We start from the raw sequence: 72089 nt of genomic DNA on the forward strand, positions 1-72089 counted from the left end.
ATGACATGAGGCAGTTGACTTTGTGTAGTTCTACCTCACTTAAATCCAATTTACACATGTAACAAAAGACATCACTCATAAAGTTACACTGGGACTTAAGGGACAACCTATATAGTCAGGAACAAAATGAAAAGAAAACCATTCCCAAGGGCTTCCTTATAACAGATTTAATTGAGAAAGGATTGCCAATTATAGAACTGATTATTTATGAAGAAAGAATACAAACAGTGGAATATAAACCAAGGTGTGAATTTCTCTGTCCACTGGCCAACTGTTCAATGTCCTGTCTTCATCTTTACTGCCAGAGCCATGGTACTTAGATGATTTCCTAAAATCAGGAGTGACAAGCTTGAACACATTTTGTTTTTCAAATCAAATCTTTGTAAATTTTGTGGTCATTTTGGAGAAAATATAATCAACCATTTCTCCTATTTTATTAAGAGCAATTTAATAAAAGGAATTGTGTAAATAAGCCAAGTGAAAAATTCACATTTAAGCAAGTCTTATCTGATTTTGGTCTCATTTTTTAAAAAGTTATTGTTTTGGGTCTGTTTGACTCTTTGGGGTTTTTTGGGCAAAGATACTTGAGTGCTTTGCTCTTTCCTTCATCATTTTACAAGTGAGGAAACTGAGGTTAAACAGGGTTAAGTGACTTACCCAGGGTCACATAGGTAGTAAGTGTCTGAGGTTGAATTTGAACTCACAAAGATGAGTCTTCCTTACTCCAGGCCTGGAGCTTTATGTACTATGATACCATCTACTTGTCTTTTTTTTTTTAAAGGAATGACTTTTGATGAGAAGTAAGTCATCTCCATAACCTGCTGCTTCAACTCTCAGACCTCAAGAACATGACAGCACTTCTCAAAAAAAAAAAATTCATTCTCTTAATAAGTTTCTTGTACCAAAACTCACTGGAAAGAGAAGGTATAATGCTCTTCCCCCCACCCCACCCTGGTAGATATTATTCCTAAAGGAGACTGTATTTCATAATACAGTATCATTCCAGTTACTTTGCCTCTCCTTGGAGAATTTTCTATCCTTACTTTATCGGGGGAGGATGTAATATGTACTGCTTGTTTTATTAGAACTAAATAAGCACAATAAAATGGGTACTAAGCCTCTGATCAACAAACCTTGAACATCCCTGCTTTGTTCCTTGGGATATAATAAGTAAGTATCATGCAGATTGCCTTATGGCTTTATTTTAAATATAACTTATGGGGGGAAATAATTGGGTAGGAATAATACTGAATGTACTCATTTTTAAATCTTTGTTCTCCTGGCAAAACTTATTAATCAAAAGCATTTTTGTGTGTATTATTAAGGATGCACATAAATCTCATAATTAGTTTAAGTAAAATAACCTGAAAATATTTCCTCAAAAACAAACAAATCTATAATTCCCTCAAAGAGCATATATTTAGAGTTGACCAAATTACCCAAAATCTTCTTCATCTCACAGTAACAACCTTCATATAGAACTGAAGGCTTAAGTCAAATGACCACCTTTTACCCTTTTCCTTGACCTTGTTATCATGAGTGTGATCAACAAGAGCTTTCACAGTGATAGCCCTGTTCTTTGAAAAAAAAAATCAGAAATAGAAAAGTCTTTAGAGATTGAAAATATGTGGGTATAACCAAGCATGAATGCTTCTTCTCAGAATCCCTGTGGAGGTTATTTAAGACCCATGGTCTTAATATATCCTCTGCAGAACTGATATTTATCAGTGGATAGAATCTGACTGTCCTCTTCCATCTCATCTAACATTCTAACAAATATTTTCATTGACATTTCCTTATGTCCTTCCAATGTCTTTCTAAATATGAGACCATAAAGTTTCAATATTTCTCCAATTATCATCTACACAATCAACAAATGAGCATTTCTTATAAGAAATGCCTACTATGGACCAAAGTAGCTAGACTCAAACTGGTAAACTCCTACTGGATAGATGAAGACCATTTCCTTATCTTCTTCAGCCATGGGAATCTGAGATAGTACACATTTAAAAAGTTCAACATTGAAAACCACATACCACCTCACCAACAGTTCAAGGTTCTTTCTTTCTCTTTCTTTCTTTCTTTCTTTCTTTCTTTCTTTCTTTCTTTCTTTCTTTCTTTCTTTCTTTCTTTCTTTCTTTCTTTCTTTCTTTCTTTCTTCCTTCCTTCCTTCCTTCCTTCCTTCCTTTCTTTCTTTCTTTCTCTCTCTCTCTTTCTTTCTCTCTCTCTCTTTCTTTCTTTCTCTCTTTCTATCTATCTATCTTTCTTTTATTCATTCATTTTGCAAGCATAATTATGTAAAACATTTCCAAATTAGTCATATTGTACCAGAAGACTTGAATAAAAGAAAAAAGAAAGGAAGAAAGAAAGTGAAAAATAGTAAGTCTATTTTCAAACAATAAGTTCTTTATTTTATGTTTCATCATGAGTCTTGGGATTATCTTGGATTATTGTATTTCTGAGAATAGCCAAGTCATTCATAATTCTTCAATGAATAATATTGCTGATACTATGTACTTCATTCTGGCTCTGTTCACTTTGTTATGTATCAGTTCATGTAAGTTCAAGGTACTTTCTACTCATGGTGTGATGCATTGATCAATTTCCATGTACAGTTTACAAGGTTTTTTTCCCCTATATTAGCTCTATGGGAGGAGAAAGAGCACTGGTCCTAGAATCAGATGAATTGGATTCATAAGCCATTTTTGATGTTTAACTCCTTGTGATCTGCTCTGTATCTTAGTTTTCTCATCAGGATCAGATGGTCTCTCAGTTCCCTTTTAGGATATTTGTACCTATAGTAGATTATTAGTTCCATGAAGGAAAACAACAAGTCTTATCTAAACTTTGTATTTCACCTAGTTCCTAGCATAAGGTTCAATACATAGCAGCCCTTAATCAGTATTTTTTTTAGTTTTTGAAAGGCAATGGGGTTAAGTGGCTTGCCCAAGGCCACAGCTAGGTAACTATTAAGCGTCTGAGATGAATTTGAACTCAGGTCCTCCTAACTCCAGGGTCAGTGCTCTATCCACTGCTTCACCTAGCCGCCCCCCTTAATCAGTACTTGATGAACGATGCAATTATCAGTTATATACAATAACATCTTAGACATTATATTGAGTCATGGATATACTTGTCATTTACTTTTTTCTGTTGCTTAGTTGTGTGTGCAACTCTTCATGACCTTTTTGGGGATTTCCTTGACAAAGTTATTGGAATGGTTTACCATTTCTTTCTCTAGTTCATTTTATAGATGAGGAAACTGAAGTAAATGTCTGAGGTCAGGTTTGAACATAGAAAGAGTGATGAAGTAGATAGAGTGCCACTCCTGGAATAAGGAAGACTCATCTTCCTCTGACTTCAAACATTTACCAGCTGTGTGACCTTGGACCCTATCTATAAAACAAGCTGGGAAAGAAAATGGCAAACCATTCCATTAGCTTTGCCAAGAACCCCCCCCCCCCAAAAAAAAAGGTCACAAAGTCAGACACAATGAAACAACTTTTGGTAGAAAGTACCATGTTAGTCATTTCTTCAGGAGACCTTTCCTGCTCTCCCCCTTTCCCCATCCCCATCCCCCCCCACCAGATGCTACTACCATTGCCTCTAAGGTTGCCCTTTACTTTCTGTACATTTTGTATCTTCCTATTTCTTTGAAAAAAGTTAATTAGACAAGATTTTAAATTTCCCAATTCATGAACAACTCTGAGTGTTCTTCCAGAAAGATTTCAGAATTGCCTCTGAAATGGAAAATTCTTCTCTCCTCCAGCTCCAGTACCATGATAGCTTTATTTGCACCAGAAAGAACTACAGCTCCCAGCATCTTAGTTAGAGTCCATCCTCCTCACCACAAAGCAGTCAGTTCAAAACTTGTCAGAATGACTGTTACTTTCATGTGTTGTCTCCCCTATTTGAATGCAAGATCCTTGCAGGTAAGATTTTTTTCTTTTTCTGTGTATACTCAGTACTTAACACATAATAAATGCTTAATAAATTGTTGTTTGACCAATGATATCAGGAGGTTATATCTTGACTTGCACATGAGTTGGACTTAAATGAGGGAGGGTTGTGCAAAGTCATCATCTTCCTTCTCCCCTCCCAAGTCATCTTCAAAGTCCAATGGGAAGACAAAAGTCAAAAGGAATGGTGATGGCCCAGAATATAGTGGGTGAATTTGGTCTTTTTAAATTAAGGTCTTTCTCATGTTTCAGCTTGTTTGAAGTCATGTCCATTCAAGGATAATGGGCTTGGTAAGAATTAAAACAATAGATGATTTAGTTTGCCAAAAAAAAAATCAATCTGGGAGGGAAAGATCCTTGGATTTTCTAGTCAGAAAAGAAGACAATTGCTATTTATTTGTTGATTTATTAATATCTTTAGTGCTGCAAAATTGGTAGCTGTAGGAAAATTCAGGTTTCAAAGCCAACAAGTCTCCAAACATTTGAATGCTTACTATGGGCCAAGTATTGTGCTATGAAAAAGAAAAAAAAAGACAATTCCTACCCTCAAAGAGCTTATATTCTAATGAGAGAAGACAACCCATAAAGGGCTGTGGGTGATGGTGAAAATACCTGTAAAGGGACATGATGGTGAAGTCTAGAAAATCAGAATTGGAGATGGAAAGGAAATGGAGGAGGACTGGTCTAAGTCCTTCCTCAAAAATGGAGATTCTGGGAGGAACTCACAAGGCAACATATATAAAAATAGGTAGAATGCAGAATAGATAGTCTAAGGTTATAGGTTCTAGAAGTTGGAGAATGGGGTAGGAGGAAAGGAACAGGAAAAACCTACTGCAGAAAGTAACTCTGGAGGTGAATCTAGACAGAAGTTAGGGATTCTAAGAGACAGAGGTGAGGAATGAGAGCATTTCAGGCACGGGGAAAGGTTAATGAAAAGATATGGGGATGGGAGAAAGATGATTCTGTGTGAGGAGCAGCCAGAAGGCTGAGGATGAGGGAGTGGATTCAATCCCTTGTATTGGATATCATGTAAAGAATTGTTGGGGGAAACCAGGAATGTTTAGTCTGAAGAAAAGAATACTCAGGGGAAATGTGAAAGTTGCTTTAAATATTTAAATTACATGGAATAGTGATTAGACTTTTCTCTGTCCCCAGAGAGCAGATCTAGAAGCAATGGAAGTTGATAAGATAGAATTAGAGGGAGGCAGATGTCTGCTGGGGGTTAATACTTCCTATCAGTTAGAGTGCTAGAAAAAGTAAGTGGGCTGCCTTGGAAGATAATAAGGTCTTTAGGCAAAGATTGGATAGCATTTTCTGGACTTTTGTAAAGAAGAGTAATCTCAGTTGGGTCAAATTTATAAGATATTGATTATATTCAAGATATAAGAATATTATAAGAATACTGATCAATGGTCAAAGGATAAGAACTGTCAGTTTTCTGATAAATCAATCATTGCTCTCTATAGTCATGAAAAAATATTCTAAATCACTATTGATTAGAGAAATGCAATTTAGAACAACTCTGAGGTATCACCTCACATCTATCAGATTGACTAATTTGATAGAAATTAACAAGTGCTGAAGGGGATGTAGAAAAATAGAAATACTAATAATGAACATTTAGTGGAGTTGTGAGCTAGTCCAAGAATTTTTTTTTTTTAGTTTTTTGTAAGGCAAATGGGGTTAAGTGGCTTGCCCAAGGCCACACAGCTAGGTAATTATTAAGTGTCTGAGACCAGATTTGAACCCAGGTACTCCTGACTCCAGAACTACACCACCTAGCCACCCCTAGTCCGGGCATTCTGAAGAAGAATTTTCTCAAAGAGCTACAAAACTATACATACTCTTTGATCCAGCTATACTACTACTGAGTTTGTATCCCAAAGAGATGATTTTACAAAAGGAAAAGGATATTTGCAAATATTTATAGCAGCTCTTTTTGTGGTAGCAAAGAATTGGAAATTGAGGGGATTTCTATCAATAGGGGAATGGCTGAACAAGTTGTGGTATAAGAAATGACGAGCAGGATACTCTCAGAAAAATTTAGCCTTACATGAACTGAAGGTGAAGTGAGAAGTACCTGTAGAGCATTGTACATAATAATAGCAATATTGTACTATGATTAACTATGAATGACTTAACTATTCTCAGCAAAACAAAGATCAAAACAATTCTGAAGGGTTTATGATGAAAAATGCTGTCCAATTCCAGAGGAAAAACTGGTGGAGACTGAATGTAGATCAAAGCATACTTTTTTAAAAAAACTCATTTTTTCCATGGGATTTTTTGGGTCTATGTTTTCTCTCACAGCATGACAAATAAGGAAATATTTTATATGACTTCACATATATAACATACATCATATTTCTTGCCATCTCAAGGAACAGGGAATGAAGCAAGGGATGGAGAGAATTTGAGATTCAAAATTTAAAAAAAAAGAATGCTAAAAATTGTTGCTTACATACAATTGGAAAAAAACACAATATTTTTTTAAAAAGAAGAATAATCTCAGGTCTAAACTCAATTAGATTACCTCTGAGCTTCTTCCTGTTCAATTGGATTCTGATACATGGCATATATACAATGTAGATGCCACACTCTAAACTGGGGAAACAACCTTTGAAAAGCCAGGGCACAGGAGGAAATCCCTAGAACTTGAAATTTAATTCACTTTAGATCATTTCTATTTAGCAGAGATTTACTGAGCATTTGCTAGGGAACTAGTGTATGCTGGACTTATCCATTTCAGTAGTGTAATAATCAAAGACAATTCTAAAAGACATGTGATAGAAAATCCCTGTAGAGTAGGAATTATTGTCAAAGTTGTACAGATGGGTTTACTGAAGCCTGAGAAAGTAAATATTAGAGAGAAAAAAGATATAATACATAAGACTACTTTGAAAATAGTAAGCTTTGGTCTACATTTAAACTCCACAGTTCCTTCTCTGGATATAGATGGTATTTTCTATCACAAGTCTTTTAGAATTGTCTATGATCATTACACTGCTGAAACGTGCAAGTCCATCATAGTTGAGCATTACTCAATAATGCTGTTAGAGTATATCATTTTCTTCTGGTTCTGCTGACTTCATTGTACATCAGTTCATGCAAGTCTTTCCAGACTATTATGAAATCCCATTCCTCAAAACAATAGTGTTCCATCAGACTCATATACCACAATTTGTTCAGTCATTTTCTAATTGATGGACATCCCCTCAATTTCTAATTTTGATACTATTAAAAAAGTTGCTATAAATATTATTGTACATGTGAATTTCCTACTTTTTTGTGATCTCTTTAGGCTATGGACCTAGGAGTGGTTTGCTGGTTCAAAGGGTTTATACAGTTTTATTGTCTTTTGGGTGGAATTCCAAATTTTATTAGAGATTTATTGACCATTTACTGAGGGAGCAGTGCTGTGCTGGGGTGCATCAGACAATAATCATTCATTGCATGAGCACAGAAATTTATATCATCAAGGACTTTCACATCCATTATCCCATTTTATCCTTCCAGAAACTCCATGAGGAGAACAAAACAGGGATTATTGTCACAGTTGTGTAAATGGGGAAACTGAAGTCCGAGAAAGTAAATTAACTTTGTCTAATGTCAGCTCAGAAGATTTCCTGCTCCTGTCATGCTGTTTTGCCTTTCACCTAGGAAAGGAGATGGAGCCTGGGGACATTTGTCTCCTTGCTTGTGGGGTGCTGAAGGAAGTGGATAGGAAATGGTAGTGTGGAGATATGGCCTCAGGGACATTTTTATATTCCTAGTTCTACCAGAAGAGAAGTCTCTCTTTCCTCACTTAATTGGGACCTTCCATTAAAAGTGAACTGTCAGGGGCAGCTAGGTGGCTCAGTGGATAGAGCACCGGCCCTGGAGTCAGGAGTTCAAATCGGACCTCAGACACTTAATAATAATTTACCTAGCTGTGTGGCCTTGGCAGGTCACTTAACTCTATTGCCTTGCAAAAAAGAAGTGAATTGTCTCGTGATCTCAAGCAAATCAATTTCTTTCTCTGGGACTCAGTTTCCTCATTTATAAAATGAGATCTAAGGCTCCTTACAGCTCCTTATGGCTCTAGTCTGTAATTCCCTGACCTCATAGGATCATAGATTTAGAGCTGAGCGGGATCTTTTACAATTATCTTATTTTATCTTTGAGGAATTGAGGCCAAGGAAAAGTGAAGTGATTTGTCCAAGGTCACATAAGTGGTGAGTAGAAAAGGATTCAAACCCTGGCCATTCACCAAAGGATTAAAAATCTAGAACTAGAAAGAATCTTAGAGATCATCTTCATCCAACCTCCTGTGTTAACAATGAGGAAACTGAGCCTAAAGAGGTTCAATGACTTGCCCAAGGTCACACAGACAGGATTTGAGTCCAGGGCTTCCATCTCCAAAGCCAATATTCTTTTTACTCTTCCAAGGGGAACATTTGGCATTCATGCTATCCTCTGGATCTGAGCCCAAGTACCTGGTTCTGTCCAGTTGAGCATTTCCAGAACCTCCCCCCAAAGCAGAGACTTGATGAAGGAGCTCAGCTGGGGATGGACAAGTTGACAGACAATGTGAAATAATGGAAAGAGCAAGGAATCTGAAGTCCAATGAGTTTTGGGTGGGCATCCTAACTGTATTAATAGCTGTATGATTTCAGGTAAGATATTGATTTCTCTGGTCCTCAGTTTCTTCACTGAGGGGGCTACATCCAGTGACCACTTACCATAAATTCCATAAATTTGCTCTCAATCCTATAAAACTGAGCCTTTATCTTGAACAGAACCCCCCTCAGCCATCTATCATCCCCTGAAGTACTCAGGATAGGGAAAAATAAAGATTTGCATATGTTCCAAAGAATGAAATAAACACAGCTAGTCTTTTCATCTCTTGCATTTTTAGTTCATTTATGAACCAGTTTCACTAATGGTCCTTGGAAAAGTAGCATCCAAGTGTCCTGAATGTTTCCAAGAATTCTAAAATCTTAGGTTTTGAAAGAAACATCTGAGGGATATTAGTTTAATAACTAATTATTAAGTTAGAATTAAGACTTTTTCTCTCTATTTCCTCATTCAAGACTCAGTCCCTGTAAATCAGTCATCTGCTGTAAGTTTGAAGAACATCACTGAACAGGTGAAATTGCTCAAATCCTCTGGGTATATACTCCTGGAATTTAGGCAGAAAACCCCATCCAACTAGGAGACCTTGCTTCGGTTTAGATCTAAACAGAATCTAACTAATTCCAGCCCCAAAGCATTAAGCCTAAATCCTTTGAATTCAGCTGCTTCACCCCCACCCCCTCGCCCCCGCCCATTGGAGTTTAAGATAACCCAAGTCACTAAGGAAAAACCAGCCAGAGTGATCAGGGTGGAGAGGGATTCTCCTGTCCAGAGTGCTGAAAGCAGGTGAATATGCTGATCAAGTCTCATTCTCAGGAGGAACTAAAGACTTTTAACCCACCTGTCATTTGCATTGTTCTCCAATCTGGATTGATTGATTGATTTTCCTTTTCCCATTTCCTTTTCCCCTTTTCCAGAGATATTTAATCATTCAGTGATCTCCATGGTTTTGTCTTTGGTTATTAAGAGAAACAACTGACCTGCATTTTCTTGATTAACAGCTAGCCTAATTAATAAATGATTAATTACCCAGGCTGTCTCTCAGGCTTTTCATTCATTTTATATCTTTAGTCTTATATTCAGGTGGATACATGTCTCATGTTCCCTATTAAACCATAAACTCTTGGAGGGCAGGGAGATGATCTTGTTTATTTTTGTATTCCCTGAGATCAGCATAGGTGTTCAATGAATACTTGTTGAATAAGTGAATGAATGAAAGAGAATTGGCAGGGAGAGGGCAATATTTGCCCTTCTGAGAATATTCACCTTGCTTTCACTCACTTGACCCTGATTGTCTCACATCCAGGGCCATTTCCAATTGTCCTGGATCATATCTGATCACTGGATCTTAGATGACTCTAGAGGAAAAAGTGAGGCTGATGACAGCACAGCAACCCCCTCACTCAAAATCAATTAATGTACTTGTCAAGGCATCATCCTTCCTGATGCCATGGTCTTCTTCGAGGATGAAGGACATCATCACCATCATTATTATTAATATTATTATTATATTAATCCCTCATGCTAATGGTTTTCTTCTGCAATTGCCTACAATTTACTTTGTGTGCATCCTATATGTACATAGTTGTATTCCTCCATTAGAATATGATCCCATATCGGGTAGAGTACATGACAGCTAAAAAGTATCGTGGATAAGCACCAGCCCTGAAGTTAGGAGAATCTTCATTCAAATCAGATACATGACACTTACTGTCTGCCCTTGGGCAAGTCACTTAAGCCTGATTATCTTGAATTCAGGGTCATTCCCAGTGACCTGATTCATATTTGGTCACAGAAACCAGACAGCTCTGGAGAAGAAAATGAGGCACAACACCCTGTCACTGAAATACAATGCATGTGCTTTTCATGGCATCACCTCCCTGATGTCATGGTCCTCTTCTAGAACAAAGGACAAACATCATCATTATCTGGCCACTGGAACCAGACAGCTCCAGAGGAGAGAGTGAGACTGATGATTAAGTACAACCTCACTCAAATCCAGTTCATGTGCTTGTTATGGCATCACCTTCCTGATGTTATGGTCCTCTTTGAGAACAAAGGACAAACACAGGATTTTCTGTGGTATAGTAATATTCTTTTGTATTCTCAGCCCTTAGAAATTGCTTCATATCTTAATAAGTGTTTGGTACCTAAGAAATGAATTATTGATAAAATTTTAAGACTCCATATCAGATAGAGAGGTTCCAGAAAACAATTGGGGTGGGGCTGGCTTCAGATTCCATCAAATAATCAACTAATAACAGTCATGATCTTCTAGTCTCTCCCCAAGTTCTTTTGTCACTTACTCAGTTGGGATGAGGCTTCCGATGGAGGCCTCTGTCAGTCTCTGAGAACAGCCTGTACCTCCTAGTTGAAGCTTCTTAATCATTCTTAATGAAGTAAGACTGGAGATAAGAGCTACTTCTCCTTCCTTGCCAGAAAGTTCCTCTTTATCTGTTCCAAGGGGGGGGATCTCAAGATGTTCTCATCCAGGCATCATCCAATCCCAGAGGTTCAGTGTCCATCTGCTACTGGGAACTCATTTCTTGCAGGAAGTTCTAGAATAGTTGCCCATAGCTGCTCTACTTGAAAGGTGAGACAATGGCTATTTTGAATGTGGAGGGAGCAAGAGGAACAGAATTTGTCATCCAGAAGGTTTGACTAATCTGAGGACCAGAGGGATGCTAAGGAGTGGAATGGGGAGGAAGAGAGTATTCTGGATATTGGGCTCATGGACAAGTTGGTTTTATCTCTTGGTAATTAGGAGAAGGGAGGGATGTTAGGCAAAGAATGATGTATGATAAATGAAATCAACTGAAAGATCTTATATTTTCACTATCATTCTTACAAAACTTTTGAAAGATATCTAATTATTCATGCCATAGATACCATATAGAAAATGGCTGAGGTGATTTATTGGAAAAAAATCTCAGGGAGGGGTAGCTAGGTGGCACAGTGGATAGAGCACTGGCCCTGGAGTCAGGAGTATCTGAGTTCAAATCCAGCCTCAGACACTTAATAATACCTAGCTGTGTAGCCTTGGGCAAGCCGCTTAACTCCATTGCCTTACAAAAAAAAAAGTAAAAAAAAATTTGCAATGAAAAAAAATCTCAGGGAATTGGGGAAGGGAGCTGGATTCCAGGACCATGTTTATTAGTAACTGGCTCCTACTCTGAGACTCCTGCTGAGGAGCCTACTGAGGAGCCTACTGAGGCTCCTACTCCTCCCAGTCTCAGTAATTGTGTGGCATTTCTTTACTCAAGGTTCAAATTATATTATGAATGTGAATGATCTACATGAGAGTATTATTTTAAAAATATTCTTAGTAAGATTTTTTTGTGACAACTAAGAGCTTGAAATAAACTAGATGATTATTGATTGGGAAAGAAACAAATTGTGTGATATATGTAATGAAATATTACTATACCTCAGAAAATTATGGGGAGACTTATATGAACTCAGAGGGAAATAAGTAGAACAAGGAAAATAATATACACAATCACTACAACAATATAAATAGAACAACAAAAAACCCTCAGCAACCTGAAACTGAATGATTGACTCTGCAGAAGAGAAATAGGAATGTACCCTCCTCTTTCCCTCCCCCCGCCCCAGAAATATGGATTTGTAACATTGTGTATGCTGTCAAATTTGGTTGATGTATTGGTTAGTTTTTCTGAGCTTTTTTAAAACTTTTTTTCCCCCAAAAGGAAAGTCTCAGTGAGTAGGCAAGGAAGGAAATATATCTTTATAAAGAAATTAAGTCTGGCATGGTGTTATATGCCTGTAATCCCTGCTAATGGGAAGGTTGAAGCTGGCAGATCTCTTGAGCTTGGGAGTTCTAACGTGAAGAGAGCTGGATATGCTAATTAGATAACCAAGATGAGTTTAGTACTAACATGATGAGTCCTCTGGAAGTGGAAGCCTAAGGAGTGGCAACCTGGAACTAGATGGAAACTGAGCAGGCCAAATCATGAATTGATCAGAGTGGCACTCAACCTCTGAATGATCCCTGTGCTTCCAGCCTGGGCAAGATAAAGAGGCCTAGTCTTTAAAAAGAGCAAGAAGGAAGAAATTTAAAAAGGAAAGAAAATGAAAGGAAGGAAAGAAAGAAGGAAGGAAATGGAAGGAAGAGAAATGATGATGATGTGAAGACAAAATATATCAATTAAAAAACCAAAACTAGGGGTGGCTAGGTAGCACAGTGGATAGAGCACCAGCCCTGGAGTCAGAAGTACCTGAGTTCAAATCCAGCCTCAGACACTTAATAATACCTAGCTGTGTAGCCTTGGGCAAGCTGCTTAACCCCATTGCCTTGAAAAAACCTAAAAACAAAAAAAGACTAAAATTATAAAATATATCAGAATTTGATTGAGAGTAGCCCCAAGTTTGGTTCCTGGAGGCTTCTGGGAGATAACATGGCTGCAGTCAAAGCCTGGTCAAGGCATTAATGTGTATTAGGCAGATTTGGAGAATTGACTCTTCCTTGAGTATGAACATAGTTTCATATGAACATAGTTTTACATCATAAGAGAAAAGTTTATTTTAGTTTTGAGCTGGAGTAGAAGCAGGACAACCATGGAGTCTTTCACAACGGTGAACATTTCATGTTTTATGGTGACCCCATTTCTTTGACTGCAAAGCAATTAACCACAGCCTCAAAAATCAATGTACTGAACTTAACCATGATACTTAGTTAATTCAGATGTTTTATGAACTGTACTTGTTGTTGTTCTCCATTGAACTCTGAAGTTCACATTTTCCTTCTTCCCCAACTCTGATAAGTATATCACATTAAAGCACAATTTACAGAAACATATAATGGACAAAGATAATTCTTTTTTAAAAATTTATTTAAGACAATGGGGTTAAGCGACTTGACCAATGTCACACAGCTAGACAATTATTAAGTGAGGTCAAATTTGAACTCAGATCCTCCTGACTCCAGGGACATGCTCTATCCACTATGCCACCTAGCTGCCCCCAAAGATAATTCTTGAGAGTCCATTTTCCTTAATTATTATGGATGGGGGGAGGGCAGGGGAGGAGAAGAGCATGTGTTCTTCTCAAGGCTTTAAGCCTTTACTGTAGTACATGAAACATGACTGATCACAAAGTCAGGATTTTCTAGAATTATGCATATGTACAAGATACATCATGGTGTAATTGATAGAGAGGCAGTCTCAAATAACTTTAATCAAATTCTGCCTCTGACATATACTGGCTGTATGACTCTCAGCAAGTCACTTAATCCCTCTGAATCTCAGGTTAAATTGCAGAGTAGATATTGCTCTACGCTGGGAAGTCCCCTAAACAGATGAAATTACAAATCAGATTTTTTTTTAAGATGTGCATCAAAAAGAAATATATAAAATAAATCCCTCACCTGCCTCTGTAGCACTTAGCAGAAGCCTACATTGCCTATTCCTAGTCCTGTTGCTGACTTTAGGATAAATTTCTATCTTTGCATGCAGCTAGTAGTTCAAATCAGATTGTCATTTCAGAGGGAAACCATATAACACTGTGAGTGAGACACAATTTAGGGAAGGCATCGGGGAGTTTGACCTCCTGGACTATAGAATCATGGGATTCAGAGTAGAAACACACTAACACCCTCCTTTAATAAATAAAAAAAAATGTGATTTCTCCAGAATACAATAGTAAGTAATAAAACCAGAATTAAATCTTTAGTTCTCTGGTTACTGACATCTTTCTTCTTTGCCACACTATATACTATCTTGGCCTTGCTCAGGGAAGTTAGAGAAGATTCTGTGCTCAGGTAAGCAGACAGGACAAGATATGGGGACTGTTCATTGATAATCACGTTCATCCCTTTAAAATGAGGAGCAGAGTGGAATAGTTCAGTGGATCTTCATAGTGGAGGGCAGGGAGGGTAAGAGGGATATTTGGCATTAATGTGTGTGTGATCAGTTAATAGCTTTCTGGAAGACCAGATAGGTGCAAATCTGGAGGCTAAGTAGGTGCAAAATGGATAGAGCACAATCCTTGGAGTTAAATCAGATCTCAGAATAACTGTGTGACTCTAGAAAAGTTTCTTACCTTGTTTGCCTCAGTTTACTTATTTGCAAAATGAACTGAAGAAGAAAAATGGCAAATCATTCTAGTATCAATGATCAAGAAAACCTTAAATGGGATCATGAAGAGTCAATCAATCTGGAATTTGTTCCCACTTGCCCTTATCTTCCAACATTCCACTTCTCTGCAGGCTTTGTCTTTTGCACAAGCTCCCACCCTGGCCCATTCTGTACCAGGAATTGGTCCCTCAGCAACCATACCAGCATCCACAGCAGCAGCTGTAAAGAAACCTTTGGAAAAGTTCTGCCTTATCTCCCAGAATACTCATTCCCCACTCCCCCAGATTACCCAGTGGCTACAGCAAGCATCCGATAGAGGTACAAAGCAGTGACTGGTGAATAGAATCCTCCCCTATTTTTGTTTTTTGTGTGAAGCAGAGTGATTCTCATAGGACAACTTGGTATAGGGAGGAGGGGGAGCACTTACTCAGAGAATCATAGTTTTATTTTTATTTATTTATTCATTCATTCATTTATTCATTTGTTTGTTTGTTTGTTTGTTTATTTTAAATATTTTATTAATTTGAGTTTTACAATTTTCCCCCTAATCTTACTTCCCTCCCCCCACCCCCCCACAGAAGGCAATTTGCCAGTTTTTACATTGTTTCCCTGGTATACATTGATCCAAATTGAATGTGATGAGAGAGAAATCATATCTTTTAGGAAGAAACATAAAGTATAAGAGATAGCAAGATCAGACAAGAAGATATCAGTTTTTTTTTCTAAATTAAAGTTAATAGTCCTTGGTCTTTGTTCAAACTTAACAGTTCTTTCTCTGGATACAGATGGTCTTCTTCATTGCAGAGAGCCCCAAATTGTCCCTGATTGCTGCACTGATTGGAATGAGTGAGTCCATCAAGGTTGATCATCACCCCCATGTTGCTGTTAGGGTGTACAGTGTCTTTATGGTTCTGTTCATATCACTCAGCATCAATTCACATACATCCCTCCAGGCTTCCCTGAATTCCCATCCCTTCTGGTTTCTAATTGAACAATAGTGTTCCATGACATACATATGCCGCAGTTTGCTAAGCCATTCCCCAATTGAAGGACATTTACTTGATTTCCAATTATTTGCCATCACAAACAAGGCTGCTATGAATATTTTTGTACAAGTGATGTTTTTACCCTTTTTTCATCATCTCATAGTTTTATTTTTAGAAGGGGCCTCAAAATTCATCCTAGTTCCAGAGAGGATGGGATTTGTTCAAGGTCATACAGTTAGAAGCAAACCCATACCCTCTAGCCCTTAGTCTTAAAGACTTTCATAACTAATGTTTTGAGATTTATATAGCACTTTTTCTTTCAATTATACCAAGTATGTATCCTCCAATAGGACTTCCAGAATTCACTTTAATTTTCCTTCCCCTGATGTGAATAAGACTAATCAGCCCTCTCTCTACCTTTCCCCTCCTTACTGTTGCACCCTCAATTTTCCTGACTGTACTGATCTAGGAGTTTGATGTTAGTTTCCTTGTAATGGGCCAGAGAAACCCAAAGGAAAGGCTTATTCATCTTCACACACTTACTCATACGCTTCCTATTCATCCTCATACATCCTCGAACAAGATATGCCACTTGGTAAGTCACTTAACATCTCTGGGTCTCATTTCCTCATCTGTATAATGTGTATGGGGGCTAATTCCTAATGTCCTTTCCATCTTGAAATCTACAATCCTACGATTTGGAGAGAATAGAATGCCAGAAGATATTCTGTTTTTCCAGGCTTAGAGCTCAGTGATATCAGTGAAAATCCTTGAAGAGTCTGGATGACCTAGAGAAGCCCTAGGATATTATGCAGAGCCTGTGTTGAAAAAAAGAAGGTCTCTGGGGTGACTAGGTGATGTAGTGGATAAAGCACTGGCCCTGGAGTCAGGAGTACCTGGGTTAAAATCCGGTCTCAGACACTTAATAATTACCTAGCTGTGTGGCCTTGGGCAAGCCACTTAACCCCATTTGCCTTGCAAAAACCTAAAAAAAAAAAAAAAAAAAAAAAAAAAGAAGGTCTGAAGTTTCCAGAAACACTCTCCTCTCTTTGCATTGACACCTATATTTACCTCAGCTCCTGCCACTGAAAAATAGACAGCTGATAGTCTTTTTTTTAATGTAGTTTTTCCCAGTACAGGAGAAAGTGTGGCTGTGTCTAAGTCTGAAATGGAATTTGGTTTGAAACAGTGATATGTGGCCTTAAACAAGTTACTTGGTTTAAAAACTCTGGGTTTCAGTTTCCTCATCTGTAAATCAAGGCAATTGGACAAGATGGTCTAAGACAACTGCCTGTGTGACTTTGGGTAATTCTCTTATTCTCTATGGGTCTCAATTTATTCACTGGTAAAATGAGGAAGTTGGATCCTCTTGAATGGCCTCTGATGTCTCTCCATCTTGAGACATAAGCTCTTATAAAGTCTTGGGTATTTGTCAGACTTAAGAGTCTATGACTTAGGGGTGGCTAGGTAATGCAGTAGATAGAGCACTGGCCCTGGATTGAGCAGGACCTGAGTTCAAATTTGACCTCAGATACTTAATAATTACCTACCTGTGTGGCCTTGGGCAATCCACTTAACCCCATTGCCCTGCCAAAAAAACTTAAAAAAAGAAAAGGGAAAAAAAGAGTCTATGACTCTATGACCTTATACCTTAGCAGAATAGAAAGGATATTGGACTGAGACCTGTGCTCTGCTAAACAGATCTGTGACCTTACACAAGTCAATAAATTCTCTCAGTTTCAGTGACCTAATCTATAAAATATGTATATGAAAGAGAACTAAAAAACAGAAGGTCCCTTTCATCCCTAAAAGTTCTATAAAACTAAGGCCCTGAGCATGAATTTTCTTAGTAAATCTTTCTCTCTGGTTCCAAACTGGATTAAATGTCCTCCTGGGGCCCTTATAACATTATCCCATCACATTTAGATGAGAACCAAGAATTACTGTGTGATTATGAGTGGACTGTTGCTCTTTTGGGGCCTCAGTTTCCCATCTCTGTAAAATGATGTTTATAATGTAGAGCCATGTTATGGTGGGGAAGATGATGAAAATGGTGACTGAAGTACCAGTTTACCAGACTAGGTGACAACAAAAGTCCCTGGCAAATCCAAATATTTGTTAAAATAATTCATATTGGCATAATGCTTAATTCTTTCCAAAGCCCCTTGGGAAACCATGATATTATTGTGACCTATTGTGACTAGTCAGAGAGTCAATGACAAATTTGGACTCCAAGTCAGGATGAGAAAACACTTCTTTTGGGAATAAGAACAGCTAATAATGTAAAGAAAAGGAGTGTAAACCTTCATGCCTTTAATTTGGGAAGAAGACTGGTTTTGGAACCTGAGGATAGATTTTAGCTCTGTATTTACAGGTTGAATTCTGGTTTCAGTTTCCTCCTCTGGAAATTGAAGGGTCAGATGAGGTGATCTTTAATCATAATTTTTCTAATAACTCATCAATGTATAGTGCTCCAAGATTTACAAAGCACTTTCTCTTCAGCTTTGATCTACAAGTTGTTAGAAATGAAATAAAAATCCTTTGTAAAGACATTGACCTATCTTCTTCAATTTAAATTTCCATATGCTGGACTCTCCCTCCTACATAGAGAAGTACAGAACCTGCTTGCAGCTAACACTTCCCCTTTTATGATTTAAGAAATTTAAAAATGTTTGAAAACTCAATAGCAAGGATTGATCCCTGAGGGTTAAATAAGTGTTAAACCATAGGCAAATATGCAAAAACTTGAAGGTCTGAGTTTTTCATCTCTCCATGGCTCTAGGCACCAAAATATTGGAAGAAAAAAAATGACAGTTGCCATTAGGCATCTATGGGCATCAAATCCATGAGCAAAGTCCATATCCTGAGGTCAGCAGTAATAAGGTTACCCATGAAGGGAGAAGAGGGGAGAGAGAGGGAGAGAAAGATGATGGAGCTGCAAAGGGATGGATTAAGAAAGCCAAGAAAGGAGAGAGAAAGGAAAAGGCACAGAGACTGGGAAAAAATGAGGGAGAGTTGGGAAAAGAAAGAAGGAAGAAAAGAGGGAAATGGATAGGAAAAGAGACAAAGGAGAAGTATGTAAGGAGAGATAAGATGGCAAGGAGGAATAGATGAGAGAATTAAAGAGAGAGAGGGAGAGAAGAAAGGAAAAGCAGAAGAGATAGGAGACAGGGCTGGAGGGAGAGAAAGAGGATTAACATAGAGCTTTATAAATGGAGGAAAGGATTGAGAAACAAGAGAATGAGGAAGAGAAGATAACTTGTGAATGAGAAAGGAGGAGATTTCAGGGGACTAGAAAGAAAGAGGATAGGCCAATAAACAAAGTCATAAAGTCTAAGAATGGGCAGGTAGGAAGAGAAGAGGGGGTCCCCTAAAGAGAACTGGGGGAACTCCAATGGGATATTAGCTAGCTCTCTCCTTATGAGGGCAAGAATAGAAAAACAGGAAGGAATAAAAGGTGGGGTGTGACTGAAGAGAGTCCCCCTTCCTTTCTGATCTTTCCCAGAAGCATATCTCCCTTGCTGGGAAAAGGAGAGATGGTGCTCCTCCTTTCTCTCCTGATACATTGCTTGACTGAGTTCAGCTAAGTGCAGAGAGGGGAGTAGGATTTGGAGTCACAAAACCTGTGAGACAAGGCAGGAGAGTGGAAAGAGTATTGGATTTCAAGTCTGGGGAGCCAGGACTTTGCCATCTACATGGGCTTGGGCAAGTCACAATGTAGGGATTAGCTCAGATGACTCTGAAGGTCCCTTCCATCTTTAAATCTACTCTCCTTTCCTTTTCTCTTCCACATATTGCTTCTCTAATTTTTTGAGATTCTAAAAACTCCTTTTTGAACCTCAATTTCTTCAAATGAAAAAATAAAAGAACTGATCTAGATCTCTAATCTCTAAATCTTTGGACCCAGATCCTGTGATGTAAAAAGCCAGGAGTCTCCACTTCTTCATTCAGCAGTATCTCCTTGCTCCAGTTTTGATACTAACTTTACAAAGCCAGAGTGAACCTGGGAGGCAAAAGGAAGGAGAGGGGAGCAGATCCTCTCTTTGGATGGTAGTGGGTGGTGATGGTGGTGGTGGAGGGTGATTTCAGGAAGAATCAGATGGGTTCCTCCTCCCTGGCTCTGGAGACTTAAGAGTGCAGGGTTTCCAAGCCCCTTCACACATCCATCCCTCACCCCCCACCTAGGACTACCCTGAAGCTCACAGGCAGCTAATGATTGTGGCACATTGATATGCAAGCTAGAAGCAAAGCCGGACTGCTAGGATGTTGTCCTGGAAACCATTAACCACAGTCCACACTCTCCCATCCTGCAGCTCCTCTCTTGAGGGGTCCATGGGTGAGCTGAGGACTGATGACAATAATTACAGTTCACATTTATATGACATTTTTTAACCAGAATTCTTAGCTCATTTTTTCTAACAGATGGAGAAAGAGAGATGCAGAGAAGCTTAGAGAGACTCACCCAAGGTCACAGAGCTAAGCATCAGGAGTCAGCTAGTAATAGAGCCTCAACTTTAGGGGACTCCAAGCTATCCACTATACTTAACTACACCCAAATAGACTGAGGCCAGAGATGTCTCTAGTGGCATGAAGTAGGTACAAGATCTTGCTCAAGGATTTTTACACCTCCACCACAAAAACACCCTTGTCTTCCTCATAGGTTGTGCAGTTGCCCGTTAATAGGAGATGTGGGCTGGTGATGAATACATGAAGAGGATACAAACTCATTGCTCAAGGGTTTATATGCTCTCCCTCTCTGGCCTCCCCCCCACCCCACACACACATGAATCTTCCTTACCTTTTCTCTGCTAATGTCTTTTCTCCTCCTAGGTGATGCAGTGACCCCTTAATAGGAAACGTGGAGCTGGCAATAGGAATGGTATAAGGTAGGGAGATAGGGAGATAGTTACTTCCCTATGGAATAGAGAAGCATTTCTAATCCTAAATTCTCCTTTCCCTTCCATGGTGGGGCTCGTGTCAGCTAGATCCTGACAGACACGTGTGCCCAAACACATACTCACTGAGCTGCTGTAATGAGGACAAAGGATGGGGCCAGGAGATGGAAGGCAGAAAGAGGAGAAAACAATGAGAAAATAACAACAGGAAAATGCAATTGCCCAGGAATCACAGAGACTGAAATAGCTCTAGACGAATGGATTATTTTGGCAAACTGGAATGAGTGTCTGAGTGGTCAAGGGCTCCCACTCTCAGTTTCCCAGGCCAGCCTTCTCTTCTCTGGCCCACTGAGGCTAGATGGACAGCCCTGATTCCCAGTCTGTGTGTGTGTGTGTGTGTGTGTGTGTGTGTGTGTGTGTGTGTGTGTGTGTGTATTCTCCTTGCTTTGAGTTTTTAATGTAATACTCTAAGAAAAAGCAAAATAAATATCTCCTTGTTAGGGAGGAACAGCATTTTCTAGAGTAGGTATTTATAAAAAGTCAGCCAGAAGCAGTCTTCATTGTGTTCCCTTGCATTCTGTCCCCTAAGATTTGGTTTACTTTGCCAAATCCTAGTCCTTGCTCTGGATAGAGGATACTCTCTAAGAGGGAGAGTTATTAATTTATCCATCCATACTGGTTTTTTCTCCAGGTTTTTACCAGAAGACTTGCAAATAAACTTTATTAGTCACAATGGTGATGGAAAAGGAAGTATGAATGCAGCTCAGAGCAAGTCAAATTCCATTCTTAAAATCTCTGCATCTCCCTTCCTAAGCTCTTCATTGTGAAATATGGTATATTATATTACAAAGGACTTCAACTAAGGTTTTTTTCTTTTTTTTCCTTGGAGACCAAGGATTAGGGGTATGGAAGCAGTCTGGCAAAGGTTCTTTTAAGCAGTAGAGGAGGGAGGAGGAGGGAAGAGGAGAGTGTGAAGCAACAGGCAAATAGCTGAAAGGAAAAAAAGGAAGAAAGAAAATAGTAGAGCCTTATGAATCTCTTCTCAAGTGTCTGGACTTAGGTGAACCCCAGATGCATTTGGTTATACCTGAAAATGATGAATAATAGAGCTTTTGTATCTCTGCTCTCTCCCTCCTCTTCCTCCAGCTTCCAGCCAAGCAGTAAAAAGAATACCTGTGGAATTGAATTGAATTTGAAAGGCTGGTGGTATAATGGAAAGAATCCTAGATTAGAAATCAGGAAAACTGGTCTCTAGTCCAGTGAGTTACTTCTTCCTCTAGCTCTCCATGTCCCATATAAAATGCAAAAATTTGAATAGATCGTGTTTCTTAACCAAGGATCTGTAACCTTAGATGGGAAAAAATTACTTCTTTATTTTTATTAACATTGAAGTGAAATCCAACATTTACTTTAATTTAAAATTCTGAGAAGAGGTCCATAGCCTTCACAAAATGACCAAAGAGGTCCATGACACAAAAGAGTTTGAGCACCCTTTGACTAGATGATCTCCAAGGTCTTTTCCAGCAATAACATTCTGGGCTACTAATTATGATTCATGTTGACATGACATCAGGGTTCTGAAATCAATCTGAAAGGCTTCTGGAACTGCCTTGGGGATTTTTTACAAATTGACAAGGATTTAAGGACTAGATTAACAGGCATATTGCAAAGTCTGCCCATCTCAGACAGTTCCTAAGGGACAATAACCCCTTGGGTTTCACTCAATAATAGTGATTCACATTTCTTGGAGTTTTAAGACTTTACAAAACCTTCTCCCTGCAATAAGTCTATAAGGTAGGCATTCCAGTTTTTAAAAATGAAGAAACTGAGGCTCAGAGAAATCATTTGTTTATAGTCACAAGTTGGTAAATACAAGAGTGGGGGCTTGACAACTGTTCTGAGACAACAACTTCTTTAATCCTTACCATGGCCTCTTCTCCATCTCTAATACACATTCCTGGAGAATAGAAATGATCACCCATGTGCTGCCTAGTAGAGTTCAGTCGTAGGTAATTTCTAGGTTTTGTACTTGAGCACAAAAGATCTTTTATTAATGACTGCCCCATTGTTCTGGGATCTTTTTAGGTCTCCAAGCTGTTTGGTGGGTTGATTATAGGGAACGTTTCCTCTCTCCCAACTTTCCCAAACACTGACTGACCGGGGCTTCATAAGAGACTTCTACACAAGAGGAGCCTAGGATAACCCTCCCAAATCCAGTGTCCCATTTTTCCTTTTCATGGGTCTTAACCTCTCTGAGAACTGCCTGAATGTCCTGGGATCAGAAGCCCAGTCAAGTTAGAGGGTGGGAGCCACATGAGTAGCTTGGAAAGAGACTCCAACTCTGCCCAAAATGAAGGTATTCCAGACATTTCTCCCACACTTTCTCAAATCTCAGGGCCCATAAAGCCTCACCTTCAACCAGATGTCACAGTCTCTTGAAATTCTGGCTGGCTAAGGGGGAGGCAAGTAGGGACCTGAACACAGACTAAATTTACCAGATGCAAAGGGTGTCTAAAGGAGAGGAACTGGACGACCCAGAAGGAGGTCGTGGAGAGGGCTCGTCTTGAGGGCAGCTCTGCTCTACTTCACTTCCAGGTAGAGAACTACCCCGAGTTCAGCAGCCTTGCTCCCTTTCCTAATCCAAGGGTTTGGTACCCGGAGGGAACTGAGTAAAAGGAATTTTCTCCTTCCTTCCCCTAATAGCTTCCTGCTGGGAAACCAGGAGGGCGGGAGCCGAATCCCTGCCCTCTGTCTCCATGCCCCCTTCCCTCAAGGGAGCTCCTTCGGAGTTGGAGAGTCGGAACAGGGAGGTGAGTCTCCGACGAGAGCGGTGCCTCAGCCGACGGATGGTGCGGGCCAGGCTTCCCACGAAGCAGTAGCAGAGTGGATTGAGACTGGAGTTGGTGAGGCCCAGCCATTGGGCGAAAGGCCTCAGCTGCAGCACCCAAACTGCAGCAGGCTTCCCGGGCGGCCAGTCCGGCGTGTGGAAGTCAATCCAGATGTCCAGCAGATAGACCGGCAGCCAGGTGACTGCGAACAGGGCGACCAGAGCTATTACCATGTGAGCCACTCGCCGCCTCACCTTCAGTCGGGAAGCAGGTAGGGCGGGCGGCATGGACCAGGGCCCCGCACCCTCCCCGGGGCGCCGAGCCCAGGCTCCTGGCGGCTCCCGGAGTCTCCTCACCGTCAGCCAACCCAAGGCCAGGTTGAAGAACACTGGCAGGCAGTAAAGCAACCCGAAGAGGAGGCAGCTATAGGCCTGCTTCAGCCGCACCCCGGGCCACACCTCGCGACAAACGGGGAAAGCCAGCGGCAGCCCCTCCACTGGCTCGATCTCATCCCGCCGATTGGCAAAGGCCAGGGGCAGGCAGATGGCCGCCGACACTGCCCAGACCGAGAGGATGGTGGCGAGGGCGCGGCCGCGGGTACAGGAGGCGCGGGCGCTCAGGGGCCGTCGGATGCCGTAGTACCGGTGCAGGCTGAGGGCCGTGAGGCTCAGGGCGCTGGCGGCCACCGTCAGCGCCTGCACGAAGGGCGCAGCGCGGCACAAGAAGTCCCCAAAGACCCAGGCCTTGTAGAGCGCGTTGCCCACCGTCAGGGGCATGCAGGTGCACACCACCAGGAGGTCGCAGACTGCCAGGTTGGCCAGCAGGCGCCGGGTGGGACTGGGACCCTTCCGAGACGGTCCGGTCCTGCGCCTCTCCCTAGACAGCAGAATCCACAGGGACGCGGTGTTGCCAGCTAACCCCACGGAGAAGGAGAGCAGGTAGAGTGCGGTGAGGCTGATGGACACGGGCTCCTTGGCGAAAACGAAGAACAGCTCCTCCAGCTCCTCCCAGCTTAGCTTTCTCAGACTGTGGTTGCCCGCTGTCGCCTGCAGGGTGCTGTTCTCCCCTTGGGTGAGGGAGATTAGGTAGTTGGTGTCCATAATAAACTTGATGGATTTAGGAGCCCCAGTGTGTCCTCCGGGGTCCAGTGAAGCCTGGCTCCAGCCTAGGAAAGGATGAGGATTAGGAATCTGGCACCCCGGGAAACTCCCTTAGGAAACAGACCTTCCAAACTCATTCTGAATCGCTCTGAATTTTCCCGTCCCCGTGACCCCTCTGCCCGCGTGTTCTTTAATTCTTCTCTCTACCTCTGTCTGTGCTGGAGATCATCTATGGACCTCGAGATGGGTTGGGGAGGGCAGATAATCCCATTTTAGACAAGATAGGAGTGCACTGGAAGATTTTACGGGCGCCGGGATGCCCTGGAAGCTGAGACTTGTGGAGGGAAGGGTCTCTTAGAACCTTGACCCGCTCAGGATATGTATGCTCTCTTCCCCTTCTCCTTGCTTTTTCTTCCCACTATGGACTGGTGAACCCCAACTCCTTAGGAGGACGCGGGAAAGTAAATTGGGGTTTTTAAAATCTCTTCTTCCCCTTCCTCCCTCCTCTCTTCTATTTTTATTTTCCCATCCCTTCTTAACATCCATCATCCCAAACAGAAATATCACCTTCCTCCCCCCCCCCAAATCAAAAGGGTGTGGCTCCAAATCCTTCTTTTCCCCTACTGGGGACCAGAGTAATCTCCATTTCCCCCGTCAAGCACTAGGTTTTTAACTGTCTTCACTACTGCCCTCACTATGATATTCCCTCCCTGCTGCGATTCCGCCACCTCCATCCCCTTAGGCGTTGTCTTTTCCCCAGTTCTTCCAGACTTATCTACCTGCTCCCCACCCCAGTCCTCTCAAGGTGTATCTGCTCACCGATTCATTCCGGTTGTCCCTGAAAGGGGATACAGCTTTGCCTCGGAAGGTGAAGCCCCTTCTGGCTGAAGGCTGAGCTTCCGTTGTCCTTACACTCCTTCTAGAGAGCGATAGGTGGGGACAACTTCTATTCCAGTGGCCGGCAGCTTGAATGGGTGGAGCCGCTTCTAAAGACCTACTCACCGCCCCTCCACCTGCCAAAAAGAGGAAAGCACCGCACTGCTTCGGGGGCTCCTATAATGAGAGAGTTGAAAGTTTCTGGGTCTCTTCTCTCTCCATTCTTTGACATTCTCCCCGCGACCCCGGCCCCCTCCCTCTGCACAATCCACTGGCTGGGGCGGGTGTCAAGCACTAGTGCTGAAGGGACAGCTCCCTCTTCCTTCTACTAAACTCCATCCAGGTCACTTACAACCTCTACCTCAAGAGAGGAGCCTCGTATCTTTTCTTGAGGGCACTCCGAAAAATGATATAAACCGATTTCCAGGATCTTCTCTTGATTGCAGGAGAGAATGACTCCTGAAACAATCCAGACCTCCCTCTCCCTGCTGTTTCTGCAGAGACACACGATTGCTGTTGGGTAACTAACTCCCCTTGTACCCATCAGTTCCAACCACAGGGTCTCTTTTCCACAAAAGAGGAGGAGATACAGGTTTTGGAGGGGGGAGGGGAGAGATTCAATTTTGAACTTGATGAATTTGAGATTGAGGGAGGATGAAACTATCCAAATGGTAATGTCCTGTAGGTAATTGTGAGGCCAGAGTTCAGGGAAGAGATTACTAGGGTTGTACATAGATTTAGGAAACATTTGAGTAGAGGTGATGATTGAAGCCATAGAAGTGAATGATGTTAAAAGAGAGAATGTGGAGAGGGACAAGAAGAGGAGGATGAACCATTAGAAAATAAAAAGTGGCTAAATAGGTAAGAATGAATGTCATGAGGAGTCACAGATTCTCAGAGTTGGAAGGGACCTCAGGGTCACAAAGTCTGATCAGTACCTAGACAAAGATATCTTCTACAACATAAGCATTCAGTCTTTACTCAAAGACCTCCACTCAGGAGGAATCAATCAACAAGTGTTTATCACTTGCCCAACAAGCACCTGTCACTAAGTTAGATATTGAAGATGCCAAAAAAAAGGAAACATCCCTGTTCTCAGGGAGCTCACATTCTATCAAGAGATCTTGCACATGCATACATATGTGTGTGTGTAAAAGTATATATGTATGTGTGTATGTACACATATATAACACAAGATAGTTGTAGGAACTGACAATTGAGAGATCAGGGAAGGCTTAATGTAGATGGAAGATGATGATGGAAGAAGATTGAGTAGGGAAATGTCAGTTAGATCTTTGTTTAAGAAAAATCACCTTGGCAGTTTTGTGAAGGATGCATTGGAGTGTGGAAAGATGAGACCAGGAGGTCAATTTAGAGGTTACTGTAATAATATATATGAGAAGTGATGAAGGCCTAAGGTAGTGTCCTTATGAAATAGAGAAGGAATCCTATGTGAGAGATGGGGAGGTAGAAACAGTACAATTTGACAACTGATTGGATATTCCAGAAACCACTATCTTTCAAAGTATCTCATCCCACTTTGGATTGCTCTGGGTTTTCCCTTATATCAAGTCTGAATTGTTCCCACTTCTACCTGCTAGAACTAAGAAACTCAAAATCTCTTTTTACATGACCTCTAAGAGGATGAAGCTCCAGACTTGGAGTTAAGAAGATGTGAATTCTTGACCCTGAACAAATCACTTAATCTCTGTTTGCCTCATTTTCCTTAACAGAAAAATGGGGTTATAATATCACTCACCTTTGTTATGAGGATTAAATGAGATAATTTTTGTAAAGCTCTTAGCATAGTGCTTGGTCTAAATAATTCTGTTATTAATTCTATCTCCTCCTAAGGCTTCTCATCTCCAGACTAAAAAACCTCAGTTCCTCCAGACACTTTTCATATACAATGCTCTCAAGGCCCTTGCCATTCTCTTCACCCTTCTGTGGATGCTGTTCAGCCTATCAAGTTCTTCCTAAAATGTCCCTAGAGTGAAAAGGATAATTCAGATATTATCTGATCAGAGCAGAGTATAATGGAACCATCATCTCTCTTGTGATGGCCACTTTGCAGAGGGCCTAATATCCAAAGGAGGTGAGACTCTTTAGGAAGAGGGACTAATCAATAGTTTCAACAAAGATAAAGGAGGATGAGAAGTGAGAAAAGATCATTATAATTAATCATTTAAAAGTTATTGGTGGCCTCAGAGAGAACTATTTTAATAGAGTATTGAGGATCAGAAGCCAGTTTTCAAAGGCATGAGAAGAGAGTGAGTAGTGAGAAAATGGAAGCAGTATGTGTAGATGACTCTTGGCATGAGCCTGATGCACAAGGCTTTATCATATGAAAATGTGAGGGGATAGCAGGGTTGGGAAGGGTTTTATTGTTTGTTTGTTTTTAAGTATAGAGGAGACCTAAACATGTTGTGATGAACAGGGAGAGAAGCAGTGGATAGGGAGAAATTGATGATGAGAGAGAAGCAATGTCCATTGAAACACATTGCTAAAGCAGATAGGAAGGTTAGTGGTGGTGCTGAACCCAAAGAGCAAGACCAAAACTTGATAAATTTGGAGATCTTTAATTTCCTGGAGACTGCCTGGGGATGAAGAATATCCAAATCAGACAGTACCTGAGTGTTCAGGGGATAGGGTTTTTATAGTGTTTTTTTTGGAGGGGGTTACTGAGAATAAGCAGGATACAGAAGCAAAGACAGCAGTTAGATATATTTTCTTGTCATACTACTACAAACATATGTAGACATATGGTTCAGTATAGATAGGGGACTAGACAGAGTGGGAAAGGGTCAGGGTCTCTGTGTTATATTTGAACACGTTTCCTGAGACAGAGGGAGTCACATATTCACTGGCTTCCCACAAGTTTGAGGGAGTGAAATTTACTATGGTTCCAACTGCATCTGGAGAAGGGGAGGCAGTCCTGGGAGGAAGTAGGAATTTTACAGATACAGCAAGATAATTAGGCTAACAAGGGTGCTTTGTGAATCTTAGGCAAATTTATGGTATATCTGTGACCCCCAGAGTCAAGCATTTGGGTTCTGTCAGATTATTTTCAGACCCAAAGATGCCTAGCCAAAGTTACATTTCTGAGGAGTTTCTCAGGGCCCAGAAAGTGTCAAGGACTTTTTCTATACAGGGATTACACAAATATTGATACTGTACTTCAGTGGTAAGCCAATTAACCCATGCTGTGAGCCTAATAATGACAACCTCCAGGACTCACTCACATCAGAGAGGTCCTTAACCCTCTTGACCAATGAAAAAAGTAGAGTGAGGAAGGTCCCTTATGAATTCCTAGTTTCAAAGTTACTTTCCCCTCTTCCATATATCAAGAGAAGGTGCTTTAGTGGAGGAGTTCAAATAATTTAGGATTGGGGAGAGGTGACCATGTGGAGAGAGTGATGAAAAGGGGAGTGAGTTAAATTCATCTGAAAAAAATCTGCCTCCTGTCCTCTATAACCACTGTGTAAAAAGAAAATAGGGCTAAAGAAGGACTTCCAGGATCCTGGAATGGTCCCTGGTTTTGTAGTCTTGCATGTTCAATAGAATGTAAAATCCTTCAGGGTAAGAAATGATTCATTTTTGTATTTGTATTCCCAATACATCACAATATCTGGCACATAGAAAGCCCTTAGTGAATTTTTGCTGACTTGACTTGGGTCCTTGATGGTCTTGTATCAGACTTACCCCAGTTTTCTTTTAGAAGTGCTTAGGTAGAGTGAGACCAAAGGATTACTCTCTAGGCTGGGTTCCATCAGTTTTGATTTGGGGGATAGGATCCAATTGGATTCTAAATTTGAAACTCATCCCTGCTACTTACTATCTAAGTGACTTTGGCATATCACTTGACCTTTCTTGACCTCAATTTACTCATTATAAAATGAGGGAGTTAGATTAGAGATCTATTAAGACCCTAGACTCTATTAAGACTCTAGAGAGACAAAAAAATACAAAAAAAAAGACTCTAGAGAGATGACTCTATGATTTTAGATGAAGAGATAGGTTGGACAGTCAGACAAGGCATGGTCATTATTAGAAGAGACACTAGAATTATAGAAATGTAAAAACTAGGAGGAATCCTAAAGATCATTTTCTGCCACCTCCTTGTTATACAGAGGATAATGTTAAGACTGATAAAGGTTAATTGATTTCCTCACTTATTAATTATTACCCAGCTAATTAATGATAGGACTGGGTCTAGAATCCAGATCTTCTGATTTTTGTTCAATCATCTTCCTATTGCATGCTATCATAATTTCATTACTTTAATTATAACATTACATACTATTAGTATTAACATCCTCATTCTATCAATAAGGTAAATAAAGCAAGTGATGTATCTAACTAGTGGTAGAGACAGTTCTAGAACCCCGATCTTCTGACTTGTGTTCTTTCCACTCTTTTCATTGCTTTCTTGTGCCTATGTTATGATACTTAGAGATTGTCAAAGAAAGATATTCTTAGACATCACTAAAATAGGTGTTTTCCTATTTCTTTTTAACCTTGGGGAGGGTGGTTGGAATATTCTTATTCTGTATTAATGGGTAGAAATCCACTTTTTTTCAACTAATAGATATAGATATAGAATCAATCTGTAGATACAGAATGAAGAACCAGGAATCTTCCACCATAAAGAAATAGAAATAGATAGAGATGTAGAATACCAAAGATGTGCTAAAGAGAGCAACAACATATCAGGAACATGAATGATTGATGAGTCTGAGTTCTCCTAGATTTGACTAAGTACCTGGGGTTAGGGTTAAATTCATTAACTGCTACAAACTGGTTGAGGTTTGGCATGGAGTTTAAAAATGCATTGATTTAATTCATTTTAAAATGTCATAAAATTTATCTGTTTTAAAGAAAGGAATTGTTTGTCTGAGTTAAATTACTCTAATTTTTAAAGTGATGGGAACATTGTACCTATTTAGGATTTACTTGGTTTTTCCTTTGGGGGAATAATCTAGTTCACATACTAAGTTATTATTTATTAATGTATGTAAGACAACCAGACATGAAATTAAGTAGGTAAAATACTTTGCAAACATAAGGTATAAATACATCTATTATCATTTACAATTCTAGGAGGCTTTCTGATACATTCTAAACAGTTTGCAGAATATACTGGATAGAGAAAAACAGTGTGGGTCTGGAACCCAAAGGGTATCTAGCAGTTCTGGCTTAAAAGTAACCTGAATTTAATTCTATAGAACTCAACATGCATCTCTTTAGTATCTATTATATTACACTATACAACCTTACCTTGCAGGATTGTTGTATCAAATGAAATGATATTTGTAAAACCACTCACCACAAGACCTATATCTTTGTAGATACTATATAAATTTGAGTTTCCTTCCCCCTTTCCTATTCCTTCCCTTTATAAATAATATGCCAGGCAATTTGATAGGTGCTGGAACTCAGGGTTGAAAAAGAACACATTGAGGGCAGCTAGGTGGCACAGTGGATAAAGTACTGGCCCTAGAGTCAGGAGGACCTGAGTTCAAATCCAAGCTCAAACACTTAATAATTTCCTAGCTGTGTGACCTTGGGCAAGTCACTTAACTCCATTGCCTTAAATAAAAGAAAAGAAAAAGAAAAAGAACACATTTCTCTCCCCCAAAGAATTTACAGTCTAATAGGTAGGAAAAGGTATCTACAAAGAAGTATGATACAGGGTAGAATATAATAGTGGTAAAGGAGAGAGCCTAATCAAATGTTTTAAGAAAAAATTGAGGAGGAAAATAATTACTATGTACAGTATAATTTATGTTGTAATAATGGAAGACCCTGGATAAAATGACAACCTAAGCTGGATCTTTAAGAAAGGAAACTTCCACACTTCAGAAAGGGAAGAATATATGCAATATAGCTACAAAAGTTTAGGTACTATCCAATCTGAAGTGGGGCAGATTTCTCATTTGTAATTGTAGTTGCCTCTCCTGTTGTATTATTTCTTAATTAGCATTTCTGGCAGAAGGTTTGGAAAGAGCAGATCTTGGAAGTGACTATTTATACTCCAGGGGGCACTTCATTTCACAGGGATTGTCAGGCAGCTAAGATGAAATAAATAGATCAGTAGTCTTTTATTTTTAGAAATATCTCATTAATTCTGGATATGATGTGTCTCTTATAGTTATATACTATTTTTTACTGCAATAGTCATCTTATAATTCCCCCCCCCCAACAAAGGAAGAGAAACCTCAAGAAAAATAAAGTGAGAAGAAAAAAAGTATGGTTCAATCTGCATTCAGATGCCATTAGCTTTGTCTTTGGGATGGATAGCATTATTTATCATAAGTCCATCAGAGAAATTGCTTCAATATTTTTCCCACAGTTGCTATTGCTACCTATATTTCCCTCCATCCTATTCCACCTCACCCTACATTTATTGTTCTCTCTCTTTCTTTTCACTCTTTCCCTCCTCAGTGGACTGGAGCCAAGAGACTCCAAGACAACATCCCACCCCAAAGACCCAGCACCCACCCATCCCCATGGTCCCAGATAGACCATCTAATCCCACTACCTTGCAAAAAATTTAAAAAAGAAAATGCATTATATCTGACTATCTTCTCCCATGATTTACCCTCTTCTCTGTTCCCTACCTCCCTCTTCCCTTCCCCCTGTCCCCTTTCTCCCATCCCTTTCTCTCCTTTTTCTTCTAGATTTCTATGCCCTATTAGATATAATTGTTGTCTCCTTTCTGCGTAACTTCCAATGAGAATAAAGCTTCCTCATTTCCCCCTCACCTTCCCCCCTCCATACCATTGCAAAAGCTATTTTTTGACTTTTTTACATGAAATATCTGTCTATTCTACCCCTCCTTTCCTTTCTCTCAGTACATTTCCTTTTCACCCAATGACTCCATTTTAAAAATATACCTTCAAATTCAGCTCTCTCCTGTGTTTTGATTATAAAAGCTCATTCTAACTGTTCTAATAATTGAGAAGGTTCATATGAGTACTATCAGCATCATCTTCTCATGTAGGAATACATGTAGTTCATCATCATTAAATCCCTAATAATTTACCCTTCTCATCCACTCTATGCTTCACCTGAGTGCTGCACTTGAAGAACAAACTTTCTGTTTCAGCTCTGGTCATTTCAACAGGAACATCTGAAATTCCCATTTCATTGAAAGTCCATCTTTTCCTCTGGAAGAGGACATTCAGTTTTTCTGGGTAGTTGATTCTCAGTTGCATTCCAAGCTCTTTTGCTTTCCAAAATATTATATTCCAAACCCTACAAACCCTTAATGTGGATGCTGCCAAGTCCTGGGTAAACCTGACTGTAGCACCACAATATTTGAATTGCTTTGTTCTGGCTGCTTGTAATATTTTCTCTTTGACTTGGGAGTTCTGGAACTTGGCTATAATATTCCTGGGAGTTATGTTTTTTGGATCTCTTTCAGTGGGAGATCAGTAGATTCTCTCAAGTTCTATTTTGCCCTCTGCTTCTAGGATATCAGGGCAATTTTCCTATATAAGTTCTTGAAAAATAAAGTCAAGGCTCTTTTCCTGATCATGACTTTCAGGTAGCCCAATAATTTTTAAATTATCTCTTCTGGAACTGTTTTCCAGATCCATTGTTTTTTCAATAAGATATTTCACATTTTTTTTTAGTTTTCCATTCTTTTGATATTGTGTTATTCTGTCTTGATTTCTTGCAAAGTCATCAGCTTCCTTTAGCTCCATTCTACATTTGAAGGATTTTTTTCCTCAGAGAGCTTTCTTATCTCCTTTTCCATCTGGCCAATTCTGCTTTTTTAAGGTATTTTTCTCCTCAACTTTTTGAACTGTTTTTTTCCTTTTGACCTAAGCTAGTTTTGGGGGGGATTGCCCTGACTAAGCTACTGATTTGGTTTTCATGTTTTTCCTGCTTCTCCCTCATTTTTCTTCACAATTTTTCCTTTACCTCCCTCACCTGCTTTTCAAAATCTTTTTTGAGCTCTGAAATAGCTTGAGCCCAACTTCTATATTTCTTAGAGGATTTAGATACAGAAGCTTGGACTTTCTTATCTTCTAATTGTATGTTTTGGTGCTTCATGGGACCAAAGTAATTGTTTAATGGGCAGGTTCCTTTTTTTCTGTTTACTCATTTCTCTAGCCTGGGCCTGGTTTGGGAGTGCTTCCTGAACTTTTAATATTATTGGGAAACCCCTGCAAGGACCTCAGTTCCTTCAAGGTCTTATGGGAGCCTCTGACTGCTCTACTACCTGTGCTCTGGTCTGTGGATGGCAATAGGTTTCCCAGACTGTGATCAGAGTGTGAATATGGACAAAACACAAGAGTCCTGTCCCAGGGCCAGAGGAGAGACCTTGACAGTTTCCCCCCATCCCCTTACCTTCTGTGGACTGAGCACTCTACCAGGCTGATCACTGCCGGGTGACTCTCTGTGCCTGCTTCAGTTTTCTGGGATCTGGGCTGCCCTGATGGATGTGACTGTGCTGAGTGACATGCTGGTTCCCTCTCACTCTGGTAGAGATTTCTCTCCTGATATTCTAAGTTGTGTTTGGTGTTCCCTGAGTTTCCAGGTCAGGAAACTGCTTCTACTGCAAATGTCTAGGCTCCCAGCACACTGTTCCAGGAAGACTGGAGCTCCTTCTCTTTGGTGCAATAATCCTGGTTGTGTTACTGCCCTGTCCACCTGCCCCCCTCCCATGGAAAAGAATTTTTCCATGATTTTCTAGGGTACCTTGGGCTGGAGAATTGCCTCACTTTATCTTTCTGTGGGCTCTGTCTCTTGAAAATTTAGTTAGGGCCATAATTTTAAGGTTTTGGGAATATTTTTGAAAGAGCTCCTAGGAAAGGCTGTTTCATGCCCCCATCTTGGCTCTGCCCCCCCCCCCCCCATTATTCCTTGAAAAATTGAAATCTAGGATCTTTTCCTGTTATGACTTTCAGAAAGTCCAATAATTTTTAAATTATCTCTTCTAGATCCATTTTTCAGGTCAGTTGTTTTTCCAATGAGATATTTCACATTGTCTTCTAGTTTTTCCATTATTTTGGTTTTGTTTGATTGTTTCTTGATTTTCTCACTAAATCATCAGCTTCCCTTAGCTCCATTCTACATTTGAAGGAATTATTTTCTTCAGGAAAGCTTTTGTATCTCCTTTTCAATTTTGCCAATTCTGCTTTCTAAGGCATTCTTCTACTTGTTGACCTTTTGGACTGCTTTTTCCTACTTGACCTAAATTGGTTTTTAAGATGTTATTTTCTTCAGTATTTTTTGTATCACCTTCTCCAAATTATTGACTTGGTTTCTCCATGATTTTCCTGCTCTGCCCACATTTCTGTTCCCAATTTTTCCTCTCCCTCCCTTCTTGATTTTTGAAATCTTTTTTTGTGCTCTTCCATAGTCTGAGACCAGTTTATATTTTTCTTGAAGGTTTTGGATACAGAAGTTTTGACTTTGTCATTTTCTGAGTAGGTATTTTGATCCTCCATGGACCAAATTGTCTATGGTCAGTTTTTTCCTTCTGTGTTTGCTCATTTCCCTATGACTAGATTTTAACTCTTTGTTAAAGAGCAATTTGGAATTATGCCCAAAGGGCAATAAAATGTGCATACCCTTTGATCCAGCAATACCACTACTGGGTCTATACCCTGAAAAGATTATGAAAAAGAATAAAAACATCACCTGTGCAAAAATGTTCATAGCAGCTCTGTATGTGGTGGCAAAGAACTGGAAACTAAGGGAATGTCCATCAATTGGGAAATGGCTTAACAAACTGTGGCATATGTATGTGATGGAACATTATTGTTCTATTAGAACCCAGGAGGGATAGGAATTCAGGGAAGCCTGGAAGGATTTGCATGAACTGATTCTAAGCAAGATGAGCAGAACCAGAAGAGCTTTGTATACCTTAACAGCAACATGGGAATGTTGATCAACCTCAATGGACTTGCTCATACCAACAGGGCAACAATCAGGCACAATTTTGAGGTGTCTGTGATGGAGAATGACATCTGTATCCTGAGAAAGAATTGTGGAGTTTGAACAAAGACCAAGGACTATTACCTTTAATTTAAAAAAAAATGTTGTCTTATGTAATTCTGCTATACCTCATACTATATGTTTCTTCCTTAAGGATATGATTTCTCTCTCATTACATTCAACTTAGATTAATGCATACTATGGGAATGGTGTAAAGACTAGCAAACTGCTTTCTGTGGGGGGTGGGGGGGAGGGAACCGTGATTGGAGGAAAAATTGTAAAACTCAAAATAAATAAAACTTTTCTAAAATTAAAAAAAGTGGGGCTCTGCTTCCAGGGTGAAGGAAGCACTGTCTCAAGGTTTTGAGGGTTTTTGCAGCAGTTTTCAAGGACACCTCCCCAGGGACCTTATTCCTTCAATGTCTCATAAAAGGTTCCGACTGCTCTCCTGGTCTGTGCTCTGGTCTGTAGATGACCATGAGCACTCATCTTTGCCCTGGAACTGTGAGGAGAGTCCCTGCTCTGCTATGGCAGTAAAGCTCCTTTTCCTGAGACTAGGGCCCTAGACTGTGACCTGGATCTGAGTATGGGCAAAGCCACAGAGTACTTCCTCGGGGATAACAAAGAGACCTCAGCAATCTCCTATATCTCATTTTTGTTTTCTTTAATACCATTTCTACCCTAGAGGCATATAGGAGTCTATGATGCTAGGGTTCAAGTATGAGTGTTCTTTTGTTCTTGGTGGAGAAAGAAATTTTTTACAATAATTTTTACAAATTTCTTCCATCTTCTGATTGCTGTCCTCATGTCATTCTCAATCTTAAGTGCACTTGGGATGATTTTTCTTAGTTGAACATATTTTTTAAAATAATATATTTATTGACATTTGTTGTTCTTACATCACCTATATTTCCCAAAGCATCCCTCATCCTCCCTCCCAGAGAGAATACCTTATAACAGGGAAGGGGGGAAAAAAAGGAAAATTATACAGTTAACAACATATTAAAAAGTCTGATGTTTTATGTAATATTTTGGTAATAAACTAGTCTCCTCTCCTCTGCAAAAAAGGGGAAGTGATATCTTCTTATGTTTCTTCTTTGGGGGGACGGAGTTGAAATTATTTTCTATTATATTAATAACCCATTATTAATTAGGACCAGACTTTTTATTTTCTCATTTGTGGACTAGCCTCTAGGTCAGTCAGTCAGTCTCTGAAAGACATAGCTGATAAATGAAATTGTTCTAATCCTTGGGGAACAAGCTCCTCAATCTTGGACCAGACCCTACCTAACTAGGCAACTTTAATTGTTTAGAGTGTAAAAAGCATGTAATTGAGGTGAATTCTTGTCCCAAAGCATTGAGCCTACATTCCTGAATCCCTTCATTGAGGTTTAGGGTGACCAAGTTCATGAAGGAGAAAACTAACTAGAGTGGGCTGACTGGACCAGTACAGATTTTTGGAGGCTGCTGTCTTATTATCAAGTCTTGTTCTCAGCAGGCAGAGCTGAAGACTTTTAACCTAGTTCCTCATTTAAATGTTCACGAATCAGGGTTGAGTTATCCTGTAAGGGGCATCCCCTTTCAAAAAATATTTAAGACTTCAATGTCTCCATTAATGTCTTTGGTTTCCAAGAGAAACCACTAATCACAAATTTATTATTAGGTAGCCTAATTAATAAATTGATTATCAATTACCCAGAAACTCTGTTGTTTTTCATTCATCATAGAGTGGAGATAGTAGGTCAGTTAGGTGGCACAGTGGATAGAACACCAGACCTGAAATCAGAAAGACTCATCTTCTTGAGTTCAAAACCTAACCTCAGTCACCTAATAGTTCTGTGATACTGTACAAATCATTTAAATCCTGTTTACCTCAGGTTCCTCATGTATAAAATGAGCTGAAGAAGAAAATGGTAAACCAGTCCAGAAACTTTGCTAAGAAAACCCCAAATGGAATTTCAAATATTCCTGTTGGAATAGCCAGAGCTGAACAGAAGGTTTGATCTTCAGATACAGGACTCAGGTGAAGCATAGAGACTGGAGAAGAAGGGGAAAATATGAGGGACTTGATGATGAACTGCATGTATTCCTGCATAGAAAAATGACACTGACAATACTCATATGAACCTTCTCAGTTAATAGAGCAGGTAGAGAGAGCTTTTATAGTTGAAGCATAGGAGAAAGCTGAATTTGAAGATTAAAATATGGTGTAAAAATGGAGTCAATAGAAAAAAGGGAAATGTAATGGGAGAAAGAAAAAGGAGAGGGGGGAATAGGCCAAGATATTTCATATAATAAGATTTTTCTTTATTACAATGAGCTATTGCAATGATATGGAAGGGGGAAAGCAAGGAGAAATGAGGGAATCTTCGCTCTCATCAGAGGTGGTTAGGAGAGGAAACAGCATATATGTACTCAATGGAGTATAGGCATCTGGAGTAATAAGGGGGGACAGGGGGAAGGGGGATGATGTGAGTGATGGAGGAGAGGATGGACCATGGGGGGAGAGTGGTCAGATATAACACATTTTCTTTTTTTACTTCTTGCAAGGGACTGGGATTGGAAGGCCTGTCCGGGACCATAGGGCCAGGTGGATGTTGGTCCCAAGGGGTGGTATGGGGCTCGGGGCCTCTTGGCCCCAGAGCCGGGGATCTGTCTGCTGCACCACTCAGCAGAGTCAGAGTGAAAGGAGAGAGAAAATATAGTACATGGTAGTGGAGAAATACGAAAGGAGGGAGTTGCGATCAGCATTGGCAATGGTGGTAAAATATGGAAGTAACTTTTGTGATGGACTTATCATAAAGAATGTGATCCACCCACAACAGTTGTTGGTGTTGGAACAAAGACTCAAGCACATTTATTATTATTATTATTATTATTATTATTATTATTATTATTTGGGGGGTGCAGAGCAAATGGGGCTGGGTGGCCTGCCTGGGGCTGCATAGCAGGGTGATCATTGGGTGTCTGAGGCTGGATTTGGACCTGGGTGCTCCTGGCCCAAGGGCCAATGCTCTGTCCACCACCCAGCCATCCCTACTATTATTACTATTTTATTTTATTTTGGGTCTTTTTTTTTTTACTTTTTTGGTTTTTGCAGGGCAGTGGGGTTCGGGTGGCTTGCATGTCATATGGCTGGGTGATTGTTGGGTGTATAGGGCCAGATATGGGCTCGGATGCTCATGGCTCCAGGGCTGGTGCTCCATCCATTGTGCCACCTGGCCACACCTACAATTATTACTATTATTTTTTTATTTTAATTTTTTTCTCTTCCCTTTACTTTATCACTCAAGCGAGTCTATATTTATGGGGGGGTATTTCATTTACTCTTAAACAAGAATATTTTATTAATGTATAAAAAACATTATTTGTACAAAATGAGAATAAATATTAAATTTAAAAAAAAAGAAAACCCCAAATGGAGTCACAGAGAATTGGGCACAACTCAACAACAGTGGAGACAGATTTGATCACTGTAATTTTACAGGATTCAGTTTTGATTGTTTTATTGTTATTTCCACTTACTTGGAGTCATTCTGCATATTTTTTCTTAGTTCTGCTTACTTCAGCTAAGTTTTCTTTAAATGAGTTTTATTTGTCCCTTACTGATTTTCTCATAATCATAGATCATTCTTTGTAAGATTTTGAAAATAAGTTTATAGCCTAATGCAGTGTTCCCTTTGGCAGGCATCTCTTTTCATATTTGCTGATCAAGGCACTTTTGGGGATGCTTTCCTTGTGGCAATTAAGTTACATTAATAAGCTTTTGGTTAAAATTATCCTAATCAGAGTTCCATGCCATTTCTATTTTGTTTCAAATACATTACTGATTATTTCATCCTGATGTTTTGTTTTGAATTTGTATACATTTTTTTCCTTTTGTAAATTAGCCACAGGAAACTCATTCTGCTTGCCTCAAGAATGAGGAGATGGGGGGAAGCTAAGGTGGCAGCTAAGGAGTCAGACTCATCTTCCTGATTCAGATTTGGTCTCTGACAGTGGCTGGAGTGGGCCCTGGAGTCAGGAGGACCTGAGTTCAAATCCAACCTCAGACACTTGGTAATTACCCTGCTGTGTGACCTTGGGCAAGCCACTTAAAAATCCATTGCCTTGCAAACAAACAAACAAACAAAGAATGAGGAAATGGTTTAGAAGAAGGAAAAGAAGTAATTGGGTGCTAAAATTGAGGCACTTGGAGGTGGGGGCAGCAAAGGGATTCAAGTAATCTTTGGTATCTAGTCTCTTCCAGTTTTAAATTCTGGGACCATAGGATCACAAAATGCAGCAGATCATTGCACCCTAGTAGCTAGGATATCAGAGATCCAAGAAAACCAAGAAGCTAAGTGCCTTGGATCAGAATTCAACAATCAGACAAGTTTAGTCAGAAGTGAAAGGTTGGAATCCTAGAATCCTAAGACTGAAGCTGAGGAAGTGGTATCCTGGGTAATCACTAGAATCTGGACCAAATCTTTGCATTTTAAAATATTTTTAATGTTATATTTTTAAAAGTGTGATCATTTCTTTGATATTCTGCTCCCTATGTTGACATCACATCTCATTTAAGTAAAAAGGGGAGAGGGAGGGAGGAAAGAAAAACAGTGATGCAAAATTGGCCAAAGGGGTGGCTAGGTGGCACAGTGGATAAAGCACCGGCCCTGGAGTCAGGAGTACCTGAGTTCAAATTTGAGCTCAGACACTTAATAATTACCTAGCTGTGTGGCCTTGGGCAAGCCACTTAACCCCATTTGCCTTGCAAAAACTAAAAAACAAAAAAAAAACCCTAAAAAAAAATTGGCCAAGACATTGGCCAATTGGTCATGTGTTTCATGTTTGTGATCCATAGTTATCTGACATCTGAATTCAATGTTGGTTCTTATTGAATTTAATTGCCTTTTTGTGTTATTTTATTTACTTTATTATAGTCAATATGATGTTGTTCTTGGTTTATGTACTTCACAGTACATCAATTTCTTCACATATTCTTCTGAATTCCTCATATTTGTTGTATCTTGTGGTGCTATAATGGGGGAGCTAGGTGGCATAGTGAATATGGCATAGATTGGAGTCAGACTCATCTTCCTGATTCAAATCTGGTCTCTGACATTTACTAGCTTTGTGACCCTGGAAAGTCACCTAATTCTGCCCCAGTTTTCTCATGTATAAAATGAGCTGGAGAAGGAAAGAGCAAAGCACTCCAGTATCATTAGCAAGAAAACCCCAAATGGGGTCACAAAGAGTCAGATAGGACTAAAAAGTAACTGAACAACATATAGAGAGAATTGTGTTAGGAGTTGAAATATATACACACAAATATTTATATATACACACATGTGTGGGACAATTGCCACTTAAGTAAATTTCGGAGATCTCTCAAGATATGAAGAGAAAGCTTTATTCCTTTCTTGAGGAATGGGCCCCAATCAATTACAGAGATTGAGGCAAAAGCAAAAGACCCAAGAATCACATCATTAGTAATGATTTCAGTTAATTTTAAGATATGGGGGACTGATATATTTTGTTTCAGAGAAAACAGATTGTGTTGGGAGAAATAGGGGAGAATTAAAAAAAAAAGATCATCTTCCCACTGGTGAGGTTAGTGGGAAAGGAAGTCCGTGCTCTTTATTTTCCAGAGTGAGGAGAGAAGAGCAGCAGCCTTAAGCCCCTAGAAACTTTAGCCCCCAGAACCTATGACCATACACACACACACACACACACACACACACACACACACACACACACACACTGACTCACCCTCATTAATGAGGAATATGGTCTTCACAATCTGGAAGGTAAATTAATCTAAGGAAAAGAGCATATAATTCAAACCAAAACCAAATTATCTCTTCAGCCCCAGGAAGTGAATGGACATCCAGTCTTCAACTGATAAGATGGGGTCAGTTGACTCTTCACCAATATCCCAGAAGTTGGTTTGTCAAGGGAAGAGGGGCACATAGTTAACTATTCTTCAATCTATAATATTCTACTGAAGAAATCTCAGATTTTGTCCCACTCACACACACATATATACATACATATATATACATCTATATGTAAATTTTAGACCATATCCTATAATTATATAAAGATAAAATTCCCATTACATGTAATTCTTGAATTTCCAAAGTAAAGTAGTACCTCCTTCCCCTGTCCACCAAAGCAAATGAGATTATTTCAAAATATTTTCAGTTAGGTTTTGGCAGGTAATAGATGAGCTATATTGACCCTGTCCTCCTCCCTCCCACCCCAGTAAATTTGTTCTTCTATTTTATTGGTTTAGAAGTTGTCCTTCAAGGAAAGTAATTCCATAGAAAGTCAAGACCCTGGTTATCAAATTAGGAGGAAAAATTATCACATACTTTTTGTATAATACTTTCCAAAGGCTTATCCATTCATTGTCTCATGAATTTTAGATAAATGGGCAAGGCAGGGTGTCATTATCTCCACTTTATAAATTAGGAAACTAAGGCTCATCAAGGTTTACCAATTGACATATTGAGAAGCTGTAGATATATCAGCATAGCTAGGAATAAGACTCCTTTCAATACTGTTTCCAATACTTGGTTTATATTATTTGGACAATTTGGTTTAAGTAGTCCTAGGATTCTGTTGAAGATCAAAGAAGTCCCTTAAAAGGGACTTCGAATAAGAACAAGCCAAGTTGACTAATGCTAAAAGTAATAGGCCCTTTGGTTTGAAGACCCCAAAGGGCAGGGCTTCATTGGAGAGGCTCACTGAAGCAAGAGGTAGTACATTCTGCTTTGGAGAAGTTTACATGGTTAGGAAATTTTTCCATCAAGGCAAATTCTGCCCATCTGCAATTTCTAGATGTTCCTTCCTCTTAGATAATAGACAAAGTCTAATACCACTACAAGTCATAATAGTTAATAACTAACACTTATATAGAAGCTACTTCATGCAGTTGTATAGCTATTATCTCAACTGCTATCATTAACTCCATTTTACAGATTGGAAAACTGAGGCAGACATCAATTAAGTGACTTGTTCTAGTTGACATAGCTAATAAGTGTCTGAAACCAGATTTGAACTTAGGTCTTCCTGCCTCTGGCTCCAGTGTTCTATACACTGTGCCACCTACATGCTTGAATGACCTGCTCTTCAGATATTTGATGGTTAACTGTCATATCTCTCTTAATGTAGTACATAGAAATGCCTAATCCCAGGGGACAATCTTCATTTAAAAAAAATAGATCTCATAGGTTCTGGGGGTTAAAGTTTCTAGAGGCTTAAGACTGCTGCTCTTCTCTCCTCACCCTGGAAAATAAAGAGTATGGACTTCCTTTCCCACTAACCTCACCAGTGGGAAGATGATCATTTTTTTATTCTTCCCTATTTCTCCCAAAACAATCTGTTTTCTGTGAAACAAAAGATATCAGTCCCCCCATATCTTAAAATGAATTGAAATAATTACTAATTTGCTTTCCTAGATGATTTTCCTTTCAAAATTTAAGCCTGTGGGTGGCTAGGTGGTGCAGTGGATAGAGTACTGGCCCTGGAGTCAGTAGTACCTGAGTTCAAATCTGGCCTCAGACACTTAATAATTACCTAGCTGTGTGGCCTTGGGCAAGCCACTTAACCCCATTGACTTGCAAAAGCTAAAATATAAAATAAAATAAATTAAAAAATAAAGTCAGGTCTTTCCAAAAAAAATGCCTGGGAGTAGGAGGAAAGGATTTATCTAAAAAAAACCCAAACCATTTCAGGCTCCAGTGAATTAGAGCAACAGGGAGGGGAGATTTCTATGTGTTCTTGAGATAATACAATGTTGGTGGCTGCCTGGTTGAAAGACAAAAAGAGGATACTGGCAGACCTGGGTTCTTGTTACTTATTGTTACTTCACTGCCTCAGTTTCCCCAATCTTTAAAAAAGGGGGATAATAATATTTTAGGGTATTACATAAATGCTAGTTGACTGACTGACTACATATCTATTTCAGATAGCTGTTTTGGTAAGCTATAAAGGCTTAGATATGCCTAAGTTGCTATTATTATGAGTATAGTCTTGTGAATGGGAAAACAGATAGTTGACTCCTGACTCAAATCCTTTTCCCTTCCCAAAGTGAGTCTCTGAAATAATCTCTGGAGTTTTCATTTCTTGGGAGTTGAAAATGATCTTGATCTATAAGATTTTCTCTTAGAAAAAAGATACTAGATCTACATGAAGATGTTCCTGATATCCCCAGTTGTTTTGCTCTTCAAAATTATCTTACATTTATTTTGTATATAAATATACAAGAACATGAACACACATACAGAGTTTCCCCACAACAGGCAGGTACTGTTTCATTTCAATTTTGTCTTACCAGTGCCTAGAGCTAGACCTGGAGACACTCATTAACTCTTTTTTCCTGGGCAACTCATATAACTGATGTCCACCTCAGTTTCCCCACCTGTAAAATGAGGATAATAGTAGCAAGTGTCTTCCAGAGTTATGAAGATAAATTGAGTTAATATTTGTAAAGTACTTAAAGCACTAAATAAATGCTTTCTATTATTATTATTAATGATGATGATGATGATGATGGTAGTGGGATGATGTGATTTTTGACTTTTAAAAATAAACCCCAACAAAACTAAACCAGGGAGCCGGAGGAAACTTCAGAAAGCTGTGCTTGGTGTGCCCTCTGCTGTTCTTTCTCCTTTCTGCAAGCTATAAGAAATTAAGAGACTGAGGGAAGAAATAAATTGCAGTGATTTGGACGAGGGACGGAAAGCCAGAAGGAACATCCCCTAGGGCTAGTCAGATAACGCAAGGGCATGATGTCCACAGTTGAGGATGAGCATAAAAGTGATGTCTTGTCTGCAGGGACATTCTGAAAGTTCTGTCAGTTTCTCTAAGGGTCTTTTGGGAGGGGAGAACCCATGACCCTGTGAGGTCCAGCAGATATCCTGTTGTGCAGAGTTCTGATTTTTCCAGTCAGCAGAGCATTGATATCACAAGAGAATAGAACCTCCATTGGCAAGCTGCCCTTCTAGAGTTAAACCCAACATATTTGAAAGGGACCTCATTATCTTTCTCCTTCTACTCCTTCCCTCTCTCACCTCCATCCTACTGTCATTATTATTGTAGAGAACACCATATTCTCCAGTTTCTCAGGCTCAAAACCTAGGGGTCATCCTGAATTCCCAACTCCCTCTTACTCTCCATAGCCAAATTGTTGCCAAAGTTTATCCATTTCATCTTTCCAACATCTCTCAAATATTCCCCCTTCTCTCTTTTGACACTTCCACCCTTCCAGTGCAGGTCCTCATTACTTCATTATTGTATTAACTTACTAGTGGTTATGCCTGCCTCAGATCAGAGAGGTTTGGTGACTCACCCACAGTCTTGCATCTCATTTGTAGTAGAGGAAGGAGAAAAAGAACATCATCCCTGCACTATTTGACTTCTCTGGTTCTCAATTTCTTATGTGTAAAATATTTAGACTTTTTATTAACATTTGACTTTGCTTATCAGAGGATAATCAGAGCTTGAATAAAAGAACAGATTTTGAAGAATACAGAAAGATAATGTGTAAGAAAGGCAAGAGTAGTTATTTTTCCCTTTTGGGGACTACAAAGGTGAGGGAAGAATTTGGTCCCTGGAATGGGCATAGTGAGAGAGAGTAGAAAATTCTCCATCTCATAGCTGGGAAAGGTTAAATAGGCTCTAGAAGGTTCTGGGCACTCTCTGGTTTTTGCTGAGCTGGCTAAAACTTTGTATCTGTCTAAACCTTTAACAAAATAGAACCAGACCCCGGGCAACTGGAGTCAGCTCTTCTGTCAACACCCATCACAGCAAGCAAAGGCTAATCTGCCAGTCAGAGAGACTCAGGCTAAAGGTCATAGCCAGGACTATGGCAAAGTGGATCAAATCAGTTTGATTCTACAAATAATAAGCAACAACTCTGTGCTCCCTCTTCTCTCTGTCTCTGTCTCTTCCTCTTCCTTTCTCCCTTTCTCCTTCCCTCTCTTCCTTTTCTTCTCTTCATCTCTCTCTATCTCTATGTGTGTTTCTGCCTCCTCCTCTCTCCCTCTCTCCTTCCCTCTGTTTCTTTCTCTCACTCCATCTCTCTCTGTGTGTCTCTTTCTGGCTGTCTCTGTCTTTCTGTCTCTTTCTCTCTTGTTTCTGTGTCTGTCTCTTTATCTGTCTCTCAAATTTGATGTGACGGTTTCCCTCACAGACCTTCCTAATTAAGAATTCATAAAAGGCTTTAGAGTATTTAGAACTGGAAGGGATATTAGATTCAATTCAACAAGTATTTATTAAACACTTAGTATGAGCAAGATGTGAGGAAAAGGCTGGCCTCCAAGATAAAAAGATGAGAATTCAAGTCTAGCCTCTCATACCCACACTGGTTGTGTGTCCTAGACATTTCAGGATATACCGCCATACCACTACCAACCACTGAGAGAATAATTCTTTTCGTAAGACAAACAAATAAAGAAAAACCAGTAGTTAGGTAAAAGCAATTGTTCCAAATACTTTTTCAGAGTATACAACATTCAGTACCTGTAAATGGCAAACCACTCCAGTATATTTGCCAAGAAACCTTTAATGGGAGTCACAAAGATTTAGACATGACTAAAATAACTAAAATAACAATAAAAATGAGGATATTAATAATAACAAGTAATTCCTAGGGTTGTTTTAAGGATCAAATGAGATAATAGTTGTACAAAGTGCTTATCAGACCCAAAAGTGTAATATAAGTGCTAATATTATTAAATAAAGTGTTTTTCAAACATTAAGTTGGCATATTTCACCTTTAAATTTTTAATCTTATTTTTATTGACAAGCCTTGTTTTATTTCTAAATATATTCTTCCTCCTTCCCCTTCCCAACTAGTCATTCCTTTGTAACATAGCTTTTAAAAGAAGAAAAAGAGAGATTCAGCAAAACCAATCAATAAACAAATCATGTCTGACAATACATTAAGTATGTCACACCCATAGGAGCCTGAGCACATTTGCTAGAAACACAAGCCCAGACTTTCAATTCTAGGATTAATGTGTTATAGGAGAGACAACACAAAGGTGGAATGTGCTTCCACTGGCTGTTTTCCGGGCTATTGACTCAGGTTTTTTTTTTAATCCCCAAAATATTTATCCTCCATTCATTCACAGTTCCTGTTGATCCCTATATAGGGAGTAAAACAATAAACAGAAAGGACAATCCTTCTGGGAAATTTCCTTGACACAGCAAAGCCCAATTTATCTAATATATTCTTTTCCCATTTCATATCTTTGTGGGAATGTATACCTTTATGAACATAAATACAGATGCAGGTTTTGGCATCAATCACCTTCACACATACCCAACAGGTGGTGGTTACCTCTCAACCTGCTATATTAATTCTCATCTCAAATTCTAAAATAACCAAGGTTGTATTTGAATATTTACTTATTAATTACTGAAACTGCACTTTTTTCTCTTTAATTGATGTTATCTCAGAGCCTCCTCCCCAGTTTATCAAATATTATTTACCTAATAAACTGATGAAACTCTCTCTGTCTCCCTCCTCTCTCTCTCTCTCCACCTACAGAACCCTTTAAAGCTTGACATGAACTCTACGCATATTATCTTGTTAAAACCTCATAAAAATATTGAGATCATGTGATTATTCTCATTTTTCAGTTGAAGAAAATATGTAAATATACACACACATATATATATATATACACATATATAAGTACCTATGTGTATATAGGTCAATAGATATATCACAAACCTCCTAATCTCCAAGATTGAAAGCATCAGACTTATTGCTATGTGATTTTTTTCTTTATTTATTTTTTGCATGGCAATGGGGTTAAGTGGCTTGCCCAAGGCCTGACAGCTAGGTAATTATTAAGTGTATGAGGCCAGATTTGAACTCCTGACTCCAGGGCTGGTGCTCTATCCACTGCTCCACCACCCTGCTATGTGATTTCTTAACAATGCAACAAATAATAACACAAAGAAGAAATTGGAAGGTTATTGTAAAGAGTGACTAGGCTATTCCTAGATAGGGAAGATTCTAGGTGAAACTGATGTCTGAGCCAGGGGCAAGGAATTCTCAGTAGACAGAGGCTCTGACTTGAATCAGGAACGGAAGAACTAGGTAGATGGAGAAATGATGTGAGTATAGCTGGAAATGCTAGAGAAGCCCTGCCTAGGGAATGGACTGAGGGAAGGCAAAGGATTGAGTGTACTGGGTGACAAGGAGCTGGAATTATTCTAGTTTTCAGTCAAACATCTGGACACTGAAAGGGAGCAGTTCAGCAGAGGTGATGATGTTTGATGTTTGTCCTTTGTTCTGAAAGAAGACCATGAATGACATCAGGGAGGTGATGCCATGACAAATACATGAATTGGATTTGAGTGAGGGGGTGCTGTACTAAGTCACCAGGTCCATTTTCTCCCCCAGAGCCATCTGGGTCCAGTAGCCAGATATAAATCAGGATGACTGGAGATGACCCTGGATGTGAGGCATTCAGGATGCCCAAGGTCACACAACTAGTATGTCAAATATCTAAGACTGGATTCGAATTCTTATCCTCCTGACTCCAAAGCCAGTGCTCTGGCCACTATGCCACCTAGTATGACAGTATAACCCAAACAGAACTAAATTGGTGGAATGAGTGGGGGATATCCCTAACCAAAGTTGATTGAAGGAACCAAAATGGCTTTATTTGGGATTTTGTAAGGTGAGGATTTGATTATAAATGTATTCAAAGCAAAAATAATTGGTTTGGGGCACATCAACTACTTGCAATTAACAACAACAAAAGACAAAATAAAAAATCACAACAAAGGTAAAGCAGAGAAAGCATATTTTGAAGAATCTCAGAAAACCATTGGATTTTATAATCAGAAGTAACTTCCAAAGACATCCAGTCCAGTCCATCCATTCCTGAAAGGAATCCTTACAATTACATATCCTTCGAATGGTCATACAGCTTCTGCTCAAAGACTTTGAATCAAGGCAAACTCACCACATCCAGAGGCAACCTAATCCAGTTTGGAGCTAGATAAGCATTTTTTTTTTTAGCTTTTGTAAAGCAATGGGGTTAAGTGACTTGCCCAAGGTCACACAGCTAGGTAATTATTAAGTGTCTGAGACTGGATTTGAACTCAGGTTCTCCTGACTCCAGGGCTGGTGTTCTATCAACTGCTCAACCTAACTGCCCCTAAGGAGTTATTTCTTGACATCAAGTCTAACTCTGCCCCTATTCAGTTTCAATTCATTTCTTTGGCTTGTCCTTTGTGACAAACAGAATAAGAATCTTATTCATGATTGTCCTTCAAATATACATATATATATATATATATATAATATATATATATCCCACACACACACATACACACACACACATATATAAAATAACTCCATAGAAAGAAATAGACAGCAAATCTTAGAGGTGATCAGAGGACCTAGTTCAAGAAAATTGTTACTGTGAATATTTTTAAATGTACATTTTAAAAAAATACAGAAATATATGCATATATGTGTGTATATGTATATATATATATATATATAGTTCTTGCCTTTTGTTATTGAAGATGATCAAAATGACATCACTATGTTAGATGAGTGATTCCTTTGATTTGTACATATGGTTATATATATGTGTGTGTATATGTGTGTATAAATGGGTATATATAGAGATATGAACACAGTTCATATCAGTAGGGTTTTGTTGGTTTAAGCATTTACCATGGTTATTAAGTTTGTAATAAATATATCTTTTCAAAGAGAAAAAGGAGTCCATCAATAGGGCAACTTCAGGATTTGCCTAGGGAGTTAAGGAGATGGCCAGTCTGACAGGTAAGAACAGCAGGAGCAGGGAACTGGTAGGAGAAGTTTGGAAAGTGGAAGCTCAAAAAAAGAAAGGCAATAATTATTCTTTCCCATGGAATAGATTCCTCATTCTCATGCCTTTGAAAAGGAGGCCCACACATCTCTTCTGTCATGCCTGGAAGCCCAAGTGCTGAAGCATCTGGCAGAAGGGAAAATCAACTTGAGCATCCATCATTCCTGCCTAGGTCCAACAGACAGACTGCACCTATCAATTTTTTTTCACGTCCAAGGAAGGAAAACTTTACAAAAGGCTCTACCTTCAAATTAACTTTTTTTAAAAAAGAGATATTAATATGGGAGAAGTAGATGAAAATCTCAGGTCAAAGCAGGATTATTTCATAGAACAGGAAGATGAACTCACCTGGAATGAAGTAGCCAGAGTGAGAAAGCAGACAATTTGACCACATCCTATTTTAACTAACTATTCTTTCTAATATGTGTCAACCCTAGTAGTCTGTACTTACTGAAGTAATGTAGATATGGTCAGCACACTTTAAATTTCAGAACCCTGGGGCAAAATCCAGATCATCCTGTCCTAGTTATGTCTCTACAAAGGTGAAGGATTTTGACATCTGGGGCTAAGAGAAATGTAAGTTGTACCAATCTAATCCAGTAACTATTTATTTGGTGTCTGATATAAACAAAACACTGCACTAAGTTCTAGATTTTTGTTGTTACTTCAGGTGTACCCAGACTAAATTGCCAAGCATTCAAACGTTATAACAGAAAGTGCCACTCCAATGGACTGGTCACATTATTTGAATGCTAAATGTACACTTGCCAAAACAACTGTTTTATGAAGAACTCACCGAGAGTAGGTACTCAGAGAAGGGTCAAAAAAAGTGATACAAGGACATTCATAAGGTCGCTCTTAAGAACTTTAGAATTGATTGGAAACTGGCACAGGACCAAGGTGTGCCCTCATCAGAGAGGGTGCTGTGCTCTATAAGCAAGGCAGAATTGAAGCACTTCAATGAAAATGTGAGTAAACACCCCAGCAGTTCACATGGACACTGTGATAGAGCATTCTAAGCCCACCTTGCTCTGATTAGCCACTGTCCCACACATAATAACTTGTTTCTAACAGTGATATCATTTTGAGCCTCTTCAAAAAATGAAAGACATGAACTAACCATACAACTTTTTGTGACCCCATTTGGAGTTTTCTTGGCAGAGATACTGGAGCCATTTGCTACTTTAGAGATGAGGAAACTAAGGTCAGCAAAGTTAAGTGACTTGCTCAGGATCACACAGCTAGGAAGTGTCTGAAGTCAAATTTGAACTCAGCAAGAAGAGTCTTCCTAATTCCAAGTCCAGTACTCTATCTGCTGTGCCACCCAGTTGCCTCTAGGCATTCAAAGACAAAACAAAATGGAAAAATTCTTGCTCTCAAGAAGTTATGTTCTCCTAGAAGTATAACTTGTGGGGAAAAATAGTTTTGATAATTTGATAACAAGTATATACATGATAATGAGGAAGGGGGTAACACTGACATGGAAAAGATCAGGGAAAAGTCTCATGTAGGAAATAATAGCAACTAATAATTATAAAGGACTTTTTCTAAACAACTGACATTTTATTTCATTTGATGCTGTTACTCCCATCTTACAGATGAGGAAACTGAGGCTGAGTGAGATCAAATGACTTGCCAAGATTTCATAACGAGATAGGATTTGAACTGATCTCTGTTTGACTCAAATCTAGCCCTTGATTTGCATGAACTGAGCTTTGGAGAAAGTTAGCAATTTTAATGGTTGAAAGTGAGGAGTGTATTTGAGACATGATGGATAGTTTGTGCAAAGGCACCTAAATGAAAGATGGAATACTGCATCCCAAACACATTCCAGGTCATTGGCAGTTGTCCTGATTTTGTTCAGCTGCTATACTTTGATGACTCAGGAAATAGTCAAGTTGATGATTTTGTACAATTCTGCCTTACTTAAATCATGAATAAGTCAAAACATTATCTATGATGTCATTGATCTTCAAAAATGAGAAATGAACAACTATTATAAAAGGTATTTCAGCCATCAAAGTAGACTAGAAGCCATACATTGAGGGACTCTAAATGCCAAGCTGAGGAGTTTGTATTTTATCCTAAAGATAAAGAGGTAGATATTGTCTTTCTCACTCCCACCTACTTCCTATCTATCCAACTTTTACTCATCCTTGAGGTGCAGTTCAAGTTCCATCTTTTCTGTTTCATTTCCTAACTTCATCTGAATACTGTAAGCATTTATTGTCTTTTCCATTTATCTGACATTTAACACCTCTCCGATTTCACTTGTAATCTTTAGTATTGTTTTCAATTGTCACACTTTTTTCTAAAATTTCATTGTACTCAATGGACACATCTGGGACTTCAAGGAACAATCCCCAATTTTTTTGGCAAGGGGAGAAATTTTTCAAGGTTGAAACTGAAGCTATTAAGAATTGATATTAAAAAGAATGAGATATGAAAAATGTTATCCAAGTCCAGAAGAAAAATTGATGTAGTCTGACTTCAGATCAAAGAATACTATTTTTCACTTGATTTTTTTCAGTTTTTTTCCTTTTGGTCTGTTTCTTCTTTCACATGACTAATATGGAAATAATGTTTTTTATGATTGTACACACACACACACACACACACACACACACATATATATATCTTTATTGTTTCTTGTCTTAGTTTCTTAGCTCTAAATCTATATTTCTATGTGCTAGTAGCCTGGGTCATTAAAGATAAAGTATGTTTGGTAGTATGTATTTACTGGTACATATTTGTAGCAAATTAGCAAACAGTTACACAGGATTTGGAGTCATATGATAGGAATTTAGCTCTGGCTCTTTGAGACCCTCACCAAATCATTTTATCTCCCTGAGATTCAATTTTCTTATTGGTAAAATGGGAATAATAATTCTTGTTCTATATTTCTCACAGAGATTAGGCATTATGGCATTAGGCTCATATAATAAAACCATACATGTGGAAAGTTTGTGAACATTAAAGAAGAGGTTCATCTCTTCCAAATGTTCAGCAATGTAGCTCTTCTGTAAAGTGAGGGGTCCATAAATGTTTGAATAATGGGCTAGATAGACCTTTTCCCAGGAGATCTGGTGACCAGGCAGTGTTTCCCAGGGCTCAGGTCATTTTGACTTCCATCCCCCAAGGCAGAGTTAAAAAAAAAAAACACCAAACAAGGCAGGAGCTGGATTCTAAGAGAGTGAGGATCAAAGGCTCCAAGGAGTTGAATTCCTCACCCAGCTGACCATCCCCACCCTTCCTCTGCCCTCCCCCACCCCAACACAACTCACCATCCACTTTCCCAGGAGTTGTTTCAGTTTTTATTGGTGAAGTCAATGGCAAAATTGCCATTGGCAAAAACAATGCTTCTCCTGGCAAGAAAAATACACACAAACACACCCACACATCTGTCTCTGGTGGGCACCACTGCTGCCCAGCTTCCTAGGCAATCTTTCAAGCATGTTCAGGAGGTCCAGGCAAGGGCTTGAATCTCCTTCCAAAACCAAGGATTTGCATCAGCAGCAGGTCAGAGCCTTCCATCTCTGTGGATGTCAAAAGATATAAACTTTACAATCAATCATACTATCTTCATAGATTCCCAAAGAAAGGGGCATTGGAGAAAAGTAGGCATGCTTAGACCTAAAGGGGTCTGAATAGATGGGAGTTGAGAGAGCTCAAAGAGCAATGGGCTAGCTCAGGAAGCCCCAATCCTAGTCTTTACTAGATATTTGATCTTGGGCAAATAACACATACAGCTTAGTCTCTCGGGGCCTCAGTTTACTTATCTGTAAGATAAGGGTAATGACACTCTCCCCTCGCCCTCCAGACACTGTCTTTTTCAATGGGTTGTTGTAAGGAGTCAATGAGATATGTGATAATACTGTGTAAAATGGAAAGTGCTATGTAAAGCCTAGAGGCAGCTAAATCGATAGAGTGATAATCCTGGGGTCAAGAAGACCTGAGTTCAAATTCAACCATAAACATTTTACTGATTGTGTGACTCATGGTAGCCTCTGCTTCAATTTCCTCACCCACTTCTCAGAGTTGTGAGGATGATATATAAAATAATATACATAATCAACATGTACATGAGGATCATATACAAAATAATTTTAAAGTGTCTGGCACATAGCATTCACCATTTGAATGTTAGCTATTATTATAGGACAGCTCAGGCCTGGAGTCAAGGAGACTCATCTTCTGAGTTCAAATACAGTTTCAGATACTTGCTAACTGTGTGACTCTGGGCATGTCACTTAATCCTGTTTGTCTCAGTTTTCTCATCTCTAAAATGAGAAGGTAATGGCAAACCACTCTAGTATCTCTGCCAAGAAAACCGCAAACAGGTCATGAAGAGCCAATGGAAAACAACGGAACAACAAACAACAAAATCATTATTATGTTTGTCAAGGCTTAGTACTTTGGATGCTATAAAAGTCAGGGATTATGATGACTGTGCTGCTGAACTGGTATTGATGCTGGTGTGGCTAATACCACAAATTAATGGCACACGATCCAGGATCATTCAAATGCTCTCCCAGAGCTAGATGGAACTTCAAGAGATTCCTAATAGATCTGATATGTTATATAATGGAAAGAGTATGTACCTGACCTGAGGGCAAAGCCCATCTTGGATATAGGGAGGTGGGGCAGCCCAGTGGAAAGAATGCCATTCAAATCCTAGCTTTGCTACCTATGTGACCTTGGTCCAATCCACTTAAAACCCTCTTGGCTTCCTCATCTGTAAGGTGATGTAGGTCAGACTAGTTGACCTCTAAGCCTCCCCTCTCCCAAGTTCTAGGTCTATGAACCCAAGACTGCTCTACCCTGATGATTGGGATAACTATTGGTTTACTTTACCCCAGATAAAGGCGCTTCTTGGAAAGTTCCACTAGAGGGATTCTAAGGTCATTCAGCACTTGCACTTTGGTGATAGAGGCTAGCGGTTTCTGGCGGTGCTCATACTGTGCCACCTTGTTCTCTTGAATGAAGACATGAAAATACTCTGAATCTGAAAAGATTTCAATCTGAAAGACAAGCAAATGAGTGCACAAAAGCATTGTTTGTCCTGTTCCTACCTAAACAATCTAACCTCTTAGTGACCTGCTACTGATTTGTGCTTTGGAGCTCAGTTTGGGGTTTTAAAAATACTAGTTGAATAAATGCATGCATAAACAAATGCTACCTTTCCCCAGGTAGGTGATTAGAGGATAGATAAGGTTCTGTGGAGTCTAAAAGATTTGAGTTCAAATTCTGCCTCCGATGAATACTGCCCCAGAGAAGTCTCTAAAACTACAAATTGAAAAGCAGTTGGCAATCTGCATCAGGAGATGGATTTTCTGGGGAGAAGGATTTAAGGAGGAGTACCTTATACCAATAAAAAAAAATCACAGATCCCAACCAAAATAATAACAAAATGACATTAGAAGAAAAGATGACTTTTACTTCTTTGTATTCCTAGTGCTTCAGTGGTAGGTGGTACAGTCACAGAGTCAGGAAGATCTGAGTTCAAAAATGGTCTCAGACACTTATACACCAAGAGGTCAAGGGACTGAACCCAGGGTGGAGGACAAGACAGAAATCAACCTTGAGAAGGTGGCCAAACCTTCAGATCTCCCATCCATTAGCACATAAACACCCTTGAAATCTTCCCAGGCTAACTTCACCTAATTAATTACCTTCAATTTGGGCACTTAGAGACAGATGTCAGTTTTACCTACCAAGATAGGAGGAGAGATTCCATTAATTATATATACTGAGATAAAAGTCTTTCTAGTATTAGGAGGTCAGAAGAAAAAAATGGCCTCTAAGATTTGAAGAGGAAGAAGATAAGACTTCCAAGCACTATATGACACTATAACAGTATCTTTCTACTATGTATACTTTAGATAACTAGAGAGTAGAGCATGATATTGGGGGGGGGGGGAATGTGCTGGGCTTAGGTTGTATTTCTGATTCTTCCACTTACCAAGTGGTATGAGTGTGGGAAAATTACTTTAACACATTGAGCTTCATGAGGTCTCCTTATCTGGGAATGGATAATTGTTGTACCACCCACTTTACGGGTTTTAAGGGGAAAGTGGGTTATAAATGGGAAGGTGCTACATGAATTCAAGGGATTTTTACTATTTTCCTACCTTAAAGTCTGTCTCTGAGCTCCCCTCCTGCTCAGTCATATATATTCAGTGAGATTTTGAAGGGAACTGTTAACTCTCTGAAAAACCAACTTTGTCTTTTTCAAATCCCATTCTGCTTGTCAGGGAGATTTGAGCCAATTTTTTACCTCAAACAGTTCCTTTAGCTCCAGAGGGAAGACATTGTAAATTTCCTCTTTGCCCCAACGATTGCCCTGGAAAGAGTTGCAGACTAAGGTGCCATTGGAGAATCGAGGTTTCAGGTGGAAAGCAATGTCACCTTCCTCAGAGAGGAAGTTTATTTCAAACCTTTAAGAGAAAAAAGAAAACTACAAAAATGGCAGGCATTTGACCCTATTCCCTCCCCTGCCCCCATCCTAGATTCAGTTGTCCAAAGGTATATCTGAGGTTCTTCCAAAGACAACATCAATCTGCAGTGGCACCCTGCCATTATCCTCCATTTTCTCTCAGACATTATCTGGGAAGTAGAAGGGAAAGGCATGAGGAAAGAAATTTATCTTACTCATCATCTTTGGAGTTGGATTGACCCTGGACAATCAGACTCCAGCCAGGCACCAGGCCCCCTGAGCAAAAGGCTTCAAACTGTGAATGGAAAGAGAATGGGGGAAATGCTGAAGTAGAAATGGGGATCCTCTTTTTCATTCTCTAATCAATGTATCAACAATCAATAGGCATCTGTTAGTGGTAAGAGTTAGATTGGAAAGAAAGACAAAAACAACAACTTCTGCTCTTAAAAAGCTTACATTCTTTTTTTTTTTTTTAGGTTTTTGCAAGGCAAACGGGGTTAAGTGGCTTGCCCAAGGTCACACAGCTAGGTAATTATTAAATGTCTGAGACCGGCTTTGAACCCAGGTACTCCTGACTCCAGGGCCGGTGCTTTATCCACTGCGCCACCTAGCCGCCCCCTAGAAGCTTACATTCTTAAAAAAAAAAAGCTTACATTCTGATGGGGAAGTCTGCACACATAAAGAGAAGTTGCAAAGTAACTTTATTGGATTAGGATCAGACAAGTGGGGCAAGTGGCAAAGGCCTCCATTCATTCATTCATTCATTCAACAGACATTTTTAAGGGTACATCTTTTGTTTGCATTGGATATATAACAAACATCTTGTTCTGCCTTGTATTATATTTACGTGGGTATGTGTGCATGCCTGCTTCCACTAAAGTCCTCTTCCAATTTCTCACCATGGCTTGAAAATGACTCAGGTTCTTGAAGATTCTGCCAGTGGAGCACAAATTCTAGTGGGCACTACCATTGCTTTTGTCAATGATGTTATTGTCAGTTATTCAGCAAGAGGACCATGACATCAGGAGAATGAAATCCAAATGAATTGGATTTAAGTGAGGCAGGGCTGAGGCAGCCATCTGGGTGCAGTGACCAGATATAGATCAAGACAAGTAGGAGGTAGTTGGGTGCAGAAAGGGTAGAGCATGGGCCTTGGAGTCAGGAGGACTTGAATTTAAATCCAACCTCATACACTTAATAATTACCTAGTTGTGTGACCTTGGGCAAGTCACTTAACCCCATTGCCTTGCAAAAAAAAAGATCAAGACAACTGGAGCTGGTCTCAGATGACCTCCTCTTATTGAAAGACTAGACTAATAAAGAGTAGAAAGATCTGTTGCCAGAAGATTGTCTACTAGGTCACAACTTTCCTCCCCAAAAGGATCTATGTTTTGCTGATCATATGAAAATGAAGTCACTTTCCCAACTTTGTCATGTACTCTCTTCACAACCCTACTTTTCTCCATCGCTAGTCCTCACCAGGCTTCAGTTTCCCCCAACTACAGAATAGGTATAATGATACTTAACCTACCTCACAGAATTGCTGCAGACGATTTTTAAAGTGTATTTATTATTTGAATGTATTGTCATATTTAAATTTTAATTTCTAAATTAAATTATTTATTACTTGTTGAATAATAATATAGGGCTTTAAAAGTTTTTAAAGAGCCTTCATTGCTCATTTCTATTTTGATTCTTTTCCCAAGCCCCTGGTATTGGAATAGTCTGGGAAAAAACACTAACCCTTAGGCATACCTGGATTCTGGGTACTCATGAATAACACTTAACCTTTGAGCCTTCAGGTCCTCATTTATCTCATTTATGTGAATCAAGGATAATAATACACATGTCAACCAACATTACACACCAGTAATGATGGAAACGGTTAAGAAAGCTTTAAATCAAAATGAGGAGCTATTACGGGTGTGCTCTGTAAAGGATAAAATGGCTCTACAAGTACCAATCAATTCATCAATCACGTTAGCCTCAGCAAGTCATGGACTTCATCTGAGCCTGAGAAAGCTCCCTTCAAACCTTAAGTGATGCACTGGTTTCGATCTGCATGGGTGAATCGCCTAGGAAACCACATTATTATTGCTATGACCCATTTTCATCTCCCTCTCACCCAACATCCGTTTGCAAATAGCTATGCAGACACACGGCCCCCGCAGCCCAGACGCAGTCACACCCCAAAGGCACACGCACCCACTGGCCCCCACTGGCACACCGCCCTGGGCTTCCCGGGACACCCCATCCGCCCCTCCCTCTCCCAGCCCCCCCCCCCCCCCAGCTCTCCTCTCCTTCACCGCTGCAGCATCTTCCCAGCGTGAGTGACAGGAGTGGGGGGGGGGGGGCGGAGGGGGCAGGGGCCGGCGTGGCCAAACGGCCCAGGCCCCGCTCCCGCGCGGAGGGCCGGCCGGGCAGATGTCCGCCAATTTTAGCGCCGGCCTGCGAATGACGGGCCGGGCGTCGGCCTCGGGTTCTCACGCGGCGGGGGGCGGGGGCGGGGTGGGGGGTGAGAGCTGGCCAGGCTGAGAAGCTGTGGGGCTCTGGGCCTGAGGAGAAAGCCGGGGCCACGACCAGGAGAGCGCCCAGCTTGCAGCCCGGGGTCAAAGGAGGCGGCGCCCTGGCCCCCCGGCTCGCTGTTGCCCTCCCCGAGGGTTAGGGTCCGCCCGGACGCCCGAGCCGCGGCCCGGGCCCCCCTCCTTGGCTCCCTGCTCCAGCCGGGGCCCCTCGCCCCCGCCTCCTTTCCCACGCTCCGGCTCCAGCCGCAGCCCGGGGCCAGGACCAAACGCTGCCCCGCCTGCCTCTCACAGCTGCCCGCGGGCGGCGGGGGCCACCAGGCACGCGAGTGCCTAAATGCCAGCCCCGAAGGCGGCTTCCGAGCCCGCCCTTTGGTCCCTCCGCCAGCTCCGGGCTGTCCGGGAGAGTCTCCCAGCCTTGGCACCTCTCATCTGACAGAAGACAGACAAGCGTGTACAGAGGCCTGTATAGTGGTAAATCACTTCCGAGAGAGAGAGAGAGAGAGAGAGAGAGAGAGAGAGAGAGAGAGACAGAGAGACAGAGACAGAGACAGAGACAGAGAGACAGACAGACAGACAGACAGAGAGACAGAGAGAGAGACACACTGAGAGAGAGAGACTGAGAGAGACAGGGAGAGAGAGGATAGATAAGATAGAATACAGACGGATAGATAGATGGATGGATAGATATAGAAAGATGATAAATAAGATAGACAGACAGATAGATAAATAGACAGAGATAGAGACAGAGATGGAGATAGAGATAGATATATTCTCTCATTCACTCTTCACTCACAACTTCATGAGGGTTAAGTAGGGCAAGTAATTTCCATTTTACCGATAAATTGAAAGAAATGACTTGCTCAAGGTCACACAAGGAGTAAGGCAAAAATGTTTTTTAATCAAACTTCAAATTCAGCTCTTTTTAAGAGATACCACTTTGCCTCTCTACAAATACTGGCGCACACATACACACACAGCTAGTATAGCTCAGAACCTAATGGGGAGCCGGGAGGTGAGAGGGATCATCTTGTAGTTAAAATTATTTAATTCTTAGGAGCTTGGGGACCCGGCCCTCACCTGCACAGCCATCTTCCCTGTAGTAGAAGGTTTCCCGTAGATGAGATTGGGAGGTGCCTGGCTGTTGATATAGGCAGCCTACAGCAATTGGAGGAGGACCAAGGGGTAGCCACCCCCATGGGAACGCCTGACCCCGCCTTGCTTCCCCATCTAATTCCCAGGGTAATTCTGCTTTTGGGAAATGCTGCCTCAGATGCCACCTAACAGTGCCACAGGTCAAAAAAGACAGGGTGTTTGAGGAATGCAGCTGATACCTTAAGGTATCTTAAGGTAGCCCCCCCCCCCAATTCCGTTCAAGAAGCCAAAGAGAATGATGAGCAAGGCTTAGTTTCTACCTTATAATTTAGAAGAATGGATGGAACATACATACAAATAACCACAAAAATCTCTCTCCCCTGCCCTCCCTTCAATTTTAAATTCTTTTATTTGGAAGAAAATTAGGATGCCAGTCCCAGTATCAGTAACATAAGCAAAGAGTCCAGGCCTCCCAAAATGACATATTTAATGAGAGAAACCCTGGAGCTTCAAATTCTTATGCAAATATTAAATATGAGCATCCTGATTCCCTTCTTCCTGTCCCCCCTGCCCCTTCCCAGGGCCTGGCTGATTCTAGCTTGGCCACATTTCCAACTGCCTACTCCGGCCAATTCTGATCAGTTGTGTTACAAAGCCTGGACTGTTGACAGTGGATTAGGGATTAAAGTGCCGCAGCAGCCCCTGCTGCTGTCAGCACATTCCTGGGCCAGGGCTCTCCCTCTGGCTCTGCCTCCATGGGCTCCAGTGGGGGTGGTCAGTCTTTTCCCACAGCCCTGGAGCACAGAGGCCCCAAGAGCATAATCTCTGCCGCCTCCCTGCCTCCAACACCAAACACATTAGTTCCCTCTTTTTCGAATGGGATGCTGTAGAGCTAGAGTCTGTAACACTTTCCAGCTCAGATGAAGTGTGGTGTGGTGTGTCAAAAAAGAACCCAAGGGACCAGAAGACCTGAATTCTGCTACTTGTTAGCTGGCAGAACTTTGGCAAATAGGTCTTTGGATTTGAATCCTGCCTTTGCCACTTAGTATCTGTCTCACCTTTGGTGGTGAGACAGCTTTGGTGTGAGACACTTTGGTGTCTCACAAATCTCTAAACTTTAGTTTCCTCATTTGTAAAATGATGATATTCCATGCCAGGCTGTAGATTCTGGACTTCTACTCCTGCTGTCCCTGGGAAGGAAGGGAAGAGCCACCCCCCTCCCACCTTCTTAGGTGCCTTTTCAGCTTCCTTTTATGTATTATTTTCCTACAATAGAATGTAAACTCCTTGAGGGCAGGGATTATATCTCTGTTTTCTTTCTGAATTTAGCACTGTGCTAGATGCCTAATAAATTCTTGTCAACTAGCTCATTTGTAAAATGATGGTATTGGAATAGATGATAATAGATTTGGTATCAAAAGAGACCCCAGAGTAATGTAGTACAACCCTCTTATTATACAGATAAGAAAATTAAGGCTGTAGAGATGTTATGTAAATTGTCCATGGTCACAGAGGAAGTAAACCTTAGATTTTACTGCTGTTCGCTTATATCGATTCTTTGTGACCCCCCCCCCCCAATTTGGGGTTTTCTTAGCAAAGAAACTGGAGCAGTTTGCCCTTTATTTCTCCAGGTCATCTTACAGATGAGGAAACTGGGGCAAAAGGACACACAGTCAGTAAATGTCTGAACGTGGACTTGAACTCAGGAAGATGAGTCTTCCTTATTTCCAGGCCCAGAACTTTATCCACTTCTAAGAATGTAAATTCTCATTTTTCTGCTAGCAAAGCCAGGGTTCTTTTTACTGTACCAAGATCTTTTTAAAAATTTTTTATTTATTTTTGGCAATGGGGCTAAGTGACTTGCCCAAGGTTACACAGCTAGGCAATCATTAAGTGTCTAAGTCAGGATTTGAACTCAGGTCCTCCTGACTCCAGGACCAGTGCTCTATTCACTGCATCACCTAAAGTCCCTGTACCAAGATCTTTTAGGATTTGCCAAACATTGTACATCTATCATCTCATTTCAGTCTCATAATAGCCCTATGAGGCAGGATATGTATATATATATATATATATATATATATATATATATATATATATATATTCTTATTCTTATCCCCATTTCACTATGATAAGAGTGAGACTCAGAGAAGTTAAGGGACATCTTGTTCACACTTCTTGTGAGACTAGATTTGAACCCAGTTCTCTTTTGACTTGAACTCCAGTTCTATTTACACTCCACCACCACTATGTTTGTCTCTAGGGTAATTCAGAGAACTTAAAGAACTCTTCTGGGTTCAGTATCCTATGATTTTGTGGTCACCATGAGTAAGTAACTATGGGAGTAGCTGGTGGCATTGAGCAAAATCCTGGGAAAAGTATGTTCTCTGTAGGCGGTGGTGTGGGGGTGGCTAGAGGGAAGTTCTTGGCCATCAGCCACATCTTTTGGGCTGATGACCAAGTTCACAGGGAGGAGGGGGCTGGGATAATTTAGGGGAAGGCTCTTTGGTTCCTTGAGATGATATGAGCTCATAAAAACCACTTTGGTTGGCTTGTTTATGGGATCAAGTCCAAACCCCTTCACAATATATTCCCTGCTCTCATTCCTTCCCAATATGTCCCTACTCTTGTTATTCAACTTTGCCTCCCACTTTTCCCTAATGTGAACCCTCAGTTATAATCAGCCCAGGCTCACTTTATTGTCCCTTAATCATATAATACTCATTTCTGCCTTTGCATCTTTTGTGTCCTTGGATTACCTTTTCCTTCTTCCCTACCATTCCAAACATTATCCATTTTTATGTCTTTACTTAGATCTCACCTCCTCCATGAAGCATCTGTAAGTACTTCTGTCCATTGTTTATTTTTCCCTTTCTTGACCTTCTATAGTATTTTCTCTTTCTTTTCCCTTGGCAGTCTCATCTATCCCCACTGCTTTGATTATTGGTGCTATATAAATTACTTCCAAAGCTGTCTTTCCAGCCCTAACTCTAGTCCATCTTCTTTCAGGATATCTCTCCTTGAGGGTCTTACCAGCATCTCAAATTTAATATGTCCTTGTTGGACAAATAGAACTTAACTTTTAAAAATGATTTTATTTATGCCCTTTTTAAACTTTGTTATCATTTCCCAACAACTCTCTCCACTCCCAATAGAATCTTCTCTTGTAACTAAGTACAGTTTAGCAAAAAATAGCAAAAATCCTGACAAAACAAAAAAATCACACTGGCCACGTCTGACAATGTAGACTTCATTCTACACCTATAGTCTACCATCTTTCTGTGAGAAGGACTCTGAGTCCTCTGAAGACATAATTGGTCATTGCACTGATCAAATTAAATGAAAATCTATCAAAAGTTTTATCTTTCTCTTTCTCCATCTACCCTATTTCTTCTTTAAGATTTCTCTATTTCTGATAATGAGATCACCATTCTTATAGACAGTCAGCCAGACTGGAATCTTCAATGCCATCTTGACCTCTCCTTCTCCTTCTGTACCATCCCCCTACCCACCCACCCCAACAATTAGTGGTCAAATCCTGTTGATTCTATCTCTGCCATATAATTGGTGGCCATTTCTTCTTTATTAATCCCATTTCTGCTACCCTAGTTCAAACTCTCATTACCTCTATTTAGACTAATAACTTCAACTAATGGCCTACCTCTGGTCTCTTTCCCTTCCAATCTATACATAAGCTTGCCAAAATCATCTTCTTAAAGCACAGGTCTGGCTATTTACTGCCCTGAACCAAAATCTCCAATGGTTTCACTGCCTATCCAGAAAAATTCATACTCCTTAGCTTGACATTCAAAGCCCTTCAACAATTTGGTTCTAAGCTATTTTCCCAGTTTTATCTGTTGTATGATTTCAAGTCCTGGAAAACAATAGCTTCTGAAGAGGTGAAAATGAATATTGGATAAAGGACATTGGAGAGTTTCCTAGAGAGTGTGAGCAGGGTGCCCCATATAACAATGAGGAACTTTGAAGAACAGCTATAAAAGATACTAGTGAAACTTATGCTAGGAAAGTAATATAGATTGTTCATGTGGAAAGAATGAGGGGTAGACAGATCAAGTACATCAACTGGTATTCTTTCCATGTCAGAAGAAAATGAGGAAAACATATTGTTGAACACCTTATGGCTAATATTTGGGAGAACAATAAAAGCAGTAAAATAAGAAGAAACAGAATGGTTGAGCTGTAGTTTGCATCTTTGACGGGAACATACAAATCAATGAGATGACGGGTATTTGAAAATCTTACAATACTCAAAAAAAAGCCTCCTTCACTTTTTCCTCTAGATCTTTGCTTCTGTTATTCACTATATCTGAATTACTGTCCTCCATCTCATTGAAATCCTATTCATTTCTTTGTGGACTAGGTAAAATACCTAATTTTCCATGATGCCATCCCAGATTTCTCTATTAGGGAGAATGGTCCTTCTGTTCTCTGGAATTTCTTAACTCTTTATCCATTCCCATGAAATACTTAACACACCTCCATTTGTATTTTAGTTAATTATGTACTTGTCTTCCTTTAGATCATGGGTTCTTAACCTGGGGTTTCTGAGGCCGTATAAAATATTTTGATAACTATACTTCAATATAGTTGGATCCCTATATTTTTGGCACGTTAAAAACATTTATCCTGAAAAGAATATATTCACCAGACAGCCAAAGGGATCCAAGACACACAAAAAAGATTAACTCTTAAACTTCATCTGGTCTTAGACTGTAACCCTTTTGAGGGCACAGGAACATTGTTCAATTTATTTTTGTATCCTTGAATAATCTAAGCATAGAGGAAACACTCATGATTTTTGTTGAATGAATCATTCATTTTCAGAGCTTAATTCATAAACATTGACTATATTGTCTTTCTCTTTCTAAAGCATTTGTTCTTACAATAATCCTGTGTCATTTGTAATACAGTTATCATCATTACTCTTTGACTTCTGGAGTTTCGTTGGATATGATTCCAAATTCAGTTCTCTGTCCACTATACAATACTGCCACTTGTTACCCTTTTTTTAAAAAGGAAAGAATAGCAATTACCAATGAAATAACAGAACTGATCTTTTTTTTTGCATTTGTTTTTGATAGATAAATGAAAGTAAGGTTCAGTGAAGTTGAAGTGGGTTTTTCATGGTTCCACAACTAGTAAATATCAGGATTGAGACTTAAATTCAGCTCTCTCAGCTCAATCAACTAAGAAAAATGTTCCAGGCATATAGCTAAGTTCAAGAGATTTGAAAAAAGACAAAAAGCACAAAAACAGTTCCTACCCTTGAGGTACTTACACATAGGTGTTGACCTATAGGATATGGAGAAAAAAAAAGTAACTTTAGAAGAGAAGGTCCAAAATCTAGTGAACTTATCACCAAGTCAACTTGACTTCCTTTTCAGCTGTTTATTCTGCCTTCCCATGAAACTGTCTCCTTCTGCCCTTAGATCCTTCATAGAAAATGTTCTATCAAGACTGGAGGGATTTGCATGAAATGATGCTGAGCTAGATGAGCAGAACCAGAAGAACACTGTACACCCTAACAGCAACATGGGGATGATAATCAACCTTAATGGACTTGCTCATTTCATAAGTTGCAACAATTAGGGACAATTTGGGGGTATCTATGATGAAGAATATCATCTGTACCCAGAGAAAGAATTGTGGAGTTTGAGCAAAGACCAATGACTATTACCTTTAATTTAAAAAAAAACATATTATCTTATTATATAATCTTGCTATCTCCTATATTTTATTTTTTTCTTAAGGATATGATTTCTCTCTTATCACATTCAATTTAGATCAATGTATAGCATGGAAACAACATAAAGACTAACAGACTGCCTTCTGTTGGGGGGTAGGGGAGGGAAATGAGATCTGGGGAAAAAATTGTAAAATTCAAAAATAAATACATTTTAAAAAGAAAAGAAAATGTTCTATCACAAGTATTTATTGATTTTGATTAATTTATTTTTCCATATTAAAACATTAAAATCCTCATCTCTTTTTCCCCCCTCAATTTATACTTTGCCATTATTTTCAACATTCCAGAAATGTGTGATTATTTTATGTAAAAAGAATGACCTACTATACCCTGAAGAAATGAGGAAAAAGGGTAAAAACATCATTTGTACCAAAATATTCATAGCAGCCCTGTTTGTGGTGGCAAAGAATAATGTCCTTCAGTTGGGGAATGGCTTAGCAAAATGTGGCACATGTATGTCATGGAACACTTTTGTTCTATTAGAAACCAGGAGGGATGGGGGAATTCAGGGAAGCCTGGAGGGATTTGCATGAACTGATGCTGAGTGAGATGAGCAGAACCAGAAAAACACTGTACACCCTAACAGCAGTATGGGGGTGATGATCAACCTTGATGGACTCCCTCATTCCATCACTGCAATAATCAGGGACAATTTTGGGCTGTCTACAATAGAGAATACCACCTGTATCCAGATAAAGAACCATGGAGTATGAACAAAGACTAAGGACTATTTCCTTTAATTTAGAAAAAAAATCTGATATCTTATTGTCTGATCTTGCTATCTCTTATACTTTCTGTTTCTTCCTGAAGGATATGATTTCTCTCTCATCACACTCAATTTGGATAAATGTACAACATGGAAACAATGCTTTCTGTGGGGGGGGGTAGGGGGAGGGAAGTAAGATTAGAGGAGAAATTGTAAAAATCAAAATAAATAAAATCTTTAACAAAAAAAGGGAAAAAAGGATGAACTAAAGCCAGGATTCTCCCATCCATCCTCAGTTACTATGAGCTGTGTGACTAACTTCTATTAGCCTCAAGTTCCTTATCTGTAAAATGAAAGAGTTGAACTGGATGTCCTCTAATGTCCTTTAAAACTATATTCCCCTGATATTTATTAATGACCTCAAATATGTGTTTTTTGAATTGAGTCCCTGACAAATAATCATCTAGTGATATAAATTACCTACATTTCTTGGTAGAATCATCCCATTTTCCAGCAATTCAAGTTATTGAGAAAGTCTTGCTTATATTGAGTCCAGCTTCTAGTAGGTAAAAATTACACCATCAAGCCTAAGCATTTTCTGTCATCATTGTCATTATGACCCTAAGAGAGATCTCAAGACCCATGATTCAAGTCCCTAGAAAACCTTCCACAGTTAATAGTTGGATAGGTGGAGCCCAAAGACAGAAGTATAGGATAGAAGGTACAGGAGTAATCACTCATATTCAAAGAATACAGGAATAATCACTCAACCATTCACATGTGAGCTGTATGATTCTGAGCAAGTGAGTCTTAGTTTTGTCATCTGCAATATGAAGGGGTTGAACTGGATGTTCTCTCAAGTCCCTTCTATCTCTAATCTATGGTCCTATGACTTGGAGGGGGGAGGGGATAGGCAAGGTGTCTTATTGAAAGGAACACTGGACTAGATGTCAGGATATCTTGGTTCTAGGACTGGCTTTGCCATTTATTGGCAGTGTGGTCTTGAATAAGTCATTGTCTCTCTGGAGTTATCTCCTTCTCTATAAAATGACAAGACTTGACTTGATGACCAATTCAAGGCTAGCATCCTTCTACTGTTTCTAAATCCTAGGAAATTTGTAAAGGATGAAAGAATCCCAGCAGTGACCAAGAGATGGCAGCATCAAGCCAATGATGGTCGCAAGGAGTCGATGAAGAAAGGCAAGACAAATCATAGACAGAAGTTTCTTAGCTTGGACAGCACATGGCTGAATGCCAAACAATGGTTGTATCTCACATGTAGGATTGAGAGCTGGGAGCATCTTTAGAGATAATCTAGTCCAATTCTCTCTCTCCCCCTCCTCTAGGTGAGGGAAGCTGAGGCTCAAAGTTGGGGAAGAGAGAAAGTTGCCTCCCATCATCAGAGCTAAGACTCAGAAACAAGCTCTTGGATTTACAAATTCAGTGTTCTGACCACCCTGCTACTTTCTAATTCCCTAGAGTCCACAAACTTAAAAAAAAAGTTTGATAACTATATATAAATATAATTTTTGGTAGCCTATATACTTTATGCCTTTGAAAACATTATCTTAAGAAGACTTAACCAGTTTGCCAAAGGAAACCATGATGATTATGTTTGTCCTTCATTTTTGAAGAACATGACATCAGAGAGATGATACCATATAATAAGACAGGACAGGAGAGGACAGGACATGAATTGGATTTGAGTGGGTGGGAGGGGGGCTAACTCACCAGTCACTTTCTTCTCCAGAGCCATTTGGGTCCAGTGGTCAAATATGAACCAGGACCACTGGGGATGGCTCTGAAGGTGAGGCAATCAGGATTAAGTGACCTGCCTAAGGTCACACAGCTAGTAAGCATCAAGGGTCTGAGATTGGATTTGAACTCTCATCCTTCTGACTCCAAGATTAGTGTTATATTCACTGTGCCATCTAGGACCATGATACAAAAATGGCTAATAACCAGATTCTAGAGAGAACAGCAAAACCACCTAAAGGAAGGAAGATACTTCCACCAAGGAGGCCTTTAGAGAGCCTCAGAAAGCTAGAGCTTGAAATGACCTTAGATATCTTCTAGTCTTCTTCCTCCCTGACCCACCCCCTTCTTGGGTTGTTCCTATGTTTTCATTTCCTTAATAAACTCTCCTTGAGGGAATTCTCTCTAAGACTAATGCAAATCAACATATCTTCTGCAACTTATTACATGTGTCTGGGTACACCAAGAGGTTAAGTGACTTACTTAGAGTCACAGTCATTATTCAACTGAATTTAATTTGATAAACAATTTTAAGCACCCACTGTATACTACACACTGTATTAAATGTTACAAAATGAGACAAGACTGTCCTTTCTCTCTAGGAGTTTACAATCCAATGGGGGATACAACATGCAGACAAATATAAACAAAGCAAGCTTTATACAGGATAAATAGGAAATAATCTAAAAAGGAAAGTACTAGAATTAGGAGGGATTAGAGAAAACTTCCTGTAGGAGGTAGGATTTTACTTGAGACTTAAAGGAAGCCAGGGAGGTTAGTAGCTGGAGTGGAGGAGGGAGAGTGTTCCAGTCAAGGGGGACAGCCAGAGAGAATGCTGAGAGCTGAGAGCAAGCATGTCGTATTTGTAGAATAAGAGTCTAGTGTCAGTGAATCAAACACTTAACTGTTTAGGAGTAAGAAGACTGGAAAGGTAGATGGGGACTAGTTTATGAAGGGCTTTGAATGTCAAATTCAGCATTTTTGTATTGATCCTGAAGGCAAATAGGGAAACACTGGAGCTTATGGTATGGGGGATGGGTATGTTTGACATGATCCCCACCTTCTTTTAGGAAAATCATTTTAGTGGTCGAATGGAGGATGGATTGAAGTTGGAAGATATTTCAAAGGGAAGTATGTCAGAGGAAAGACCAAGTCCAGAGCTTTGAGGCTAATTTCATTGTGTACTACATCAATTGTTTTTCTCATTTCATAAAGGAGGAAACTGAGTTTTAGGGAGGGGAAGAAGGGAAATGAAGTCATTCAAGTAATAAGGAACAGAGTCAGAATTTGAATCCAGGACTGCTGTCTCCAAATCTCTCTCTCTCTCTCTCTCTCTCTCTCTCTCTCTCTCTCTCTTTCTCTCTACTATCAGCCTCAGTTTTCAGATCTGAAAAAATAGTAAATCTGGCCTACCTGCCTCACAGGATGGCTACAAGAGAGAAAGGATGCAAAATTATTTGGACACATTATATTATTAACTCCTATTTCCAGCCCTTCCTGCCTCCATGGCACACTTCTTCCTGACCATGGATATCCTTGAGGTAAAGGGGAAAAGATGTGTCTGTCTTCCAAGATCACCACCTGCTTTCTCCTTTTCCATCACATGAGCTTAAACAAATATTTACTCTCTCCTCCCTTCTTCGGTTAAAGAATTGCCAAACCACTGGGCCATAAATGGTGTCTAGAGCAGGGATAGGGATAAACTGTATTTGAACCTTTTTTTACTTAGAGGCCTCAGCAGGTGTTGGAAGTCTGTTTGTTAGTGGTTCCAGGCAGTAGGTGGGGAACAGGATTACTTAGGAGGTTTATCTGGGAGGTTTGATAAACCAGGAAAAAGCTAAGAGAAATCTTTTAAAAACCTGTGGTTCTGCCCTGCTGGAGTAGAATAGTACAAGGATATTAATTCTTTGCTTTTCTCCTCCATGGGGAATCCTGGGATCTCTCAGATCATTGGATGAGGGAACTTTTTCCTCAGCATTCAGCCTCTGCCACTTTCCAGTGACCGATTACTTGCTGGTTTCTAATTATTCTGCAAGAACCTGTCTTATTTCCCCAGGGAGCCTGTAACTCCCTCAAAGAGGGATAATGTCATTTGTCCCTCTGTATTCCTCACAACCTGTAGCATTAGCCTGGGGCCAAAATGTAGACCAGACATTTGAAAAATTATAATAAAATAGGATGACAGGATTGCAGACTGAGAGCTGAGAGGAACCCAAGAGGTTATCTTGTCCCAAGCTCTCATTTCACAGATGAGAAATCAGGGATCTGGGGAGAGAGTACACTTGTTTGAGGTCACAAAGCATGGATAGAATTTGAACTCAAATCTCCTGACTCATACTTTCAGAGTTGAAAGAGACTGGAGATCTAATCTGTTTCTTATCCTAATAAGAATCCCTTCTACAAAAAACAATAACAAAACAAAAACAAAAAACAAGTTGCCATAAGACCATACAGGAGAGCACAGGCCCAGAGGACAAGATTAGACAGAAAAAAGACAAGATTAGATAGGCTAATAGAACTAGAGGGGATCTCAGCTCATGTATACCCTTCAATGTCTTTGTTTAAAATTTTTTTTTAATTTAAGGCAAAGGGGTTAAGTGACTTACCCAAGGTCACACAACTAGGCAATTATTAAGTATCTGAGGCTGGATTTGAATTCAGGTCCTCCAGACTCCAGGGCCAGTACTCTATCCACTGCACCACCTAGCTGTCCCCAATGCTTTTATTTTTTAAAGCAGAAACTGAGTCTCAGAAAGAGGAGGTGGCTTGCTTAAGGTCAAAGACAAGAGTTAAAGGTTGAAGTGATATCTCAATTGTGAGACAAGTCATTTTTCCCTCTTTGATTCTCAACTTACTTGCCTGTAAAGTGAGGATGATCTGAAATAGATGCTCTCTAAAGTACCTCTCAGCACTCACATTCTATGATTCTGTTCCAACCATTTTTCTATTGCTTTTTGTATATGTTTATGTACATTTGGGTGAGAGTGGGAGTGGGTGCTGTCTTTACCACTTGAATTTACAAACTGGGATTGGAAATAAATCCTCTACCAATACATTCAATTTGCATAAAACAAGAGCTAACTGTCAATTATCAACTATTATAAGAAACAGAGTAGTTAGTGTCAATTCATACCTATGGATCCAGATGCAACAATGGTAACCAGACTGTATAACTGTGAAATGTGTTCCATTCATCACCTTAATCATTTGCTCCTTGATTTCCAGTTCTGGTTGTGGGTGGGTGATGCACTAATAATTATTGAACTGATGTGATGTGATCCAGAGAGCACACTGGTAATGCTTTACTAGTTTCTAATGATTTCTTCCTGGGAAAGCTCAGGGGGTCAGGATGGATTCCTCCTATCCTTAACAGGCTAAGAATGTGAGCTCAACTATGAATTTGCCTCTACTTTAGACTAGGCAGAAGAAATTCTAACTTCATCTCTGATTTGACCCATAATTATATACCAGAAAGAAATGTATAGCTCTTTGAGTCTAATTTATTTGTTTTACATGTAATTGTGCCTTTCTCCCCAGCCTCCCATGAAGAATATTCAATCACCATTCCTGGTTCCACCTTACCAGGTAGAAACTGGGGAGATAAGTGGGAGAAGGACTAGTTCTAGCTATACAGGACCCATTCCAGAGAGCTTTGTATTAGAAAATGACAATGTATCTTCTTTTTGGCTGTTGAAATAAAATTTGGTAGAACTACAAAAAGAACTGAACCTCTCCTCTTGCCTCTACTTCCTTTCCAGATATAAAGCATGAGAATTATTCCTTTTTTTTAGCAAGAAAATCATTTTGAGCTTCATCTTAAGAACCAGGTGAAGGGAAGGACAGCTGCTTCACCTCTTATGTGACCCCAGGAGTCTGTGAGCTTTGCCTGAGCAATTTGTGTCTAAAATAGGGTTTCCTCTCTTTTGTGTTTCCTTTCATGAAGAAGATGAACTTATGAGTTTCAAAAGACCTGGAAATCTGTGGTTACAAAGGCAGAGTCATCATTCCCTTACTTGGTGATGGTAGCAGGAACCACTGAAGGGTATAGCTTGCAAAGAGCCTGGTATGACCAATTCAATAGTAGCTTTAGTCATCAGTGTTCAGGCTGTTAACTGTACAAGGAAGAAAGTGCTAAAACAGTTAATTTGTAACCTTCAAACCATTTTCTGTCTCAATGAGGTATAAATATTAGCCTTCTTGCTATTTATACTTGTCATTTAGAAATTAGCTTTCAGAATGCTTTAATTATTTCATGGTCATCATTATTTTATTTTTCTATATTTTCTATTCTATTACTTATTCAGGTTGTAAATCAAGTGCCACTTTTCCTTTTTGGGAAGAAAACTTAGATTTGAGACAAAATCTAACATTGTCTCAGGGGATGCCAGAATAGAGTTTATTAGAGAGTCAAAAAGTATCTAATCTTCTTACTTAGAAGAGAGTAATGAAACCATTCAGGACTACATGTCTAGGGACAGAAATAGGGGGTGGTATAGCCTCTGTGAGTCCTAGAAATGTTGCTCCTCTATTAGATAAAATGAAATAAGGCAACAAGAAAAGTGAAGTGACTTCCAACAATGTATACCTATGAAATGCCAAAGCCTGAGTTTGAACCTACTTCTTTTACTATCCGTTCATTACTTGTTTTTCT

General features: G+C 39.8%; 2 protein-coding genes across 2 annotated transcripts; both read right to left on the reverse strand.

Annotated features, from left to right (window-relative positions):
• Window positions 1-23184: 23184 nt before the first annotated feature.
• LOC141500793 (QRFP-like peptide receptor) lies at window positions 23185-24477 on the reverse strand. The gene has a single exon (XM_074204259.1). It carries the CDS (start codon window positions 24475-24477, stop codon window positions 23185-23187), a length of 1293 nt encoding a protein of 430 aa, XP_074060360.1.
• A 28051-nt stretch (window positions 24478-52528) lies between these two features.
• GRIFIN (galectin-related inter-fiber protein) lies at window positions 52529-55948 on the reverse strand. The gene is made up of 4 exons (XM_074201920.1): window positions 55809-55948; window positions 55435-55594; window positions 54012-54178; window positions 52529-52693 (listed from the first exon to the last, which is right to left on the reverse strand). Exons 1-4 carry the CDS (start codon window positions 55946-55948, stop codon window positions 52678-52680), a joined length of 483 nt encoding a protein of 160 aa, XP_074058021.1. The 3' UTR covers window positions 52529-52677.
• Between the last annotated feature and the right edge of the window lie 16141 nt (window positions 55949-72089).

This window comes from Macrotis lagotis, chromosome X (assembly GCF_037893015.1).
Source record: "Macrotis lagotis isolate mMagLag1 chromosome X, bilby.v1.9.chrom.fasta, whole genome shotgun sequence".
Lineage (NCBI taxonomy): Eukaryota > Metazoa > Chordata > Mammalia > Peramelemorphia > Peramelidae > Macrotis > Macrotis lagotis.

Coding starts and splice junctions, on each gene's coding strand:
- GRIFIN (XM_074201920.1), bottom strand. CDS start 55,948: ATGAAAAAGAGGATCCCCATTTCTACTTCAGCATTTCCCCCATTCTCT. Junction 55,595..55,808: donor TCCAACTCCAAAGATGATGA/GTAAGATAAATT, acceptor TTTCTCTTAAAG/GTTTGAAATAAACTTCCTCT. Junction 54,179..55,434: donor AGCTAAAGGAACTGTTTGAG/GTAAAAAATTGG, acceptor CTTGTCTTTCAG/ATTGAAATCTTTTCAGATTC.
- LOC141500793 (XM_074204259.1), bottom strand. CDS start 24,477: ATGGACACCAACTACCTAATCTCCCTCACCCAAGGGGAGAACAGCACC.